At 55.7% G+C, this 60948-nt stretch overlaps 4 protein-coding genes across 7 annotated transcripts in view; 2 read left to right on the forward strand and 2 right to left on the reverse strand.

Annotated features, from left to right (window-relative positions):
- Window positions 1–8598, forward strand: part of CSF2RB (colony stimulating factor 2 receptor subunit beta) — a gene marked incomplete at both ends in the record, with an annotated part of 12301 nt that extends 3703 nt beyond the window's left edge. The window contains 11 exons of the mRNA XM_081084637.1: window positions 1–126; window positions 1868–2019; window positions 2101–2269; window positions 2783–2918; window positions 3080–3234; window positions 3820–3956; window positions 4871–5030; window positions 5511–5601; window positions 5823–5880; window positions 6654–6757; window positions 7473–8598. The exon at window positions 1–126 is cut by the window's left edge and continues 65 nt beyond it. Coding sequence (XP_080940763.1) covers window positions 1–126; window positions 1868–2019; window positions 2101–2269; window positions 2783–2918; window positions 3080–3234; window positions 3820–3956; window positions 4871–5030; window positions 5511–5601; window positions 5823–5880; window positions 6654–6757; window positions 7473–8598 — 2414 coding nt within the window. The remainder of the gene's footprint in view (window positions 127–1867; window positions 2020–2100; window positions 2270–2782; window positions 2919–3079; window positions 3235–3819; window positions 3957–4870; window positions 5031–5510; window positions 5602–5822; window positions 5881–6653; window positions 6758–7472) is intronic.
- An 18991-nt stretch (window positions 8599–27589) lies between these two features.
- On the reverse strand, window positions 27590–41134 carry CIMIP4 (ciliary microtubule inner protein 4). The gene is made up of 7 exons (XM_081083225.1): window positions 40568–41134; window positions 40407–40495; window positions 35923–35967; window positions 34001–34446; window positions 32109–32253; window positions 27932–28042; window positions 27590–27767 (listed from the first exon to the last, which is right to left on the reverse strand). The coding sequence occupies exons 3-7, from the start codon at window positions 35942–35944 to the stop codon at window positions 27676–27678; spliced, it is 816 nt and encodes a 271-aa protein (XP_080939351.1). The 5' UTR covers window positions 35945–35967; window positions 40407–40495; window positions 40568–41134; the 3' UTR covers window positions 27590–27675.
- Window positions 41135–43158: 2024 nt separating this feature from the next.
- On the reverse strand, window positions 43159–49808 carry TST (thiosulfate sulfurtransferase). 3 transcript variants are annotated; one of them, XM_081083226.1, is made up of 3 exons: window positions 49676–49808; window positions 48409–49024; window positions 43159–43624 (listed from the first exon to the last, which is right to left on the reverse strand). In XM_081083226.1, the coding sequence occupies exons 1-3, from the start codon at window positions 49766–49768 to the stop codon at window positions 43326–43328; spliced, it is 1008 nt and encodes a 335-aa protein (XP_080939352.1). In that variant the 5' UTR covers window positions 49769–49808; the 3' UTR covers window positions 43159–43325. The 3 variants fall into 3 exon arrangements, with proteins under 3 accessions (XP_080939352.1, XP_080939353.1, XP_080939354.1); XM_081083227.1 differs by having other exon boundaries at window positions 49305–49777; XM_081083228.1 differs by having other exon boundaries at window positions 49663–49684.
- Window positions 49761–59231, forward strand: MPST (mercaptopyruvate sulfurtransferase). 2 transcript variants are annotated; one of them, XM_081083230.1, is made up of 3 exons: window positions 49761–50044; window positions 54218–54857; window positions 58637–59231. In XM_081083230.1, the coding sequence occupies exons 2-3, from the start codon at window positions 54248–54250 to the stop codon at window positions 58933–58935; spliced, it is 909 nt and encodes a 302-aa protein (XP_080939356.1). In that variant the 5' UTR covers window positions 49761–50044; window positions 54218–54247; the 3' UTR covers window positions 58936–59231. The 2 variants fall into 2 exon arrangements, with proteins under 2 accessions (XP_080939356.1, XP_080939355.1); XM_081083229.1 differs by having other exon boundaries at window positions 50042–50142.
- Window positions 59232–60948: the final 1717 nt, after the last annotated feature.

Genomic DNA, 60948 nt, shown 5'->3' on the forward strand with positions numbered 1-60948 from the left:
CCCGCTGTGTGCCCAGAAAATGTGTCATTCCCTGCAAGCAGTTCGTCATAGCCGACAAGGACAGCTTCTCATTCCAACCCGACAGGCCTCTGGGCACCCAGCTCACTGTTACGCTGGCCCAGCATGGTGAGCTTGGGGTCCCTGGCCTGGGGTGGCCCCCAGTGGGGACAGTGGGCCCAGGGAGTGGCCACACTGCCGAGGGTGGGCCGGGGAGTGAGTCTTCAAGGGATGGAGACATTGGCCTGGGGTTGGATTTGGTCTCTTGAGGGAAGAGGATATGTCTCCTTATGGTGGAGGTGTTGGGGCAGGTGCAAGGTGAGGACCCCCTGGCTAAAGGCACCCCCACCCGCCCTGGCTGCTCCACCACCTGCCAGGCCATTGCCTTCCAGCGCTGAAGGTTTCCCTTCTGGAAGAACCGTTCTGATGATTCACATAAAAACTTGCCAGGTCAGCCCTAGTTGGTTTGGCCCAGTGGATAGAGTGTCAGCCCTTGGGCCAAAGGGTCCCAGGTTTGATTCCAGTCAAGGGCACGTACGTCGGTTGCAGGCTCGATCCCCGGCCCCAAGTTGGGGAGTGTGTGGGAGGTAACCAGCTGGTGTGTCTCTCTCACATCGATGTTTCTCTCTCTGTCTCTCTCCCTCCCTTCCTTCCACTCTCTCTAAAAATCCATGGGTGGGAAAGAGGTGCCCCATCTCTGCCAGTCTGGGCTGACGGTGTTCCGAAGGGCAGCTCTGACCTGCTCTAGCACGCCATGGTCCGTGCCCAGCACAGGACATTTGTACCCTGTCTGCTCTTCCTGGACTCTGTGTGCTTGAAGGTCGTCCCTGGGCGCTCAGACACAGAAGTTTCAGGAGGGCGGGAGCAGGCCATTCGCTAACGAACCTCTCGCCCAGCCCTGTGGCTCCCAGCAGACCTATGCTTGCTGGTGGTATTGATGGAAGGATTTCATGAAAAGCATCTGAAGGCTGCCTACATGTACTCATTCATTGATTCATTCACGTTGTTCCCCAAATCCACTGAACCCCTACATCGCAGGCCCTGGGGAGAGGGGAGGGGACCAGGACCCAACCCTGCCACCCCACGAGCTCCTTGACCACTCGGGGAGGCAGACGTGGGAACACATAAGCCCCCCAGGGTAAGAACAGTACAAATGGCCAGGTTGGCTGGGAAAGGAGCCAAGATTCTGCCTCGGGGAGAGGGTCTAAGAAGGTTCTAGAGGAGGAGAGGAGACTTTTATGCTGGGTCCTGAGAGGTGCAGGACATTGGCAGGTGGACAACACAGAGTAACATGAGCCACAGCGCCCTCTGCTGGGTCGGGGATGCCACACAGGCTACGTCCTGGGCAGTGGGGGCCTGGGGAAGGAGAGAGGCTGCACTTAGAGCAGCGGTTCTCAACCTGTGGGTCCCGACCCCTTTGGCGGGCGAACGACCCTTTCACAGGCGTCGCCTAAGACCATCCTGCATATCAGATATTTACATTACGATTCATCACAGTAGCAACATGACAGTGATGAAGTAGCAACGAAAATAATTTTATGGTTGGGTCACAACATGAGGAACTGTATGTAAACGGCCAGAAGGTTGAGAACCACTGATTTAGAGATTCGTTGCCAGCACCTTGTATGGAGCACATGCTGTATGTGCACGGCTGTCTGCATGGCCTTCGTTCACGGTCACACTGAATCCCGCGGTTTTGCAAATGAAGGGCCTGCAGGCCACAGAGGATGGGGGTCTTGTCCAAGGTCAGTGAGCTGGGGAGCGGGGGGCTGTGCTCCTCCTGGAACCCCAGCTATCCACACACAGACCTGCAGGCCTTCCCGCCCACAGTCCTCCAGCCCCTTATTGGCCTCAACTCCCCCTCCCTCAGTGCAGCCCCCCGCGCCCAGGGACCTCCACGTCAGTGCTGATGGGGACCGGTTCCTGCTGACCTGGAGTGTGGCCCCCGGGGGCTCCCAGAGCCCGTGGCTGTCCCACCTGGAGTTCGAGGTGGTCTACAAGCGGCTTCAGGACTCCTGGGAGGTAGGGACCTCAGCGGCTCGGCCCGGAGCCACAGGGACCCGGCCCAGCGGCGCCTGCTCCAGCAGCCCCTCTCTCCCGCAGGATGCCTCCAGCCTCCGCTCCACCGCCCCGCGGGCCCACCTGGAGTCCGGGCACCTCATTCCCAGCAGCACCTACGAGGCCCGCGTGCGCACCCGGCTGGGCTCTGGCTCGAGATTCTCGGGCCGGCCCAGCCCCTGGAGCCCAGAGGTTCGCTGGGACTCCCAGCCAGGTAAGGAGGTAAGGGAGTCGGGTGGGGGCGGCGCCCCTCTGTGGGAGGGCGGCTCATTACAGGTCCGCACAGGAGTCCGGGGCCACCAACCTCTGTGTCACGTGTTAGAGTATCTTCCCTGGCCCACCGGCCCATGGAGCTCCCCAGGGTCTGCACACTTTCTGCCCAGCAACCACTACAAAGATGGTCCCTTGCCCCCCATTTCCCCCCCCAACCCCCCCGCAGCGCTCTGAGCAGCTGTGCTTCCCTGAGAGCTGACCCGTGTGCGGACACCACCATTCTTGTTCAGTCCTCAAACCCTGAAACTAGACGCTGTCCCCATTCCCAGGGAACATGGGGGTCACAGGATTCTCTCTGACCTGTGGCCACACGGCTGGCAGCTTCAGACTGAGATTTAACCCCCGTCTGGGCCCCAAAGCCCAGCCTCTCTCTGTGGTGAGTCCCACGGTGGGCAGCCGCTGAGAGCCAGGAAGGAATGGAGGAGGGACCGAGCAGGGGGTGTCTCTCTCCCAGGGGACAAGGCCCAGCCCCAGAACCTCCAGTGCTTCTTCGATGGGGGCACCGCGCTCAGCTGCTCCTGGGAAGTGAGGTCCGAGGTGGCCCGCTCTGTCTCCTTCACCCTCTTCTACAAGCCCAGCCCCAGCGAGGGGTGAGTGTCCCCTTCCTCTGTCCCCTCCCCTCCTCTAGGCCTTGCCCTCTCCAGGCCTCCTCCCGCCTCTGGGTGCCCAGCAGTGGCCCCAGCTCACCCCGAGGTCTCACCCCTCCCGTGGCCCCTTTCCCCTCCTGCCCTCACCTCTGCATCACCCTCAGGGAGCAGGAGTGTTCCCCGGTGCTGAAGGGGGCCAGCGGCCCCTATGTCCACCACCGGTGCCGGGTGCCCGTGGCCGACCCCTGGAACCACAGCCAGTACATCCTCTCTGTTCGGCCAAAGCAGGAAGAGAAGTTTATAAAGAGCTCGGAAAACAGTGAGTTTGCCCCAGCCTTCGGGGGCCCGGAGGGCGGGGGGGGGGGGCGGGCTGGGGGGAGTGATGGGGGGAGAAGGGGGGGGGGTTGGGGTTGGGGCAGCTGTGTCTCCTTGTATAAACCATGTAAACTCAGGGTTCCTATGTCCCGTCTGGGGATCGGCCAGGTTGCAACCTTGGCCTCTGCCCCTTGCTAGCTGCCTGACCTTGACAAGAGACTCATTGTCTGGGCGCACTTTCTCTGTCTGTGACACGTGGACGGTAATTCGTGCAGAGCGAGCATGTCTGTTAGTGCCCGGAACAGTCCCGGCTCTAGACTAGAACCCATGATAGTGATTTTATTTTTACTGAAATGCGATGAGTGACCCATGCGTGGCATCACCTCGATACAAAACAAGTGAAACTCAGTCTCGGCCAAGAACAGGGCCGCTCAGGTCCAACCGGATGACGTCGTGAAATGGGGGTGCAGAGAGCCCGGGATGGGCAGGACCTCGGGTCCTGGGGCCGGTAAAGACAGCATGGAAGGCAGGGAATGTTCCAGGGGAGGGATGCTAAGAAGAATGTTCCCTAAAAGTTTCCTCCCTCCAGTCCAGATGGTTCCCCCCACGCTCAACGTGACCAAGGGCAGAGACGGCTACATTTTGCGCTGGGAAGTGAAGATGTTCTATGATCACATAGAGTACACCTTCGAGGTCCAGTACAAGAAAGACCCGGCCTCCTGGGAGGTGAGGGGCCCGGAGGGGCCTGCGGGGGGAGGCATGTGAGGCCACACCTGGAAGGCGCCACCTGCAGGTGACCCGTCCGAGGAAGCCACAGGGACTTGGTGATCACAACCCTGAGGCTCAGGGAGATGAAGTGACGAGGGCAAAATGAACACCTGTGACCCTGGAGGCAGCCTGGACGGCAGGGCAGGGAGGGCAGAGAGGTGCTGGATGAAAGGTTTTCAAAAGCCACAGAGGGGACCCTTCTGCAGAGGAACCTCCTCCGGACATAGCGGTGCAGCCGCCCAGAGCAGAGCCGCTCCCGGTGAAGCAGGCAGGGCCCCAGCCCAGGGCTCCGTCCAGGTCCCCACCCCCAGGCAGCCCTGGGTCCGTGTGCAGAACCTGGGGCTCCACAAAGGCCAGACCAGAAACCTCGGAGCCAGTGCCAGACCTGCGGGCTGGAAATGGAGAAACCGAGGCCAGGAGGGGAGAGGGTCTGAGATTAGGCCCCAGGCACCTGAACCCCCGTCTCAGAGCTCAGAGTCCAGTCACCCTGCACTGCATTCCCAAGAGGCCATAATTGGGGTCCAGGCTGCCCCCGGGGAGCTGGGAGGTCCAGGGGTCTTAAGATGAGGAGGGGACAGGGTGACCCCTTAGGGTTTCTGGGCCTCAATGTCACAGGGGTGCATTGCAAGAGGTGTGGTCCTGGATCCCACCCCTAGTGTGCTCTCTCTCTCTCTCTCTACTTCTCTCTCTCTCTCTCTCTGGGTCTAAAGGAGGGTCCTTCTTGGTGGGAGCGGTCCTGCCTCAGACCTGAGGATGCAACCACAGTGAGGGGTGGGGGCTGGGAGGAGTTTGCAGCTGTGCCCACATGATCCCCGGAAGTTGCCTCCGCCTCAGCACACCTGCTGACACACCTCTCCCCCCCCCCCCCTTAGGAGAGCAAGACAGAGCCCCTCCAGAACACGCGCGTCCTGTCGCTGCCGCCTCTGGAGTCCTCCACCAGGTACCAGGCGAGAGTGAGGGTCAAGCCCTACAAAGGCTACAGCGGGATCTGGAGCGAGTGGAGCGAGGAGAGCTCCTGGGACACGGAGTGGGGTATGTCTTCCCCCCCCACACACCCCCTCCCTTCCCGCTACAGCCCAGCTGGGTGAGGGGCAGGGGCCATGTAGACACAGAGGTGTGACTGCACCCACCCGAGCATCCTTTCCTCCCAGGGGACACTAGTCATTGAAAAATGACACCTGCTGTACAGCACAGACTGCGGATGAGGCCAGAGAAGAGCAGGTCTCACCGTCATGCCTCCCTCACATGGGACCTTGGTCCTCTGTTAATATGACCCATGGCTTCATTAGCCTTTGTGTCCGCCTCTAACCAGTGACCACTCGGCACAAAATTCTCGTTCCCACCCACAAACATCAGGGCCTCCGGACAGAGGTCTGAGCTGGGAAGGTTTGGGTCTGAGTTCTTATCGTCCCCATCTCCCTGCCACTTTCACTCGTCCGCACCTTTTACCTGAGCCTCCAGCTTTTCCCTCCCGGATGCTAATGCTCCTTTTTCTCTCCTGGCTGCCGGAAGTGCTGCCCACGTGGGGCCTGGCCCTCGCCCTAGTCTTCACCACCCTGGCCGTGCTCCTGGCCCTGCGTCTCTGTGGCACGTACGGGTACAGGTAAGGGGACTCCATGATGAGTGGGTGTGGGCGTACCTGGGACCCTAGGGGGGCCACAGGGATCCCACAGCGGACCCCTCCAGTCCCTACTCTGCCACCCACTCCCTGGGGGTTCCTGGGCAAATCTCACCCTCTCCTGGGACCTCAGTTTCCCCCCTGTATCTGAGCATGGGCAGCTGCCGAGGTCTCAGGTGGCTGTCACCTCCCTGCTGTCTTTCCAGGTTGACCCACAAGTGGGAGGAGAAAATCCCCAACCCCAGTAAGAGCCAACTATTCCAGGTAGGACCTGCTGCCAGCGGCTGTGGTGGGAAAGGCTCCTCTGCACTGTGCCCATGTCCCCGTGCCCATGTCCTCCTCCCCTTCCTGGGGGCATGGAGAGTGGGGCACAGGTGGCCAGGGGAGGGGCTGGGAGGCTCTGAGAGCAAGGCCCGCACCTGTGAGTTCATCCCTGAAGACCCCCGGCCTCGCAGTGGGCAGGGGCCCTGCCGTCAGGGGCCCCGTGGGGCAGGAGAGGGTTGAGGGTGGGGGATGCCAGGAGTGCACAGCTGGGCTCAGGAAGGGGGCGGTGGGAGGCAGGATGGCTCTCCCAGGACAGGACAGCAGGATCCGGGTGGCCCGGGGGAAAGGTCACTGTAGGCAGAAGGCAGGTGGGGATGAGACAGGGACACTCCACGAAGGACTGAGGAGGGTGGGCCATGAGGCTGGGCGCATCACAGGAGGCCGAGGGGACCACAGAGGGAACGAGGGTGGGGAGGGTCTCGAGGCCAGTGTGGGAAGACTAGGGGGTGAGTATGGAGGCAACCACACCCCAATAAGCAGGCTCACCAGAGCAGGGTCCCTGTCCTCAGTGCTGGGTGGAGGACCCCAGGAAGTCCCAGCCCCTCTCTGGCCTCCCCTCCTCGTGTCAGAGGCTGTGTCTGGTCCTGATCATGCTGAGCTACCCCCCTTTTCCGGGGACTCACTGAATCCCCTGCCGCCCCCACAGCCCTCCCTCCACCAACACCAGCCCGCGGTCCCACACAACACACAGGCACAAACGCCCTCTCTTCCAGGACGTGAGTGCGGGGCGCTGGCCCCCAGGCGGCGTGTCGGCCCTCACCAGCAGGAGCCCCGCACACAAGGGGCCATGGGGCAGCCGCTTCCCTGGGCTGGAGGGGTGAGTGCCTGGGCCTGGGATCCCTGGGAGGCGGGAGGGTGGCCCCACCGTGCACGGGGGAGGTCAGAGGAGGTGGCCTCTGGCCTGCGGCTCAGCGTGGAGAGGCCGAAGGAGGCGGTTGGCACAAGAGCAGCGGTTCTCAACCTTCTGGCCCTTTACATACAGTTCCTCATGCTGTGACCCAACCATAACATTATTTTCGTTGCTACTTCATAACTGTCATGTTGCTACTGTTATGAATCATCATGTAAATATCTGATATGCAGAGTGGTCTTAGGCGACCCCTGTGAAAGGGTCGTGCGACCACCAAAGGGGTCGCGACCCACAGGTTGAGAACCGTTGCCCTAGAGCAAGGAGCATCCCAGTGGGACAGCTGGGTAACTTCCTGGTTCCCAGCTTAGCCAGAACCAGAGCTCAGGTTTGACAGGTGGCCTCTCTGTGCCTGGGGACAGCCTGCACTGCCTCCAGCAGAGGGTGAGAGGGACACACCTGGAGAGGACCTGCAGCAAGAGTGCGGAGGCTGGAGGGCCAGGCCCACAGGGAGGTGGAGCACGGCCGGTTGCCTGCTCTGGGGTCCCCGTCCACCGCGCCTCGCCCCCCCCCTGTGTTCTCTGTGAGCCCTGCTGGTCCTAGCCCCCCCCCCCCCAGCCCCTCCTGCATGAGCTGAGGTGTCTGCCCAGGGCATCCCAACATCTCACACCTGCTCTCCCCACAGGCTGTTCCCTGAAGACCGCATGCACAGCGAGGTGTCACCTCTCACCGTGGAGGACCCTAAAAATGCCCACGACTCACCATCTGAGCCTGACACGACTCCGGCCGCCTCGGACCTGCCCGCGGAGCTGCCCCCAGGCCCCGCGCCCTGCCTGTCAGCCCCCGCTGGCAGCCCTGAGAGCCAGGGTTCCGGCTTCCACTTCAACGGCCCCTACCTGGGGCCGCCCCACAGCCGCTCCCTGCCGGACCTCCTGGGCCAGGACGAGGCCCCACAGATGGGTGGGAGCCAGAAGCCTCCGCCCCCAGGGTCCCTGGAGTACCTGTGCCTGCCCCAAGGGGAGCAGGTGCAGCTGGTCCCGCTGGCCCAGGTGATGGGACAGGGCCAGGCCAGGGGTGTGGAGAGGAGACCCTGCGGGGGGGCGGAGGGAAGCCCCTCCGTGGAGACTGGGGCAGGGTCTGTCCCTCACACTCCTGGGCTGCTGGTGGGTGGTCAGGGCCTGAAGGACAGCCCCACAGCTGTGTCTCCTGTGTCCGGAGGCCCTGTGGACAGCATCGCGGCCTCTGGTTATGTCACCACCGCAGACCTGGCACTCGCCTTACCCACAGAGGCACCATCTGCCTCCCGGGTCCCTCCTCCAGGCCTCCCCTCAGAGCAGAACCACAGCCTCAGTCCCAGACTGGCACGTGGGCCCCTGGAAGGCCCCGCCCCCGTGAAACCAGTGATGGACAGCTATGTGGAGCTCCCTTCCACCATGGGCCAGTCCCCTAAGTCCCCCCTGGGCAGCCCTGGCCCTCCTGCAGCCAGCGGCCACGTCCTGAGCCCGAGGGAGGCCCGGGTGGATGCGGCCCCAGTCTCCCCACACCCTGAGGGGCTCCTGGTCCTGCAGCAGGTGGGAGACTATTGCTTCCTCCCCGGCGTGGGGTCTGGCCCCTTGTCCCCCCAGAGTAAGTCCTCTTCTCCTGGACCCTGTCCTGAGATCGGGGACCTGGACCAGGGCTTCCCGGCCAAGAAGCCTTCCTGTCCGGCCATTCCCCAGGTGCCGGCCATTCAGCTCTTCAAGGCCCTGAAGCAGCAGGACTACCTGTCGCTGCCCCCCTGGGAGGTCAGCAGGCCTGGGGAGGTGTGCTGAGGCCCTGCGGGCCTGGGGGTCACGTGGGGGACAGGGTCTGCCTTCCTTCCTGCCCTGCCTTTCTCCCACCAGCCTCTGTGTTTTCCGCACTCATTTCTGCAAAGCCCACGAGAGGGGGCCAGGAAAACGCGAGAACTGCCCATCTTCTCCCTTGACCTTGAGCAAGGTCAAGCCTCTCTGTCTCTCTTCCTCCTCCCTCCCTGCCCCACTCCGCCACCGCCCCCTCCCCCCTTCTCACAGACACACACACACACACACACACACACACACACACACACACATACTTTTCCTTCAAGTTCACAGACTTTTAGGTTCTGAATTGTTAGAACGTTCCACACGTTCTCGTTCCATTTGCCTCGTTCCCTCTGTTACAAGGTTTCCCTGCCTGGGCTCGTTCCTTCTTTCTCTTTTCCCTGGTTTATTATTTGAGCGAGTTCGAGGTCCCAGCGCGGCCTGTCCTGAGATGCCAGGTCTCGGTCAGAGCCTGTGCTGATGCCGCCGTGTCTGGCTGTGTTGGGGGGACCTGTGCCTGTGGCCTGTTCCAGGGAGTCAGGAGCTCCAGGTTCCAGCCGGGGTGCAGGAGGCGCGAGGCGGGGCTAAGGGCGGGGGCGCTGGGGGTTGAGGACTTGGAGGAGCAGCGCAGGACTGGACCTGCCTCCGTCAGGCCCAGCGGCCCCAGATGTGGTGACAAAGCACCCGTCTCAACAGTCACCCCAAGAAATGGGCGTGGTGAGGGGTGTGCAAGGGAAGAGCTGTTCTGAGCTCCTGGAAGCCTGGTGGGGTCGCAACGGTGACTGGGAGGTGTCGGGGCGCAGGGCCTGCACCGGGGACAGGCCGCTGCCCTGAGGGTGTGAGGTGCAGGTTCCTGGATATCTTCCTGCACCAGAGGGGAGTCCGGAACCCACGTCTACTGCAGGAAGTGGGAGAGAAGGCTCAACAAAGGAAATGATTGAAGGGCACGGACGCTCTAAGGCAGTGATGGCGAACCTTTTGAGCTCGGCGTGTCAGCATTTTGGAAAACCCTAACTTACCTCTGGTGCCGTGTCACATATAGAAATTTTTTGATACTTGCAACCATAGTAAAACAAAGACTTCTATTTTTGATATTTATTTTATATATTTAAATGCCATTTAACAAAGAAAAATCAACCAAAAAAATGAGTTCACGTGTCACCTCTAACATGCGTGTCAGGTTCGCCATCACTGGTCTAGGGCTTACAGACCAAATCGCCCGGCTGCCTCTTCTCCAGGAAAACCTTCGACTCCAACTGCCACCAGCCAAGTCTGAGGGCTTTGGGCCTATGTCCGGGCCCAGGAGGGGATGATGGTTCTTTTAAATCTTTGCCTTCCTGCTCTGCAAAAAACTGTTTTAATTTAGCATTAAACTGTTTTAATTTGCATTATTTCCTAACTTTCAAGTTTGCACGTATTTTTATATTGTGAGTCTCAGTATTTGTTTGTTTGTTTGTTTTTTGGGTTTTTTTACTGGAATAAGGCCATTAAGGACTTTGTTCTGTCAGGTGCTCACCGTTTTCTGACGAAGTTTTTGAATCCATTTATATGGTCTTTCACGCATGGTGCCAGTTCCCCCCCCTCGTTTGTGGTTTGTCTTTAATTGTGTAGACGGGGCTGTGGGTGTCCACAGAGCAGTTTCTCGGGGAACGCCACCGTGGCTCCGGTGTGGGTGTGAAATTTACGAAGGCCTTCCCGCTTCAAAAGTGCTGTTGTCCTGATGGGTTGATTTGTTTCTCGTTCTTTTTGTGTTTCAAGCTTCTCATGTAAAACCGTAATGATTTGGGGACGTACGCGTGTGAGGTGGAGGCCAGCCATAGGCTGCCCCCGGGGAGTTCTTCATTATTCGATGAGTCACCTGTTCTCCATCCACAAGTCCGAAAGGCCGCTCTTACCGTACAGAACGGCCCCGCACAGACTTATTTCTAGGCTTTCCATTTATTACATTGTTCTCTCCACGGCGCCCTGCCGTTAGGTGGGTCCTGCTAGCTTTGTAATATGTTACAATACATTTCAGAACGAATATTCTTGGCGTTTTTGTTCACTAATCCTTATTCATTGCAGCAATGTCTGTGGCCAAAGAAAATTATAAACAACGGAAGTCTTCACCAAGAGTGAAATGAATAACAACAATTTTTGTGCATTCTAAAGTACAAGCCTGTGTTTAAAATGAATGAGGTGGACCTATGTGTGTTAGAAAGAAGTCCAAGCTATTCGTTCCAAAATGTTCAGACATTGTTAACTGAAAGAAACTGTAATAAAGTCTTTCTTCTTATAAAACCAAACCCTAAACGTGTGTAGCTGTGTGGGAGCAGGCGGGGAAGGGTGCTGCTGGAAACCTCAGCTGCAGTAAGAGGCATGAATTCTGTGAAGCAGGAGGCTCTCGGGTCTTTGGGGCGCTAGGTGAGTCTGGGGTAGTGTAGCCCTGAGCACAGAAATGCTGTGCCCAGCAGGGTGAGGAGCAGGGGGAGCTCCTGGGGCAGCCAGGAGGGGTGAGGGAGAAGACAGTTGGGGTGTGTGTGTGTGGGGGGGGGGGTGTCGGGGGATAATAAAGGACATACACTAAAAAAATTACCCATTGTTTTCTGAAATTCAAATATAACTGGGGTCCCGTGTGTGCTCTCTCGTGAGAGGGAAGGACTAAGTTATGAGACCGAGTTCCCCATAAGCACAGCTGAGGATTGTTGAGAGCGTGTTTCCTGCAGGCACTGCCCAGGCGATGTGGTGGGATCAGCTCGCTTAGCCCCCACAGGCCTCTGAGGCAGACGCTGTCTTTGTCCTGCGTGAGGGAACTCCTAAGGGAGGAAACCAAGGCACAGAGAGGTTACATGACTTGTCCCAGGTCAACCAGCCAGAAGGTAGCGAGTCAGGATTTGAACCCTGGCCCCCGGTTGAGAGCCTGCCCTTGAAAGCAAGGTCTCTCACCACACATACAGGCCAGATGATTCATGTTGCTGGACAAGGCAGGAAAACCCGCAAACCAAGCTGACACGGTGGAGGGGGGACATTGAGACAGAGGTGACCGTGAAGTGTGTGTATTTCTCTGGGAGACGAGTGTACCGGGTGCAGGTTCTCGCTCACTGAAGTCCCAAGAGACCACAGCTCCCTGAGAGCCCAGCCCAGAGCGTGCACGTAGCAGGTGGCGATGAAGGATTGTCCCGGCTGGAGACCTCCAGGAAGCTGTCCCTGAGATGGAGGTAGACGTGCAAAGGACGTGCTGGGGAGCAAGCAAAGCTGGGCAGGAGGAGCCATCAGACCTCCCAGGCCTGGCGGAGCATCCGCCAGCTGCGGAGAACTTGGGAGCAAACATTGCCTGTAGAAGGGCCCGCATTGGGCAGGAATGGCCGGCCCGGGGGCCCTCGCGGTGTCCGTCATCGGTTGGGGGCCCTGAGAAGAGGGAAGGAGCCAGAGCTGGAGGCTGTGCAGCTGAGCGGCTGGTCCTTCCCTGGGAGGGGAGCCGAGCGGGCCCGAATCTTTCACGTCCATTCACCTCCCGAAGGATATCTTGGCTGCGTCCAAGTTTGGGCAAAACGAATAAAGCTGCTGTCAGCATCTAGTGCAGGTTCTCAGTGCACATGTTACAGCGCTGTGAGTAGACACGGAGGAGCGTGCGTGCTGGCTCATATGGGAAGAGCATGTTTAGTTTGTCAGAAACTGCCAAGCTGTCTTCCAAAGTGGCTGCAGCATCTCCAAAGCTGAGGGGAGGCAGTCATCGCCCACCTGCTGCAGGACCAGGGGCCCCTCGGGGTGCGGGGAGACTGGGGTCACATGGGCCGGGGCTCCCTCGGGCTCAGGGTGTGGCTGCTGGCTGCAGGAGGGGCAGGGCTGCCCGAAGGGGACTTAGGGGACTGGCCCCTGGTCGAAGGGAGCGCCACATCGCTTTGAGGTCTCCTCACCTGTGACATGTGGCTAACAGATGACATTTGCCAGGCTGTGCCCCACACCCAGCACCTGCAGGCCGGGGAACCCTCCACCCCTCTCTGTTCTGCCCACACCCCCAGGAGCAGAGCCCAGGGCCCTCAGGAGCCTGAGTCAGCCATCCATGTCCTCAAACAAACCTCTGGGATCCAATCATAAACCTGAAACATTATCCACCAGGAATGGGATAATAATGGAAGAATGCCCCCGTGGCTGGTTTGGCTGAGTGGTTAGAGTGTCAGTCCATGGACCAAAGAGCCACAGTTTCAATTCCTGGTCAAGGGCACGTACCTGGGTCGCAGTTTCGATCCCTGGCCTTGGGTTGGAGTGGGTGTACAGGCAGCAAATTGGTGTGTCTCTCACATCAATGTTTCTCTCTCTCCCCCCCCCTCCCTCGCCCCTCCCTCCCATACACTCTCTCTCGAGATCAATGGAAAAAATATCCTCAAGTAAGGATTAGGGGGAAAAAATGGGGAATAATGCAACTTTATTATTATAAATATGAGTCTCCAAACTTTCCATGCTGGCATTTTTCTGGGTAATCATAGCGATCTCTCAGCCCTGTCGGTGCAGATCACTCCCAGGCCTTCTCTCCTCCCCAGTGATGCTTGGTAAACACGCCTATTCAACCATCGCCTCGGACCACATCCCTCATCTCTCAGGGCACCGTCGAACATCATTCAGGTAAAGGCTGCGGCCAATATGTCTCTAGAAAAACTCTGTACTCAGGGTGGAGGGCTCAGGCAGCCCCCAAAGCCTTCATCCTCACCTTCTGAAAATGATTGGCAGTCAACAGCAGTCACTTCTACACGCATTTGGCTTAAATGTTGGCCTCCAAGGGCTCGGAACGATGAGGAATGGCCTTCCGGAGGCGCTCTTGTAAAGTCTGTTGTTTTGAGGTTTGAATAATCAGAACAGAATGCGTGTGGGCACCTTGTTTATGTGCATTCCTCTTCGCCGTCCTCATCCTGTCTGCCTCAACACTAACTGTTATCATGGATCTGGAGTTTGGAACTGTGTGAGAGTTGGACATGGCCAAACTGGCATGTGGCTTCTAATGTGTCCTCACAAGGTGCGAACAGTTCTCAAGCGAGACCTTTTCTTGAAGGATCTACGGCCTAAAAGGAATTAAACGTCTACAAACGGAAACAGAATTCTTAGCGGGATCCTGCTCCCTGTGAGGAATGGGAGACTCTAAGTCCATAGAGATTAGGATTTTAACTCAATTTCTATTTTCTGCCTGCATTGTTATTGGAATTTTATAAGCTCAAACTGTCTATATTCTCCCTGAAATTATCAGCAAATACATCTTAATATTTATATTAACCATCAGCCTGTTTCCTGATTCTTCTGTTTAAAGCTCAATTATTGTTTTTCTTCAGAAAATGAATAGCTTTCACGATCATTAGTTGGTGCAGCATTTTACTCTTGAACTAATAAATAGGGTTTATACTTCAACTGACTGATTCAATTTTAGCATAAAAGGTACATAAACAAGCACATTGCAAGGAGACAAAAGAGTCTCCAGGTTTTAAAAAAAGGTCCCTCTAGGTTTATGAAAAGGCAAAACTATGGTATAGCGTTCAGAGAGGCCCACTGGGTGCTGCTGTAGAAGTGGGGGTCCTGGTTTGGGGGGCTGGGCTTGTCTGGGAGCAGCATGCGGCGGGGGGCTCTGCGGGGCTGGCTCGGTTCTACCTCTTGTCCTGGGGAGGCAATTACAAGGATCGTCACCTTCTAATAGCTTCAGCTAAACATGTTTCCTGTGATTTGGGGTACGCAGACTGTATTTAATAATGAAACAGTTGTTAAAAGGGGATAAAATTCCAATCTGTCAATCATCTGCAAAGGAAAACCACTACGAGGTTTTCTTCTTTTTAAAAAAAATCTTGATTGTGGAAAGTATTCCATATGCCCCCTTCCTCCCCGCATTGACCTCTTCCAGCCCACCCTTGCCCCCCCCCCTTCCGCCCCAGGTCTTCACCACCCTATTGTCAGTGACCATGGGTTATGCATATAGATATACAAGTTCTTTGGTTGATCAATCCCCACCCACCCACCTCCCCCGCCTTCCCTCTGAGGTTCGACAGTCTGTTCCGTGCTTCTATGTCTCTGGATCTATTTTGTTCATCAGATGCCACAGAGGAGTGAGATCCTGTGATACTTGTCTTTCCACTGCAGAGCCCTTTAAGGAGGCTGGTGTTCCTCTCCCCAGGAAGCAGGAATGATCCCGTTTCCAAAGGTCTCTGGCATGGGGTTTATTTGATAGAAAAGGACACATGTGAACCAGAGAGGAAGGAGTGACGGGGATGGCCCCGCAGCCAAGCGTGCTGTTTCTTGCCGTCCAACAGCACATTACACCTTCCCCTGCGTTCCTCTCGCGGCCACCGGGTGGGTGATCGCGCCTGGAAGATCCAGCGAGTTCATCAGTCACCCAGTGCTCGCGCAGCATCACAGACTCTAGCACCGATCCCTCTGAGCGGACGCGCGGCCTGCTCCTTCCTGATATTTCTGTCTCGGCAGCTGCCGTCTGCCCTGTGGTGTGGTCCCCAGGGATGATGGGAGCCAGGCGTCTCTATCTCAACAGACCTTGTCTCATCACACCAAGTTCTCTGCGTTCCCCCCCAGCTTTACTGAGATACTAGAGGCCCGATGCACGAAATTCGTGCAAGAGTGGGTCTTCCTTCCCCCCACTACCGGCACCGGCTTCCCTCTGGCACCCGGGACCCGGGCTTCCCTTACAGCCCTGACTTCATTTGGAAAGTCGTCTGGAAGGACATCCGGTCTAATTAGCACATTATGCTTTTATTATTATAGATGATTGACAAATAAAAATGGTATGTATTTAGGTTGTATAATGTGAGATTTTTAAATTTTTTTTTATTGATTTCAGAGAGAGGAAGGGAGAAGGAGAAAGGGATAAAAACATCAATGATGAGAGAATCATCCAGCGGCTGCCTCCTGCCGCCTCCTACTGGGGATTAAGCCTGAAACCCTGCACTTGCCCTGACACAGAATCAAACCAAGACCTCCTGGTTCATGGGTCGACACTCAACCACTATCCACACCAGCCAGGCTCACATGAGGTTTTAAGGTATGCAACGTAATGATTCAATGTAAGTGCACACTGAAATGTTCACCACTATCAGGTTGATGAACACATCCATCACCTCACATGGTTGCTTTTTTGTGGTGAGAGCAACTCTCCTAGAAAATGTCAAGTACACTATAGAGTTTTAGTCACCATGCTACAGATTAGATCCCCGGAACTTATTCATCTTATAACTGGAAGTTTGCACCTTTGACCAGCATCTCCCCATTTCTCCCGCCCCCCCAGCTCGTAGGCAACCACCATTCTACTCTGTTTCTATGAGTCTGAATTGTTTAGATTCCACATATAAGTGAGATGATACAATATTTGTCCTTCTGTGCCTGGCTTATTCCACTTCACATAATTCCTCCAGGTTCATCCATGATGTCACAATGGCAGGATTTTCTTCTTTATATGAACAAATGATATTTGAATAATATTGTGTTTTACGTGTGAGTGTGTATACATATCTATTACATAATTTTCTTTATCCATTCTTCCATTGATGAATCCTTAGGTTGTTTCCCTGTCTTTGCTATTGCAAATAATGCTGCAATGAATATGGGAGTGCAATGATCTCTCTGAGATCCTGATTTCATTTCCTTTAGATATATACCCAGAAGTGGGCTTGGTGGACCATATAGTAGTTCTATTTTTTATTTTCTGAGGAGCCTCCCTACTGTTTTCCACAGTGGCTGCACCCATTCACCTTCCTACCAACAGAGCATGAGGGTGCCCTTTTCTCCATCCACATCCTTTCCCTGCTCCACTGAGGCTTGGCTCGGGTTGGTGCTGCCACCTAGAGGTCGGCACCAGACATTACTTCACCTCCTCTCTGAAGAGGCAGCCCCTGGAGCTGCAGTTTTCAGCCACGGGTTTCAGGGCTGAGGGTGGAGCTTCGAGGGAACATCCAAGCAAGACGGGAGGAAAGAACAGGACCTGCTGAGACAGGGACAAGTGTGTGTGTGCATCTGTCCAAACACTGCTAGTATTAAGCATGGCGAAACCACGACAGGAGGGCAGAGTGTGGGGCCCTTCAGAGCGTGGGGCTTGTGCAACTGAAGGGCCTACACACCCAGGAAGCTGTCCCTGCTTGCACCCCTGTGTTTGGAGGTGTGCATGCTAGCCATGCTTTTGTATGCCGGGCATGTGTTGTGCGCTAACACGTATGTCTGTGTGGACGCGCTGTGTGGACCCATCTGTGCCTGCGTGGCTACACATTTGCTTAGGTGACCATGTGTGTCTCTACAGTGTGTGTGTGCGTGTGTGTGTGTGTGTGAGAGAGAGAGAGAGAGAGAGAGAGAGAGGAAGAGAGAGCAGGTTTCTGTGTTCCGGGACCGGCGAGCCTCAGGGCTCTGATTCGGGCCCCAGCGGGGATGGCAAAGCAGTTGGCTTCTCCCACACGACCTGTCACAGGTGCGGCCAGGCCAGGCCTCGGGGCCCATAGGGACCCTGTCCAAACCCCACACTGAGACCTGACCACGCTCTGGCAGGGCTTCCAGCAGCATCAGGCTGTGTCCCCAGATGCCCCAGGCACCCCTGATGTGCCAGCTGAGAGCCTGAGCTGCCAGGACAGTTGTCCACTGTCATAGCCCACACGTGCCCACAGGTCCCCGCTCCCCTTCTGAGAACGCCCACTAGAAAGGGAGTGTAGGTCTCAAGGACCTGAAGGAAAGCCATTCTTCCGAAATGCCTCCATCGGGAGGGACAGGCCTCTGTCCCCCAGTCTCTGTGGGAGGACAGACTCCCAACCTCCATGTCAGCCGGCCGGCAGACAGCGCCGGCCTCCTCACATCCACACTGACCCACCCGTCGGAAGTTTCCCTCCAGCCCCGCTCTCTCCTCCTGCTCCTCACCCTCATTCTCCCTTTCAAACACCCAGTCACATTTGTCTAGAGCAGGGGTGGGCAAACTTTTTGACTCGAGGGCCACAATGGGTTCTTAAACTGGACCGGAGGACCGGAACAAAAGCATGGATGGAGTGTTTGTGTGAACTAATATAAATTCAAAGTAAACATCATTACATAAAAGGGTACGGTCTTTTTTTTTTTTAGTTTTATTTATTTCAAATGGGCCGGATCCGGCCCGCGGGCCATAGTTTGCCCACGGCTGGTCTAGAGCGTCAGCCTGCGAGCCAAAGGGTCCCGGGTTCGATTCGGTCAAGGGCACATGCCTCGTTTTGGTTGCAGGCTTCTACTCGGCCCGAGTTGTCGTCGGGGCGCATGCAGGAGGCAACCCATTGATGTGTTTCTCTCACATCAATATCCCTCTCTCTTCCACTCTCTCTAAAAAGCAATGGAAAAATATCCTCGGGTGAGGATTAAAAAAACAACAACAACAAAACCCACCCAGGCCTCAGCTCCCACCTGCCCTGGAAGTGAGGGAAGGAAGTCTGTTCTCACCACTTTACCCATGTCTGCTCTGTGCACCTTTGACCCCACACCCCTGCGTCCTTTAAGGTCCAGGGCGTTGGCCCTGCTTCCCCTGCCGCCTGCACGGCCTCGCCTCCCACAGGGACACCCTCAGCAGCTGGAGCAGTGCTTGCCAAAGGCCGTGGTTGCCAGGCAGTGGGCACCCAGGAGCAGCGCCACCCCGGGCCCCCGGGGTGGGAAGGTTCTGAGGCCCAGGCTCCACACTGCTGCCCGCCGTTCTTGGGGCAATTAAGTTCCTTCCAGTGGCCTTAGTGGTAATTTACTTCACAAAGTACATCTCACTGGCTTCCTTCCTTCTCCTTAATCCACTCCCCAGCATCATCTCCTACTGAGGGCTCCCATGTGGGTCCTCGCCGAGGTCCCTGCGGGGTCTGCGCTAGGGAACCCGGCTCCGGGAAGCTCTCTAAGGCTGGACCCCATCTGTCCGCAGGCTCTGGCCTGGGACTGCCTTGAGGTGCAGTTTTCAATGTCTCTCTGCTCAGCAGCTCCGGGAAGGAGGCCGCTGGGTGGTAGGGAATGTGTGTCTCCTGAAGGCAACGCCTCGCCGAGACCGACTGGGGGCGCCCTGGGGTCTGGTTTCTGACCCTCTGGTGTCCCCCAACTCCCCTCTCAGCTTTTCTGTATCCCGACTGAAAGTATTTCTCCACCCCACCTCCCCTTCTTTGCTTCTTTCTTTTTTTAAAAAAAATATATTTTATTGATTTTTTACAGAGAGGAAGGGAGAGGGATGGAGAGTTAGAAACATTGATGGGAAAGAAACATTGATCAGCTGCCTCCTGCACACCCCCTATTGGGGATGTGCCCGCAACCAAGGTACATGCCCTTGACTGGAATCGAACCTGGGACCCTTGAGCCCACAGGCCGACGCTCTATCCACTGAGCCAAACCAGTCAGGGCTGCTTCTTTCTTTTTAAGTGATTTCTGGGAGCAAGAGTGGGCGGAAGGCAACACGGCTGCGCAGCATTTATCAAGCACTAGCCTGTGCCCGGCGCTGCTGCGGACTCGGGGACCCTCCCGGTTAAGCTCCCAGCCCCCGGTGAGCGAGGTTCTCTGACCTGCCAGCTTCTGTAACCCCCCCACCCCCACCCCCCACACACCCCTGGATGTCACAGCTGATTGGCAGCTGAGCTGCATCCAGAGGGGGAATCCTGAGACCTGAGTTTCATCCCTGCCCACTGCCAGCCAAGTTAGAGGTTGCTGAGTGGGCACCACTTTACTCACCGTCATGTGCCTCAGTTTCCCCATTTGTTAATAAGGGGACTTGGGGGGGGTCTCTAAAGACCTTCCAGCCTTTGCCCTCACGTTCCCCTGTAGGGAGGGAGCACGTGGTGTAATGGCCGCAGGCCCGCAGGCCCAGGTGCCCTGCACGCATGGCCGCCTGTCCACATCGTCCGGTTAATTTTCCTGCGGACGCTGCCTGGCTCTCACCCAGATCAGATGCTCTGCAGCGTATCTGCCTCCTTCACGGGCTTGGAAAGATCACCGGCCTTTCGTTACCAGGAGGAATTTAAGGACATAACAACCTCTGTGTGAGCTTCCTCCTCTGGACTGTACAAACACTCTAGAAGCCTGGCCCTCTCCACACTAATTCCTGAGAAAACCGTAGTTCACACGTCCTCAGAGCAAAGTCACCTACTGGCTAAGGGCCTGGACTTCAGAGTTAGGCTGTGACGTTCAAATCCCAGCTCGGCGCTTACTGGCTGTGTGACCTTGAACAAGTCATTAGGCCTCTCTGTGCTTCGGTGTCTGGATGTGTAAATTGGAGATAATATACGCACGCACCTGGCCAGGGTGTTGTGACTGAGTTAATGCCTACAGCTGCCGCCATGCTAGCTGTTATTCTTTTAAAAGAATGTTTTTGTTGATTTTAGAGAGAGAGGAAGGAAGAAGGATAGAGATAGAAGCATCAGTGAGAGAGAGACATTGACCGGCTGCCTCTTGCACACCACCCTCCCCCACTTCCCCTCTGGAGATGGAGCCCACAACCCAGGCATGTGCCCTGACCAGGAATAGAACCAGGGACCTCTTGGTTCAGGGGCCGGCGCTCAACCACTGAGCCACACCAGCCAGGCCCTAGCCATTCTTCGTAATGGGGTCACCCTGTGCTCAGTGACTCAGCTTTCTGTGGTAAACACCCGCAGGGAGCCTGGAGAGTGGGGAGTTACCCTGGGCCAAGGGGTAAACAGACCTGACCGCAAGCAAAACAAAACCTGGGAAAATGCCTTCGGAGTCAGGGGTTAAGGTAAATGGAAGGAAGAACCTATCCCCAGGGGGGCTTGAGGCTTAGAGGCGCCTGAGGGGACGTGCCGCTGGAGCCAGCTGCAGAGCCAGCAGCTGTGGAACTCATCACTCTGACCTCCGAAAGGCCGCAGTCACAAATGTCCCTCCCTCGGGTCTGGAACGTTCCACTCCACCAGTCTACACCAGGACCCTGACCTGCTCCAGGGCCCAGCCATGTTCACCCCAAATCCCAGCTCCTAAGCTCCCACCCGGGAGGCCCAGCCCCCCTCCACCACCACAGCACACACACCACCTCCCTCCCCGCCCCCCTTTCCTGACCCTCTCACTCCCTTGTATTATGCTTGTCTATGCGCACCCTCCATTATCACACCCTAGCCTGGGGGCCCTCTGAGCACAAGGACTACTTCCCTGTCACCCCCATGATGCCAAGTACCCAGCACATAGCAGGTGCTCAGTAAATAGCAGCCCACTGGAAAGAGATTACCACTGGCCATTATTGCCGGGGCAGGTCAACCTCTTGCTTGTAAACCAGGTAAGCTAGCAGCACATGGCAGTGAGCAGGCGGCTGGGATAGCCCTCAGCCTGATTTGTGCAGCACCAGCCATGAAACCCACCCACCTTGTTCTGTGTGCAGGCTCACGCCTTCTCAGGTTACTTACCTGCTTGGGTTACTTACCTGTTCTTCCTTCCATTTACCTTAACCCCTGGCTCCTAAGGGATGCCTGCAGGGTTGGCCAGATGGAGGCGGTGGCCAGGCCCTTGGGCAGACAGTTCTCCGTGGGCCTTGATAATGAGCATCCTGGTTTACATGTCAATCCATTCACCACCCTCCCCCGACACACACACACACACACACACACACACACACACAAAGTCTACTCTTTCCAGGGTGACTTCCCAGGCTTCTGAACCTGCAATGTTAATAAAATCATTGTTATTGTCACAGCTATTAGCGGCTTGCTTTGTCTCTGCCAGGCACAGCGGCGAACAGTGAACACTGTATGCAATAAGTAGGCGAGACACCATGAATATTAGCATATTTCAGGTTCTGACAAGTCTTGCACAAAATAAATCTGTTTATTGTTATTCGAACAGCATGACGCAAATTCATTTGACAATGGGAGAATTTTTCACATAGCAGCTGTGGACCAAAAAGGGGTTCTGCAATAAAACTGACAAGTCCAGTGAGAGGAAGTAACCTCACAGGGTGATCTGGTCACAGAGTCCTGACTGGGCAGGTCATGCTGGGTACTTACAGCCCAGGCATACAACTTCTTTAATAAAAGGCTTATTATTTTTGCCCGGCCAGTGTGGCTCAGTGGTTGCATGTCAACCTTTGATCCAGGAGGTCACGGTTTGAGTCCTGGTCCGCGCACATGACCTGGGTTGCAATCTTGATCCCCAGTAGGGGGTGTGCAGGAGACAGCCGATCAAGGATTCTCTCTCACCATTGATGTTTCTATCTCTCTCTCCCTCTCCCTACCTCTCTGAAATCAATAAAAATATATTTAAAAAAAAATAAAAGGATTATTTTTGCCTTAAGCAAGCCCTGTCCGTTGTTCTTGGGCATCTAGGTCAACTGCAGCCCGACATGCCAGAGGTAATGCTCGTCTCCAGACGCCTCTAAGGCGTAAGCTCCTCTGGGGAACACACTATCGTGCTGGCCATCCTGGACCTTGCTGTCTCCCACCCTTGTGTAACCTTTCTTACATCCATTCTCTCATTAATTCTAACTAAAAAAAAAAACACTAAAAAACTGTCATATTCCAGAGCATTTGAGCTCTTGCTTCCCAGCAATCGTGGTCTGTTTGGCTCAAATAAACCTTATAAAAATTCTTTTCAGGTTCGGATGTTCTTACCCTGACAGTTCCTGTTCACATGTCCCAGTGTTCCTTGAAACACATAGTTGGGGAACCTGGGCCTGAAGGACGGAAAAGAATAGCATTTACTACACACCTGCAAGAGAGGCATGTGCTGTGCCAGGCCCTGGATGCGCATTTTCTCAGGCCATCCTACGGGCCCTTACGGGAGGGAGTTGCTGGCCCTGCTGCCCATGAGAAACAGGCTTTTACAGGTGGGACGGCCTTGCTCAAGGGCTGAGCCTGGCTAAGCAGCCACCTAGGGCTGCAGGGTCTCCTGTGGCCTCTTGACCACAAACCTGCATTTCCTCTGCATTTGCTGCAGCTCCTGCTTGCTCCTGTTAACCACAGACACCGTGACTCCTGGAGGGAGAACGAGAAAGGAGAGGACTTTGCCTGCCACCCTGCACCATCCCTGACAGTTTGGATTTGCAAACCTGGCCAACAAGGACTGCCTACTTCCAGGTTAGACATAAATCTAACTGGGCCTCAGTTTCCCCATCTGTGAAATGGAGCTGGGGTGGGGGCAGGAGAGGCATGGTTAGAAAGATGTAACTAAATGGTCTCTAGGCTCCTTCCTTAGCATGGAGCTATGAGACCTAAGCACTCGGCCTGCAATTGAGAGGCCTAAGCCTGCACCGCCACCAGGGGGCGAGCTGGAGTAGGAAGACAGCCACGTGGTGCATGTCAACTGGGGGATTCTCCCTCAAGTGGTGCTTGGATGTTAGGAAATTAGGAAGCCATTTCTGAGTCACTATGAGCAAAGGAGGCCCTACATAGACTGAAGGGCGAGTGACAACTCCTTTCTGTGAATTCATGCTTCTTCAGATCTGGTCCCTGTAGCTCCTTGAGACTTAAGAATCACGATGAATCCCATCATCTAGGGCCCTCAGGAGCATGAACAAGGAACGCTGTTGGAAACAGTGTCAGAGAGAAAAGACCTTATTTAAGTTTTAAGAGTCTGTGTGTGTTTGTTTTATTTTGCCAAAATTACAGCTTCAAAGTATCCGAGGCTTAATTTAAAAGGGTTCCGCTTAATGTTCCGGGATGAAATCTCTCACTGAGGCACAGGGGTGGCACTGGTAGGATTGTTCCCGTGTGTCAGCACTGGCATTGCCCCTCTCCCGGCGTCCAGTCCTTGGCCCCCTTCCCAGCCCTGGCGCTCCACTGGAGGGCGCTTCGGCGGCTCTCTTGCAGTTACAGGAAGCGGAGTTATGTCTGAAAAGGGCTCAATGCACTATAATGTGAAGCTGAATGTCTGCAGCATCCTTCCAATCCACCTCCATACTCACGTAACTGCATCCAGGAGTGACTGAGGGCTGGGTGTGTGCCTTTCAAAGGTTGTGCACACCCGGGGGTGGGGAGGGGGGCGCTCATTCTGCAGACTGCCGTTTCGCCCACTCTGATATATTGCGAGATCTTCCCGTGCTGGTGGGTGTATATGTGGTCCATTCCCCCTCACGTGTCCACTGCCCTGCTCACAGGCATGCGCGTTGCTCTGCGATGACGAACAGAGCTGCAGTGGCTCCTTGGTGCGGGGCTCCTGGCGCGTGTGGCGTTTGCGTGTCTCTAGGCCACGTGGACATGGAATATTAAGTTCTGAGATATCATTGCAATTTTGCTAAATCCTTCCTTGCTGTTCCGCGCTCGTAACTCACCGAGGGTACGCGAGTTCCCATTTCCCGCCTTCTCACCTACACTTGCATTTTAATGCGTGACAACCCAACAGATGGATTGTTTTAATTTGCGCTCTCCGGTTATTGGGGCTCTTGAGCAACTTTTCAACTCTTGCCTGTGGCTTCTTCTGTCGTCATTAACCCTTCGAGTTCCGGCCAGACTGTCAGCTCCTGGGGGAGAGACCGGGTCTCACATCTGAGACCCTCACGGGGCACACACGGCCCCCTCCAAGCCCGGATTCTCTTTCTGCGTTTCCCACCTGACCTCTGCGCCCCACCTTGGAGCCCTAACACGCTCCCACCCCCACAGCTCCCCACTGCGCCCGCTCTGGAATGCCGCGCCTCGCCTAGCCCATCTGAATGTGCCTCCTCCTGTCCCAAGACTCCACTCAACAGCCACCTCCTCTATGAGGCCCTCCATGGCTACCAGCCCCTGTCCCATCCCAGGTCCTCTGTGCTTCCACTGGCCCCGTATGCATTTCTCACTCGTATGTAAAACTTCCGAGCCTCTGTTTACTGACGTACCACCCCACCAGACTCTGGGCGCACAAAGGGCAAGTGCCATGTCTTATTCACCTCAGGGCTCCCAGTTCATTGGTCAGGGCTGGGCAGAGAGGGTAGGTGCATGTTCGTCAGATGGATGCATGAGCCTCAGAGCCGGCTTCTTCCACATCGGTCTTCTGCAGACTCTCCGGTCCTCGAGGACAAGGACTGCAGTAGATTCGCATCGCTGTCCCCCATTGTGCCTCACAGGGCCAGTGTCTGTGGCGCTCCCTGTGTATTTTTTAAATATATCTTTATGGATTTCAGAGAGGAAGGGAGAGGGAGAGAAAGAGAGGAACACCCATAATGAGAGAAAATCTTTGATCGGCTGCCTCCTGTGCATGCCCCCTACTGGGGATTGAGCCCACAACCTGGGCATGTGCCCTTGACTGGAATCAAACCCAGGACCCGTCAGTCCACAGGCTGACGCTCTATCCACTGGGCCAAACCGGCTAGGGCTATTTGTTGCCCTGACTGTATGATTGCCTGGTGGTGTAGAAAATGGCTTTGCTCAGAGATTCCTGGATTTTTGATCCTAGTTTCCTATTGGTAGAATCTTGGGAAATTCACGTGGCCTCTCCAAGCCTCCATTTTCTCATCTTCATAGAGAGGGTGGTACTAGCTTTGAGGACTGGCGTAAGGATGAGAAAAGATTGTGTGTGTACACTTGGCATATTATGATTTCTACATCTAAACAGTACGGGGTTTGCTTTGGCTACAGTACTCTGGGTGGCTCTGTGGGAAGCCACCCATTGTCTTCACCAGCAGAGAAGTTCAAACAAGGAGCCCAGAAAGCTGGTGAACCTTGAACCCATAGCAAGGGCCAGAGTTATGCACCGATTGTTTAGTCCAGACAATGGGGGCTCAAGCAATTTCCTGACCAAATAGTCTCAGAGTAAATCCTCCTAATATTTACTGACCTTTAAGATAGTCTATCTCAGCCTTGGCCGGTTTGGCTCAGTGGATAGAGTGTCGGCCTGTGGACTCAAGGGTCCCAGGTTCGATTCTGGTCAAGGGCATGTACCTTGGTTGCGGGCACATACCCAGTGGGAGATGTGCAAGAGGCAGCTGATCGGTTTCTCTCTCATTGATGTTTCTGACTCTCTATCCCTCTCCCTTCCTCTCTGTGAAAAATCAATAAAATATATTTTTTTTAAAAAAAGATAGTCTATCTGTTACCGCAATTACCTGCCTAAAGGCTAGATGTGTATCCAAAATTGAATAAAAGGTTGGCAAGGCCTGAGCACCAGTGGAAGTCCTTTCCCTTGCACTGGGCTTCCCGCCTGGCCCCCAATATTTCCAAATTATTATTTCTTGTCTCATCTCTGTCATTTCGCGTGGCCCTTCTCCAGATCCCAAACCCTGAACCATGCAGGACGTGGGGCTCACATGGCTCATCTTTTTTCAGTTGCATATGTGATGAGTAGCTACTCAGTAAACTCTGGTTTTTCCTGCACAAGAAGAGTGTCTTGCAGAAATTAGGTACTCGGTGAGGAAGTTGAGCTGAACTCGGCACCTTGCACATAAATAGGTCTTCAATACATATTAAGTCAATCCAAATTCACCTCCCCCATCAGCATCCTGCTCCCATCGACCTTAGAGGAGTCGTTCTGTTTGCGGGAAGAAGGGCAGCCCCCTCTCCTGGCGGTGATCTGGTTTGATCACCCCCGTGGCAGACTGTTATTGTGGTGGTCCCCAAGGACCCAGTCCTGCCTGAGGAATACTCTAGGGCTGACTCCTCCCACTACAAGCCTGGGCTTAACCACATGACCTTTAGACCACAGGCGCATTAACAAGCCAGTGCAAGGCGTGATGAGCTCTTGCACACTCACTCTTGTCCCCGGCGAAGGCTGCTTCAGGGAACCCAGTCACCGTGCCAGGAAGAAGCCCAAGCCAGCCACAAGGAGAGGGATGCCAGCCAGCCCCAGCTGTGGAGCTCATCCCGGCTGAGATGCCTGGTAGGAGAGCAGCAGCCATCTTCACAGCAGGCGGCACATGCAGCAGAAAGAAAGCACACCTCCTGAGCCCCGCCCACAGTGCACAATCATGAGCAATAAATGATTGCTGTTCTTTTAAGCCACTAGGCTTTGGGGTGGTTTGAAACACACAGCAATAACCCATGAGCAGAGCATGCTCTGTGAGAGCAAGTCAGTGATCTGGGGGGAAGGGGTGCTGCTGGCCTGGAGGCCCAGCAGGTAATACGCTGCAGGTAGACATGGCTGTCTAGCCTGAAGCCCCTTCTCTGGGGTCCTCTTCCCTGGGGCCCCAGTTCACTGATCAGGGCTGGGCAGAGAGGGTAGGTTCAAGTTCGTCAGATGGATGAATGAGCCTCAGAGCCGGCTTCTTCCACATCAGCCTTGTGCAGACGGATTCCCCACTCCCAGGTCCCTGCCCTGTTGCTACCAGAGACCCTTTAGCAGTGAAGGGTAATAAGGTTTGCTCTCTAAACAGACGCCCAGGCTCACATTATCAGAAGTCCAGAGGAGGGTGGCCACTGGCCAGGGGGATGGAGCAGCTCAGTGAGGTCCCTGGAGGACCAAGAGTGCATGGGACCTGGATTGTGTCTGCCAGGAGCAGTCTGGCCAAGTGTTTCTCACTCAGTAGTACCACACGAGAGCGCGATGCTCCCTAGCTCTCCTAGGGGAGAAAAGAATCTCCCAGAAGGCCACACACACACACACACACACACACACACAACCTTCCTTCCTGGGTTCGATTCCAATCAAGATGCACGGAGGTCAGGTGCATCTCATTGGCCAAACTGAGCCACATGCCCATTTCTAAACCCATCATTTTGTAGGTGTAGGGGGAGGGGTCAGAATTACCATGCGACCAATCAAAACTACCCCTGGATTGAAGGGGGATGTGGCCAATTCCTCTGAAGTCCTTGGGCACATGGGGAAGGAATGGGTGTCTGGAAATAACAGGGAGGGTGTAGAAGGTAAGATCCATCCACCAGTGTCCGCGATAGGACCCCTCCACACAGGGCATGAGGGAGAACCGGGCACACTGGCCTGGAGACAGAGTCCCACTCCGCTCTCACATCCTTTCCTGGAATTGTGGTGTGTGTGTGTGTGTGTGTGTGTGTGTGTGTGTGTGTGTGTGTAGGCAGCAGTCTGGGGGAGAACTGGGGCCCTCAGGGCTTCTGTCCTCCCTCGGTTGGTCTCTCCAGCATCGCACATCGGCCCCACCCCCAACACGAAGAGAGTCACCAAACGGGAAGAAAGGTTTAGACTTGTGCCTTTGTCTTTATTGTTAGCTTTATCGTTAGCACTTTCTCTTGAGTAGAGGGCGCCGCTTTGGGTCGTCTAGTACTTGGAGGCCTTGCTCTTTTCTCCGTATTTCTCCTCCAGTGCTTTCTGCAAGTTCATGTTCATGGCGTTTTTCCGGTGCCACCGACCTGCAGAGAACAGGGCAGGAACCAGCACGGGTCACCCGGGGCCGAGGGCGCAGGTGCCGTGGTGGCCCACACTCTTCCAGGCCCCCCACTGCACCCAGAGCTCCCTCTGCGGCTCAGGGGTTCTCTCTGCACCTGGGCAGCCCATCCCCCCAGCTCCCACATACCCAGATCGTCCGTCTTCCTGCCATGCCAGTGCTCGATGTCCCTCACGGATTTCTCAATCACATCGGGCGTGTAGGAGGCCTTCATGAGGCTCTTCATCTCCTCGGAGGCCCCTGTGCAACCCCAGGAAGAAATCCCCAGAAGCCACAAGTCAACGCAGGTCCAGGTCAGGTGCTCTGGGGTTCATACCAGCGGTGTGAGTTTCCCCCTAGAGCCGTGATCGGCAAACTGCGGCTCGCGAGCCACATGCAGCTCTTTGGCCCCTTGGGTGTGGCTCTTCCTAAGCCTTAATAACAATGTTAATAACAATGTACCTACCTATATAGTTTAAGTTTAAAAAATTCGGCTCTCAAAAGAAATTTCAATCGTTTGTACTGTTGATGTTTGGCTCTGTTGACTAATGAGTTTGCCGACCACTGGCCTAGAGGGTGGATTGTGGAGGGTAGGGTAGTGGGGAGGGTAAGGCAGAGGATGGCATGCCTGGGTTCAAGCCCCAGCTCCATCATTTACGGACAGTGTGGCCTCAGACACGTTTTTAACCTCTCAGACCTTTGGTCTCTTCCTCTATTTAAAGGAGGGAAATGATCTTGCATGGGGAAGATTACATTATTGGAAATTGATTGAAGCCTATGGCATGTGGCAATTTACCACTGAATTTTCACAAAATGTATCTCTATGTGGAAAGTTAAAACGCACATGAGGAAATAAGGTACCACGAAAAAGAGTCAGCAGGAACATCAAACAGGGGATCAAATCCCAAAAGATAGCAAGGATATTTGAATAACCAGCCACAGAATACAAAATCAGTCTATTTAATGTTTGGAGTCATGAGAGGGAATAAAAGTCTAAGCAAAGAATAAGAAAGTAGCCGGAAAGAACAGGTTAGCAAAAGAAGCAAATGGAAATTCAGAAATGACACATACAATCATTTAAAATTCAATGAATAATAAGAGGCCTGGGATTTGTTTTGAAATAAACCAGCACAGATGGCAGAAAGGCAGGACGAGCCTGGCGGCGAATGATGTAAACTCGGTCCCAGGCTGCCAGTTCAGATCCCAGCGGTGACCATGCCTAGCAACGTGGCCTTCAGCAAGTTGTCTAGCCTTTCCACACCTCATTTTTTTCTATCTTAAAAGAAGGGGGCAGAGGGAATATAGCACTCACTCTATAGAGTTCTTGTACAACTGAAAATACATTTAGCATAAAGCAGTGCCTGGCCCATGCTACATGCTATGCATAAACATAGCCGTTGTTATTACAAAAAAGAAGCCCCAAAGAATCTATAAGCGAATTACTGGAATTACTAGGTGAGCTGAGTAAGGCCTCTGGATATAAGATTAGTGCGCAGAAATTAAAAGTACCTCTGTGCATCTAAGCAGGAAAGTTAGAGAAGGTGACTTTAAAAAGATACCATTTGTAATAAACAGCAAAAAAAAAAAAAAAATGCTCGTCTAAATAAAACTAACAAAAGCTGAATCATCTTTATAGATTAAAAAATTAGAAAATGTTATTGACAGATATTGAAGAAAGGTTTGAATTGATGCATCTGAATACCGTATTCATGAGCTGGAAAACTCATTCTCATAGCACTGACATCGGCCCCTAAACTGAGCTGTAGATTCAAGGTACTTGCAACAAAAGCTCAACAGAGCTTTTCGTGGAAACTGGCAATCTGATTCTAGAATTTGTATGAAAGAGCAAATGACCTCGGATAGCCAAGACACTGCTGGTGGTGGTGGTATAGGGATGGGGGGAGGGAGATTACCCAACCCGATATCAGGCTACTAATAATACCTTGGAAATAAAAAGTGTAACATTAGACCAAGGGGCAGAAGAGAGAGCCTGGAAGATGATCTGGGCTCTTAGGAAACCCGATGGGTGCCAGCCATCGCACTGCAGGTCACTGGGGGGGACAGGGGACTGTTCAATCAGAGGGCCTGAGGCAACAGGTAATCCACATAAAGGAGGCATTAAAATGACTTCCTGCTCCACACTAAACACAGAAATCAACTCCAGGTGGTTAAAGGCTTAAATGTGAACCGAAAAACTAAATATCGTTAGGAGATTATAGAAAATCCTACCGTGACTCAGCAGGCCATGGGGTTTCGTCAACCTACCCTTCACCCCAAATCCATTCATCAGCCTAGGCTGCCCGCTCCACCTCACACAAATGCCGAGTCCTGCCACACCAGACCTTCCCCGGGAGCTCCCTGGGCCACCATTGCACAGGGGTGCCCTCCAGGGTAGAGCCACACACCAGCCTGCTGCCTGACCAGCCGCCACCCTCTGTCCCAGAGGTACTTTTGCAGCCACCTCCTTACTGCTCTGTTTCCCTCCAGCTCCCCACCTCTCAGCACAGCAATCAGAACAACCCTTTCACCTCAGTCAGACGGGGCCCTTCTCCAGCTCACAGACCCTCCCTGGCTTCCCTCTCGCTGAGACAGGAGATCTTCCATGGCCTTCCCCGCGCCCCCGCCCCCATTTCCTTCCCTTACTCCTTCCAGCCACAGGGGCCTTGCCCACCTGGAACAGCAAGGGCAGAGGCCAACCTGGAGGGTGGAGATGGAGAGGGTGCCCGGGGCGGCACACCCTGACAGCTTGTGCTAAGGGTGACACCCGAATTCGCGGCACTTGCCAATTTCTGGAGTCTAAGGCCTACCATGGCCAGTGGTAAGACGGCACTGTGCTACCCCTCAGTCAGTCCAGGAAGATTTCACAATCGAATCTTAGGAGCGGCTACTACGACGACGCACACTGGTGTTTTGCTCAGATGGGATGATGGGTACACAGACTTTCTTTACACTATTCTCGGACAGTTCTGTAGACGTTCCTGTATGAGGTTGCATGTAAGAAGTACTGGGTGGCCCTGGCCAGTGTGGCTCAGTGGATAGAGCGTCGGCCTGCGGACGAAGGGTCCCAGGTTCGATTCCGGTCAAGGGCATGTACCTGGGTTGCGGGCACACCCCCAATAGGGGCTGTGCAGGAGGCAGCTGATCGATGTTTCTAACTCTCTATCCTTCTCCCTTCCTCTCTGTAAAAATCAATAAAATACATTTTTTTTAAAAAGAATAAGTAGTACTGGGAGGGTGATGCTTGTTAAAGGGGCCCCTGGAAGGCTGACTGCTGAGGCCCCAGAGCACAGGACAATCTGAGCTGTCTTCTCTCTCCCCTCCCCCAGCACCAGCCCTTCTCTAAGCTCCAAGGAAAACCCGGAAAGTTGCCGTGGCTGTCCGGTTCCTCCGGTAACGGGGATCTGAGCCAGGTGAGGAGCTGTGCTGGCTCCCGGGACAGGGAGAGGGCCTGGAGCGAGGCAGGAGCCGGGGAGAGGGCCAGAAAAACTTGACTTTTTGGACTGAGGCAGAACTGGACCGTGGGGGCAGCCAGAAGCCTGAGTGCTGGCCATGGACCCCATCGGAGCAGTTCAGTAAATGCTTGGGCACAGGGCCATAGGCAGGGAGGGGGCCCACGGCTCAGGGAAGACTCTGGGGCTCAGAGGCAGCAGAAACACCTGGATTTGAGCTTCCAATGCACTTCCTACCGCTGAGAGGTCCTGGGCGAACTGTTTCTGGCCTCTCTGTGAAAGGGAGCCAGCAGCACCCCCTGTACCGAACGGCCCAGGGCTGACCCATTTCCCCGGGCAGCGCCACCACCAGGTCCCGGAAGGAAAAGCACCAGCCTGCCAGCTACTGAGCGCTCACTGCCTGTCACCGGCCAAGCGCCTTCGGAGTCCTGCCCACCCAGGGAGGCCATGGTACCGTGTTGTCCCCGACGGACCAAGAAGGTGATGGCGGAGGCTCAGAGAGGTTAAAGATCCTACGTGAGGCCACACCCAGCACATCGCTGAGCTGAGCTTTGAACCAGAAACCTGGTATCACTGCGACCAAAGATGCCCAGGCCGGGGGTGCCTGGGTCTTGGCAGTTTAGGACGCTAGAGGTGTTTGGGGGAGGGAGGAGCTGACAGCCAACTGGGATGGATGACTTGCACGGAGAGGGCAGGCTTGCCAGGGCCCTGGACGGCCGGCAAAGAGCAGACCGCGGCGGCCGGGAATGAGTACCCCCGGGATGTATCCAAGGGTCGGGTCCATGGAGGCCCAGGAAGGGGTAGACATCCCAGAGGGCTTCCCTGCCCCTTGGGGACCGTGGGTGTTCACGGCCCCCACCCTTGCCCTTGGACCTGACCTTGAAACAAGTTTGACCGCATGTTATAGCCCAGATCGTAGTAGTCGGAGAAGATGGAGGCGATTTCCGCGGGACTCTGGCGCCTGCTGGGCCATGAGCTTGCCCTCTTCTGGCCCTCGACGGCCTCACCAATGGCATTTCGAGCCTGAGCAGGGAGGGACGGAGAGGAGACACGGGATGGAGAAGCAGGTCCAGCTTCTCTATTTCCCCTTTACCTCCCTGACCCTGCCCTCACCACGCCTGCTCCCCCCTCAGCCTGCAGCCCTCAACCAACCCCCAGGGCTGGGGAGCTGATGCCGAAGGCCCCTCCTCCCTCTCATCCACCCCACCTCCCACCCGGGGGGGAGGGGGGGGACATCAGAGATGACGGTGACCATAAACCTCTTCCTGCACTGAGCACCGACTGTGTGCCTTGTCGGGAGAGGTCTCTCTAAGGTCACATTTCTCCTGCCGTTTTAGAAATGAGGAAACGGGGGCTCAGGATGGGGACTCGCCGCCCACACTGCTGGGGACAGCGCCTGGCTGGCCTCCTGGGGTCGAGGCATCACCGTAGGCAGCTCTAGGAGGCTCCTCTGATTGCAGGAAACCAACCCTGCCTTGTACCAAAGTGGAAACCGAGGCCCAGATGGTCGAGCCCAGGCCTAGGAGCCAGGAAGCCTGGATGTGAGTGCCAATTCAGCCACAGGGGCAGGCTCCCTGCTCCGTAAGATGACAAATGGAAGGGGGCCCGGCCCACAGCCTGGTGAGCCTGGATCTTCCATTAGCTCAGTACGGCCCTGGGCAGATCATAGCACTTTTTGAGCCTTGGTTTTACCATCTGTTAAGAAGGAAGCAATCGCCAGGCCGGTGTGGCTTAATGCTTGAGTGTCAACCCATGCACCAGGAGGTCATGGTTCGAATCCCGGTCAGGGCACTTGCCCAGGTTGTGAGCTTGATCCCCAGTAGGGGGCGTGCAGGAGGCAGCCGATCAAGGATTCTCTCTCATCCTTGATGCTTCTCTCTCCCTCTCCCTTCCTCTCTTAGAAATCAATAAAAATTTATTAAATTTAAAACAAGCAGCAATAGCTCCTGCTCAGCCTACCGCACGATGTAGTTGCTACGAGTGTTGAGAAGGTGGCTTTGAAAATGTCTCAGAATGCCAAAGCAGGAAAAGCCCTTAGTGTCTGGACAGAAAATGGCACATGAATTTTATCTCAACTTTCAATGGGTCAGTAATAACTCCCCCAAATGGTGTGTGTGTGTGGGGGGGGGGGGGTGCGGAGAGAAGAGGTGCCAGCATTGATTAATGATGTCTGCCATGCACCAGACCAGGGGCGCTGTGGGATGCACGCCAGGTATTTGCCAGCGGGACCCAGTCCAACTGCTTCACTTTACAGGTGTAGCGACTAAAGCCCAGAGAGGGGAAGGAACTTATTCAAAGCCACCCAGAACTCCTGGCAGAGCCGGGACTCAAACCCAAGTCTCCTGATTCCCCATCAGAGCTGTCTAGTCAATGCTGTCCCCTTTGGATCCGTGTGAGTTAAAAGTCTCTAATTCAAACCTAAGACTTATTACTGCAGCGTCTTTGAGGACTTGGGCTCCAGAATCTGCTGGCCCATTTCGGGTGCTCATCCTACACAGCTGGGTACGTTTGATGATCTTTCCTAGCCCTGCCTGAGCCTGGGGCCCCTTCCCCTTAAGATGGGGATAATGGGAGCTCTCTGAGTTGTTATATGTGAGGCGTTTACACAGTGCACAGGGCCTGGCACATAGTAAGTGCTCAGTAAACACTGCTTCCTGGCGACATCATTACAGGAACTCTGTTCTCAAAGTAGGCTCCTTTGGGGTCTCGTTATAAGTCTCCCTGAACCACCCTCCCGCCGCCCTGGGCCTCCTGGGCCCCGTGCTGGCACCTGCTCCTCGGAGACCAGCTGGTCCACCACGTCACTCCCAAACTTGTGGCGAATGTTGTCAGGGATGACGCTGCTCGTCTGGCCCTCGGCCCCGGAGTTGGGGCCTTCCTTCAGCCCCTCGCATGGCTGAGCCCCCTCTTGGAAAGTGACCCTGCTCTCCCTTGGGGAGACTCTGTTGTCCCCCTTCTTCATGGACCCAGGCCGTGAGTCCATCCCAGGGGAGTCCTTGCTGACGGCTGATTGTGGAGACCGTTTCCCCTCCGGGTAGGCCTGCCCCTGGAGGCTGCCTCGGGGGCTCCCTTCTTGGTTCAGGGAGGCCTGCGGGGAGACTGGGGTCTGGCCCTTGAACTTGGAGGTCTCCACGGGGCTGTGGGAAGTTCTCCTGGGGTCCGTGTCCTGCTGGCCTTCCTTGCTATTCAGATGGGCCCTGGTCAAAGTGGTTGTACCTGAAAAGAGGGAAGAGGGGGGGGAGAGAGAGAAGGAGACAGCAGACAAACGCAGAGTGGGAGGCAGGACAGGAGACAGCAGCGGGACCAGGGAGGGGGCACAGACAGCCCCAGAGCCCCAGAGCCCCAGAGCCCCAGAGCCCCAGAGCCCCAGAGCCCCGGAGCAGAAAAAGGGGCGGGAACGGAGAGGTCAGGGAGCCAGGAGCATGGGTGAGAAACGTGGAAAGAGACAGAGAGAGAAGGTCGTTCAGCTGCCAGCCTCCCACGGGACAGGGTCGTCCCACGTGGATTTTGACCATGGGGGCCGCAGCCCTGGCAGCTGGCACAGGGCATTACTTGGCTTGGCCAAGTCCCACGGCTGGCGGCTGGCATGGACCAGAGCTGGGTCTGGGCCCCGGTCTTTGTTCCCCATTCTGAGCTGCTCCCCAACCCGCACTTCCCTCCTCTGTTCTCTGGGCTAATCGGGTGCTCTCAGCCCAACCTAGTGTCACCCCCGCTCACACTGCACCTCTCCCCTCCCTCCTCTCCTCCCCATTCCTGCTCTGGCTCCCAGTCCCAGGGGTCTCCTGCTCCCAGCCTGTGATGTCTCCCCTTCATCCTCTTCTCCCATCTCCACGACAACCTGGGATGTCCCGCCTCCCAGCATTTGCCCAGCCTGGTTCTGCCACCTAGAAGCCCCCCTCCTCCTCCCTCAAAACTCTGCCATTCCTTTCGCGGCAGCCTCAGCCACCCCAAGCTGCCAACCTTCGGGGCCAGCTCCCTCCTCTCAACGTCACAACTCTGTCCCCAGCATGCTCCGCCAATCTCCACCCCCCACCCCGCCCCCCATTTCTCATCCCTGGGTTTCCCTTTCTCCATTCCTGTGAGCTCCAAACCCTCTTGTTTCTCCTCCTAGGTGTGGGGGGGGGGCAGTCATGAAGGTGGGGTCCATGGTGAGTCAGTCCTGGACGCCCCCCAGCACCCACCAGAGAGCCCTGTGCGTCAGAAGTAGATGGAGTCCCTCGTGAGTGAGGGGACGAGTAGGTGGCTGTGGGGGCCTCAGACCTTGAGTAATACTGCACTCAAGTCCAAGATGAGGCCAGGCGCCTCCCCTCCCCTCCTCTCCCATCCCCAAAGAGCAGGCAGCTCAGCCAGGGGCACCTCCGGGGAAACCAAGGCTTCCAGGATGGGGATGGGGACCCTTCTGGAAAGGAGTGGAGGCAGAGAGCACTCAGCACCCACCCGTCAACCGTGGCCCCTCCTCCTGCTCACGGGGAGATTGAGGCCTGGTGCAGGGGTATCCCTTCCCTTCTTTTTTCCTCTGTCTTCAAGGAATGCCCAAGAAGGCCGGGCCCCACAGAGGGTCTGGAGGCCAGAGCAAGACCGAGGGAGAGGAAGGGGTGGTCCCTGCTGCCCCTGGGGAGTTCCTCTCAAAGCCCTGGGTTTGCACTGAGTGTCCCCGGTCCGGTCCGTGCGTCCCTGCTCGGCCCGTCCTACCTGCTCGATGGCTCAGCTCCATGGTGTCTTATTCCAAACTTAATCCTGCAGACAAAGAAACAACCTGTCAGCGTCTCAGATCTCACAGAGGCTTCGTGAGAGCGGAACAGGGAGACCGTGACCATGTGCCCAGCCCCCAACCAGAGGCTCCTCCAGGCCGCTGCTTCCAGTGCTCCCTGGCACTCGGGGGGTCCCCTGCCCCATCCACCCACCGCCCCTGGCACTGGGCCTGCCCCCTGGGCCCCTATGGGCTCTGCTCTTTCTAGAAGCCCTGATGCCCCCCTACCAGCCAGTGCCCAAGGCCTTCCTCGGGCAGCCTGAGACCTAGGCTCCTCCTCCTCCTCCTCCCCCTCTGCACCACCCACCACTCCCCTGGCTGTGGGTGCTGCCCCAGGTTCCCCATGCTGGCGACTATTTGCCTCCCTGCAAGTAGGATTTTGTCCATTTGCCCTGGCTGGTTTGGCTCAGTGGATAGAGTGTCAGCCTGCAGACTGAAGGGTCCTGGGTTCGATTCCAGTCAAGGGCACATGCCTGGGTTGTGGGCTCAGTCCCCAGCAGGGGTCATGCAGGAGGCAGCCTATTAATGATTCTGTCTCATCATTGATGTTTCTCCCTCTATCCCTCTCCCTTCCTCTCTGAAATCAATAAAAATATCTTTCAAAAAAGATGTCCATTTTTCCAGCTGGTCATTCAAGCTCACACGAAGGGAACCAACTTGGCCGACGTGGAGGGGAGCTGAGAGCAGGACCCCACCCACTCCAGTATCTTTCCTCCCAAGACAGGCCTCCGGGCTGAATTGGGGGTCAGCTCTGGCATCTTCAAAAGCTTCTGCACCTTTTAGGTTTGTGTTCCGTTTTCCAAGGTGACCATTTTCTAATTCACATTCTCTTATTTTTTTTTTTTTAAATATATTTTATTGATTTTTTACAGAGAGGAAAGGAGAGAGAGAGAGTTAGAAACATCGATGAGAGAGAAACATCAATCAGCTGCCTCCTGCACACCCCCCACTGGGGACGAGCCCGCAACCAAGGTACATGCCCTTGACCTGAATCGAACCTGGGACCCTTCAGTCCGCAGGCCGACGCTCTAGCCACTGAGCCAAACCGGTCCCGGCAATCTTCTCTTATTTTATCACAGTTTTTTTTTTTTTAGAGGTTTTCATGAATTTTTAAATAAAGCCATTTATTATATAACCGATGTTTAGTCCAGCTGGAAGGGACCTTCGAGATACGCTAATTTAGCTGCTTCGTTTTATCAATAAAGACACTGCGGCCCAGAGGAGGAGAGAGACTTGTCTTAGGTCACCCAGCAAGTTGTTCTGCTGGCAAGCTCAGAGCAGTTTAAGAACTGGATTAATTTTATCATCTTGAAAAACCACTAAGCAAAACGCCTTATTAATTTTTTACTTAATTGCTTGGTGATTGTGCAGGTTCTGAGGTAACTGCCAATGATCCCAACACCCCCCCTTCTCTCCCCCCGCCCCGTATTCACACACTGTGCAAAATGCCCCCCTTAAATGTGGACTGGACCTAGCAACTCGCTTCAGATCAAAAGAATATGACAGAAGTGAGGGAATGTCGCTTCCAAATTAGACCAGCGGCTTTTGTCTTGTTCGCACTCTTTCTCCGGCTCTTCTTGGCTTGCCCGCTCTGATGGAAGCAGCTGCCGTGTTTGGAGCTGCCCTATGGAGATGCTCAGGTGTAAGGAACAGAGGGAGGAAGGAATGGAGACCTGTAGTCCGGCAGGATTCAATAAGTAACTCATCGAATCTTGCCACCTGAATGGTCCTTCCCCAGTTGAGCCTTGATATGAGGACACAGCCCAGCTGACACATTAATTACAGCCTGTGGGAGACGCTGAGCCAGGGGACCCAGCCACGCCACACCCAGAATCCTGCCCCTGAGACACTGTGAGGTTAATAATCTGTCTGTTTGGGGTTTTTTTTTAAACACATGGTTTTATGCTGCTGAGCTTTGTGGTGATTTATTATGCAACAATAGCTAACTAATATTTTGGTATCAGGGATGGGGTGCTGCTGTTACAAATACCTAAATATGTGGGAGTGGCTTTGGAACCAAGCAGCAGGTGGAGCCTGGAAGGATTCTGAGGAGCATGAGAGACAGGGCCCAAATCGTGTTAGACGGGCGAGTCGTAGAAACCTGGATGTGAGGATGCTGCCGCTGAGGGCACGAAAGGGAGTGAGGGGCATGTTACTAGAACCTTGTTGTGTAGTGGCAGAAACTCGGGGGCACCCCTCAGCAGTTCTGTGGGAGGCAGGGCCTGTGGCTGATGAGCAGGTGATCTAACAAAGGAGATTGCCAAACAAAGCGCGGGCGGGGCCTCCCGGTGTCTTCTCGCTGCGCAGAGTGGAAGGTGAGAGGAAAGAGAAGGATTGAAGAAAGAACTGTTAAGGGGAAATGAGGCCGGACTTAATAGTTTGAAAATTCTCATCCTCTCCAAATGCCCAAAGGTGCTAAAATTAAGAAAGCCCTGGAGGGGGGGAGGGGAGTATGGGAGACATCTGTAATACTGTCAACAATAAAATAGAATTTTTTTAAAAAAGAGAAAGGAAAGGCTTCAGAGTGCTGTCAGGAAAATTTAACCAAGAGGGTGACTGTACAACCTTTAGTTAAAACCTTCGAAAGATGAAAGAATCAGAGTGTTATTCAGTCACACAATGGGCCCTTCACAGAGATAAAAATAGGCCTCACAGATGCTTTTCATGAAATAATAGGTCCTCTAGGAAGCTTAAGGGTGCTCTCTCTCAACAGGAGTGCCAATGTCATAGTTTTTGGGAAAACGATATAGGCAAAAATACTGTCAGCGTGGGGTGAAAGGGACAGAGACAGGACAAAATAAGAGAAACCAGTGGACTTCCTAATTCTACTGACAGAAATGGTCTGAAAAAGCCACTCAGTGGCAAACACACACTACCTCTTTTTTTTTTTTTTTTTTTTAAGGGTAACTTAGCGAGTGGAAGCAAAGGTCCATAGGGCAGAGCTGAGAGCCATGGAGAATTATTTCCATGCCTTGAAACCTAGTAAAGAGAGTCCAACATTTGCCTGACTGGATTTCAGAACTGCTATGGACCAGTGACTCTGTGTTTCCATTTTCCTCCTATTTGAAGAGGAATATCTGCAGCTCTTATCCTCTGCCTGTCACACCATTGTATGCCAGGTGTGTTCATATAACTTAGACCCACAGACCTACTGATGGAGGACTGAACTCAAGAAACAGCACCTGCCCGACTGGTGTGGCTCAGTGGTTGAGCAACGGACCCATGAACCAAGATGTCATAGTTCAATTTCCAGTCAGGGCACATGCCAGGGTTGTGGGCTTGATCCCAGGTTGGAGGGCGTGCAGGAGGCAGCTGATTGATGATTCTCTCTCATCATTGATGTTTCTATTTCTCTCTCCCTCTCCCTTCCTCTCTCTGAATAAAAGTAAAACACATGCCCCATCAAACGCATCTGTGACCTGCAGGTAGAGAGTTCGAGACCCTGAAGACTACTGTATTAGCCTGTCTTGTTTTGGAAAAAGAAAAGAAACAGCACCTGAAGAGCCTCACCCACACCTGGGCCTGATTTATGGAAACAGATTCTAGACATTAAGGCGATGCTGCAATGAGATGAGATGTTTGGAGATCTTGGGAGGGGATGAACGTATATGGCATGAGGAAGGGACGTATATCATGGAGGGTGAGACGGGGCAGTTGACATGGCTCCAGTGTGCCCTATTCATTGGTATTAATTCCACTGACCGCTCCATCTGTGGGCTGGGCTTACTGACGTACTCCTACCGAATAGAATATGACAAAAGTGATGGGATGCCAGTTCCGAGATGAGATGATAAAGGACTGTGACTGTCCACACTCTCTCTGGCTCTTCTTGGCTCCGTCATTCTGACGAAAGCAGCTTCCGTGTGATGAGCTGCCCTCTGGAGAGGCCCGCAGGGCAGGGAATGGAGGGTGGCCAACAGCGCATGAGGAACTGAGGCTCTCAGTTCAACCTCCTACCATGAGAGGGGCTTTGGAAAGGGGTCCTTCTTTAGTTGAGCCTTGCGATGAGCCTGAAGCCCCAGCCAACAGCTTAATCACAGCCTCTGAGAGACCCTGAGACCGAGGACCCATGGAAGCTGCACCTGTACCCCTGGCCCACAGACACCGGGAGAATATTGTGGTCTTCAGCCACTACGTGTTGGGCGATTTGTTATGCAGTCTAGTAGGTTGAACTCGGTGAGGTGTTCAGAGGAAGTATTAACTCACCTTCTGTCACAGATGGAGAAACTGGGGCCCAGGAAAGAAATAGGACCTCACCCAGTGGTGTTGAAAACAAGCCCACATCTTCTATGTCCTTCAAGGGACTTTTCTGCCCTTGTCCTCACTCCCCATCCCCAGCCACCCAGCGGAGTGCCCACAGCAGCGTCCCATCTGCCCCGGTGGCACCCCCAGTCCACAGCTGTGTGGACTCACTGCAGGTTCTGACCTGAAGAGAAGGTCCCAAGAGATGTTGGTGAAGAAGGGAGGGAGAGAAGGTCCAGTTGCAGGCTGGGCAGTCTTCACTCACAAGCAACTCTGAATGGGAGAAGGGAGATGAAATCTGGGTCATGACAGACCCCCAGCCCCCCTGGCAGGTGCCTGTCTGACCTTTCCACTCTCTGTTATACCGTCAGAAAACACGTGAACCGCTCTGGTGTGTGCTGAAGCCCAGGAGTGAAGATCTGCACTGCGCAGCTGCTGAAGACCAATGGGTGGTTGCTAGGGAGCGGCCCTGCCCTGCTGTTCATTGGAGTCTCCATGGCGACCACTATACACAGGGCTCTGTTACCTCAGAGGGCAGATAGGCCAACCCTAGGGGACAGAGGCCATGGAAAGCCAGTACTGAGGGACAAAATATCCCCTGAGCACCCACCATGTGCCAGGCTGGGTACCATGGCGTGGGAAGGAAGTTTGGGGATCACACAGGATTAAGCAGAGAGTGATTAGTTCTCTCCAGGGAAAGAAGGCTGGGCTCACAGAAGGGTCGTGTGAGCTGGATTTTGAAAGATGTAGAGGAGTTCAACAGTTTAGAAGGGACTCAAATATGAAAGGCCTGGATGTGTTTAGGAGCATACATGTAGGTCCAGGGGAGAGGAGAGGGGAGGGAAAGATGCGCTGAACTGTCTGAGCTGGATGTGAAGGGATCAGGAAACAAGGAGTAAAATTAGGGCAGGGCTGGGACAGTGGGAGTTACTCTCCTCCTCTTGAAACATAAGGGCTTCAGAAGATTACATGAGGCTGGGACTTGCACAGTTGGTGCCAGAGGCTCCATCCTGTCTCGCTGCTACTCAGCAGGGGTGGGGGCATAAGGGACACCGCCCGCATGCCCGGCCTTTCAGGGTCTCCCCAGGAGGCAGAGAGCACTGTGGTTACACTTGGGGTCCCAGAGTCTGGGCTTGCCACTTTTTAGAAAGAGTGGCTTTGTCCATGTTTTTTTTTAAATATATAAATATTGATTTCAGAGCGGAAGGGAGAGGAAGAGAGAGATAGAAACATCAATGATGAGAGCGAATCATTGGTTGGCTGCCTCCTGCACGCCCCACACTGGGGATCATAGGTTGACACTCAACCACTGAGCCACGCCAGCCTGGCTGTCCATGTTCTTTAGATGGACTTTCCTCACACGTGAAACATATAACCCACCTCCAAGGGTAAGAGTGAGCACTGGGCGTTCTGTGAAATGCCTAGAACACTGCCTGGCAGAGAGGGATGTCACCTATAACCAACCCTAAGCTAACCCCGTAAGCGACCCATCAGCAAGTCCTTCAGAGTGCACCGGACTCAGACCCTTTATCCACCTCCTCAGCTGCCCCGACCCTGGTCCAAACCACCACCTCCTCTTGCCTGGGTTAGCACACGTGCCTCCTCACGGGATTCCTGTTTTTGCTCTTGTCCCCTGAATTAACTGCCTATAGGTGTGTAAATGTACAGGCAAACCTCAGAGCTATTGTGGGGCTGGTTACAGACCACCATGATAAAGCGAGTATCAGGATAAAGCAAGTCACACACAATTTTTGGGCTTCCCAGTGCATATAAAAGTTATGTTTACGCTACAGTCTATTACGTGTGCAATAGCGTTATGCCTAAAAAACACAATACATTATTGCTAAAAATTGCTAACCATCACCTGAGCCTTTAGCAAGTCATAATCCTTTTGCTGGTGGAGGGTCTTGCCTGGATGTGGGTGGCTGACTGGGCAGAGGGGTGGCTACCGCAGGCTGGGGTGGTGGTGGCAAGTTCTCAATAGAAAACAATGGAGTCTGCCACATGGATTCACTCTTCCTTTCATGGACAATTTTTCTGCCACACGTGATGCTGTGGGGGTAGCATTTTGCCCGCAGTAGAACTTCTTTCCAAGCTGGACAGCGGGCAGCAGGGAAGCCCCAGGCGGTGGGGCCTGGAGTCACCTTATATCCCCAAAGGAGGGTTTACAGAGCCTGTTGCTAGGAAACTAGAGATGCAGCCACCTGGGTCATCTGCTCGGTGGCTTTCTTCCACCGCAGCTCCTGGTTCACCTGCCCAAGCTCCCGGCCCAGGGACGGAGGGTCTTATTCTGAGCCGGAAGGTCACCCAAGGTGGAGGCCCCCTTCCCGTGGCCTGCTGCTGGGCATCACCTCTTCTGAGGCCCCAGGGCCCGTGTTGTGTGACTCCTCTTTCAACAGTCATTCGGAAGGCCAGCTGCCCCCCTCCCCTGCCCCCTACCCAACACACACCCAGAGGGCTGGGCCTAGAGCAGGGGCTGGTGCCTGGCCAGCTGTGGCCTCACTTCTCTCTGGCTTCCTGGTGCCCCTTCCAGGTAGGGCCCAGTATGCCCCACCTGATGTGGGACAACAGGCGGCTTCCTTTGCCAAAACTAAGTAATAAAGTGGCTTCCCCAGCTGGCAGGTGCTACAGAGTCTTTCCTCGGTGGTTCTAAGGCAGTGATGGCGAACCTATGACACGCGAACTCATTTTTTTGGTTGTTTTTTCTTTGTTAAATGGCATTTAAATATATAAAATAAATATCAAAAATATAAATCTTTGTTTTACTGTGGTTGCAAATATCAAGAAATTTCTATATGTGACACGGCACCAGAGTTAAGTTAGGGTTTTTCAAAATGCTGACACGCCGGCTCAAAAAGTTCGCCATCACTGTTCTAAGGCATCAGCCGGAGATGGAAATATGGGCCAAGGATGGAAGCCAGGCAGAGGCAGGCAGATACGGCACTCAGAAAAAGCCACGTTTATTCCAGTGTTGTGGGGGCGCGGGGGGCGGGGGGAGCTTTACCCGGGACTCTAAGATCTCCCAGGCGGGAGCTATGAACCAGCTGCAGGTCATGCCAGTCACCAACCGGCTGAGCTCTGGGCGAGCAGAGAAGCTCCCTGCTCAGGCCTTCCCGTCCTTCGCCTGGGACACGCGGGTCTCGGGTGGGGCCCGGTGGAACCACTCGAACCAGGAGCCGTCGTAGATGGCCACGTCGGGCTTGCCGCAGAGGTAGGCGGCCAGGGCGATGTGGCAGGCGGTGACACCCTTGCGGCAGGTGGCGATGAGGGGCTTGGCGAGGTCCACCTGCTTGGCTTCGAACATGGCTCGGAGCATCTCTGGGCTCTTCTCGAAGCCATCCTCCGTCAGGAAGTCCATGAACGGCATGTTGGCCGAACCTCGGATGTGGCCTGAATCCAGTCCTGGGCAGGGGCAGAGGACAAAGGGAAGGGCAGGGTTAGGAAGGCGTGGGGGTGGGGGCAAGTGGGGCCTGGAGGCCAAAATCATTGAGGCTATTAGGATAGGGTGTTTCGCAAATAAACAAAGTCTTTACCCTTCTCTGAGCTCACCTAGATTCTTCTCTGAGCATTGAATGTAGGCCCTACCTACACCCAATGCTCCTGACTTAAGGCAAAGTGCCCTCTCTCCGGAAACCTGCCTTGAGGTAGGAATTTCCAAAATCAGACCGGCCTGAGAGGATAGGGAATGTCTCAGCCCTGCCACTTGCTAACCTTTACTTTGGGTAAGTCGTGTCACTTTTCTGAACCTCAGTTATCTCATCTGTAAAATGGACTCAGCCCCGTCTCATAGGGTTATTGAGAAGAGCAAATGAAATAATGTGAGTGCTGTGTGCTGTGTCAACTGCGGAGAACAGAGGTGAAAGGGACTCAGCTCCGCTCTCTGGGAGTATGGACTAGCAAGGACGATAGATGTTAAACAGACACCCTCAGAATTCATTCATCTTCACATGACTCCATTTTACAGGTGATTGTACTGAGGTTGGCTATTAAAACGGCTTCCTCAGGGCACACAGAGAGGTAAAGGCAGACCCAGGATCGCAGTCACTGGGTTTTCCTGTTAAGCACACGGCTGTGGAAGGAGCATATGGCCTGGTTTTCAACAAGTTCACATCCCAGCTCTGACACCCGCAAGGTGACCTTAAGCAAGTGACCTCACTTCTCTGAGCCTCAGTTTCCCCATGGGTAAATGGGAATGAGTGGAGTCAGGTGTGTCAGGGCTGTTGTAAGGACAGCAGCACTGACTGCTGAGGCTGCCACCCACGCTCAGATGCTGTCGGTCCCATCACTTCACCACCCACCCTAATGTCCCCGGGCACACAGTAGGTGTGCTCATGCCAACAGCGTCCCATTCCTCTCACCCAAAGACAAAGAGGATTCCGAAATTTGCTGGCACAACTCAAGAGTTCCTTTGATTAAATAGAGGCCCAACTTATAAAATTAGAGCAATTCTTCCTGTGCGGATTTCACCTTTTTTTAAAAAAATATTTCATCGATTTGTCTGGCAACTTTAATCTGAGATTGGGTGGTGCTGACCCTACCAATGAGAAATATTTCATCTGTTGGCTTGGAGGGTGCTCTTTGCCAAGAAACCAACTTTAAAATGTTCAGCATCCACGCAGTGGGCTGGATTTGGTGCATTTAAAAGCACAAGCCTCTGCTGAGCTCTGAATGCTGATTTTCCCTCTGAAAACAGCTTCATTGTTTTCCTCCGATTACATAAGAGGCACCTCTTGGGAGTGAAGAAGTCAGAGGACGGGGCCCTTTTCATCTCTGCCAGCAGGGGCTCGGGGTGTGTCTGAGGAACTTAAATGAGCAGGAACGGCCTGTCCTGCCCTGCCCACGCGTGCATACGTGCCTGCAGAGGGGGGAGGAGTGAACACAGCCCAGAGCCCCTTGGAGAACAGTGAACTGTGATGGCCCAGAAGCTCCTGCTGCCCTTCGTCCAGGTCCAACTCCAGCTGCAGGCTCGGCTTTCCCAACCTCCATGCTCACAACCTCTGGCCTGGAGCCCCCAAACAAGGGGCTACCTCAAGAACCTTATCCTCTTGGCCCTAATGGGGAGTCCAGGCTCAGAGAGGTGAGGGAACTTACCCCAGGACACACAGCACGGGTGTGTGAAGTCAGGTCCGTGTTCTTTGACCACCTGAGCCTTCCTGGGAGAGGCGGCTGAGGTGGGGGAATGGATGAGATGGCCCCTCCTTTTCCTCAACTGCTCAGAGGTCTGGGACCTCGTGTTCCAGCTTTGGCCAAGAAGATGCCAGTCAAGCTGGCGAGGCTACTGGTAGGTGTGGGTTTTCAAGGCAAGGAAAACCTGTTTGGCTCTTTCTTGCTTTCTTCCTAAAGGCACTAAGGAATTCAGTGCAAGGAGCGCCAGTGGGGAGCCCCCAACCCAGGCCACTGGGAGGCATCTTAGCACCCTCCGGCCTGCCCGCCCGCACCCCCCCCCCCCCCCGCCCCAGACTTTCAAGGGAGAAAGAGGGGGGGGGCAGAGGGGCCACAGGATCCCGTAGCCACAGCGCAGAGCTGGGCTTTGCCTCCCGTCTGTGTTTGCTGACACGCAGTGGTCCGGGAAACAGCCCCACTGCGATGCACTGACTACTGAGGCTGCCACCCACGCTCAGATGCTGTCGGTCCCATCACTTCACCACCCACCCTGCAGACTGGGGTCATCCCGCCTCCTTAGAGAGGTCTCTGCTCCCACCTGCAAAGTGGGACCAATTCCACCCCCACCCGCCTCCCTGTGCAGGGCTGCTGTGCGTATATAAAGGCTCTGCAAATACAGGGCTCACTAGGTCAATATCCTCCCTCTTCAGCCTTGCCCCACCCCGGGGGGAGGGGAGGGAAAGAGAATGGGTTTATAAAGACAGAGCTGGCTCAGTTCCCACCTGATTCCCCCTCCCCCTACAAGGTGAGCAGTGTCCCTTTCATTAGGGTTCAAAGGCGAAGGGACTGGCTCAGGGCCACATGCAAGGGCCACACCCCCACAGGAACTCGGGTGTCTGCCTCTCACTTTTCTCCCCTTACAAACAGAACCAAAGGTACTGGGGGCACAAAACCTAGGCCAGAGGGCGCGTTGCTTGCCTAGGTTTTGCAAGAAGTGGCTGTCGGGTTTCTGAGGCCTGGGGACACGCCTTCCAGGGGTGCCCAGGGCCCACCACCCACATCCCCCTGGGTGTTACATCCGGACTGCCGAGCCCACGTGCTGCCTCCCTGACCCACCCCAAGTTGGCGACCATGAATTCAGCAGAGCCTCATGTGCCTTTGTGTCCCCAAAGTGCCTTGTCCGGGAGGAAGGCCAACATCCTCCATGCCTCTCTAAATGCCTTGGCCTGCAGTTCCTCACCCTTCTCAAAACACCCTCCCAGCCACTGCTGCTTTCCAACGAATACACCCCCAGGTGGGCAGGGCTGGCATTACTCTCTTGTTTTATAATAAAGGAACCCAGAGAAGCTGCTCGATTAGATTTAGGCTCCTCCACGTTCCTGACCTCAACTAAGACCCACGCTCCCCAGGGTCCAGTTGGGAGCTCTAGGAGGTGGGAGTAGGGCCACAGGGCAGGGGGCAGGGCTTGAAAAGTCCAGACTTCCAAGAGGCATCACATGCAGCAGGTGGTTTCCGCTCTCTGTGCCTCAGTCTCCTCCTCTCTAAAATGGGAGTGAGGACACTGGGTCTGGCATCTCTAAACTCTCCCTTCACTTATTCTCACAGTGCTTCCGGGCAAGCTGGGAAGCAGCTGGGGAACAACTCCACAAGCTACCCCCCTCCCCCATCCCACCCCTGGGGCAGCTTAAGTCCAAAGGAGAGAGGGCATCTTGAACCAAGGCCATGAGGGGGCTGCAGAAGCTCCGTGCCAGGAGTCTCTAGAAGGTGCCAAATGAACTTGAATCTTCAACTCCGGACCTTCAGAGAGCAAGCTGGGCAAGGAAAACACAGGCCTGGAAAAAACCCACGACAGGGACACGGAACGCTGCGTTCTCCTGGCTCATCCACTAACCAGCCTTGTGGCCTTGACCCCTCCCCTCCCTCCGGGTACCTCGGTCTCCCTTCTGCCTGATGTGACCTTTCAGGCCCTCCAGCTCAGAGAGTGTTGGAAACAGCTTTCCAGTTCTCTTCCTCCAGGCACAGACAGGAAGAGACACTTTTCAACAAGTTAGGCAACATGTTGCGCAGGAGTTAGATTCTGCAGAGGCACCCTGACCAAGGGCAGAGCCACTGCCCCAGGAGCTGCCAGCCACCCTGAAGGCTCAGGCCACCTGGGCCATGAGAGGCCCAAGACCACCGAGGTCCAGGACGCCAGCGGGGGTGATGGCAAGACCTCTGAGGTCTGTTAGGGGGATCTAGAACTCTGCATTTCCTCTCCTGAGACTCCCCTCACCCCCTGCAGTATAGAACCTCCCACAGCAGAGGGAGCACGCATGTGCCATCTCCCTGCTGATGCCTAGGGAGGGGGCGCCCTCCCGACCCTGCAAGGTGGGGGTGGGCAAAAACAGCCATGCATGCTGGTTTCGATGGCTGGTTTGAAGCGAGGCAGCACTGGATTCAGATCTTGACTCTGCCACGTAACTGAGCGAGTAACTTCATATCCTGGCATCTCCGTTTCCTCCCCTCTCAGATGGGGACATGACGCCTTGTGAGATGAGATAATGCAATGTCGAGTGCTCAGCGTGAAATGCAGATGCTGCTGTAGCTCTGCGGACAGGCTGCAGCTGTCTGGAAAGGTCAGGGGGCCTGGGAGAGCTGGAGGGGGTGGTGCGGGGGGAAGGACAGTGCTGACGTCTACAAGGGTTTCCGAGGGACAGAGAGGCCCTGAGACCCAGGTGTCCTTGTGAGGCCTCTGTACAGTGATTCATGTGTTGGCTCACGGACGTGCCTTCGGGCATGTGGGGAGCTAGTGCCTGGTGTGGACGTGGGTGGATATGTCACCTGTCACCTCTGCTGATGCCACCCTATACAGATGCTAGGTGCCTGTCAGCACAGGACTATGGGACCACCTCTGGAGGTCCTCAGGCATCAGAGCGGAAAAAGCCTTTAGGTTTGGCTCCCTCCTCTCATTTTACAGATGGAAAAACAGGCCTACACAGGAGGTACTGAGGGCGAAACCTGCAGAGGGTCCCAGACATCCTTATTCCCCACCCTTCCATCCGGCATTGCTCTCCAGGGACCATCCCACCCCCTGGGACACCTACCTACGGCATCTGGCTCTGGCTCGGTGCCCAGGTACCGCCCTTGGGCCCGTGAATCCACCAGCTGGAACCTCTTAGATTCAAGGTTCTCCAGCACCTGCTCGTAGGTCTTGAGCAGGGAGCGGTCAAGTGTGGCTTTGAAGACTGCGGGCTCTGGGCGGGAGGGCTCGGATGTCACCGGGTGGCCCTCCTTCAGCCAGTTCCGGAAGCCACCATTGAGCACCGACACCGTGCGGTGGCCAAACACACGGAACATCCACCAAACCCGAGGCGCATAGTAGCTGCCCAGGTGGTCACCGTCGTAGACCACCACGTGTGTGTCATTGCTGATGCCCAGGTGGCCCACGTAGTCGGCGAAGCGCGCCTCGCTGGGCAGCATCATCTCGTAGGGTGACGACTTGTCCTTGCACTCCTCTATGTCAAAGAAGGAGGCGCCGGGCACATGGCACTCCAGGTACTCCTTGCGGGCGTCCCGGGTGCCAGGCGAGTACCAGGACCCGTCCAGCACCCTCAGGCTAGGCCCCAGCTTTCCGGCCCGGATGGACTCCGCCAGCCACCTGGTGGAGACCAGCGCCCGGTAGAGCACCTGCTGAACCATGGTTTCCGCTCTGCGCTTCACCTGGCGCGGGTGGGAACCGGGAAAGAGACGGGCGTGAGGACCCTGTGTTCAGCGCGGTGGGGCCTGGGAGGAGCTTTTTCCCTTCTGAACCCTCCAGGGTGGGGTGTTTACAGCCACCCGGGGGCTGGGGCGTGCAGTGGGACCGGTCGGCAGATTCCCCAAGGAGAGCCTCCCCGCCCCGGGGTCCCCCTCACGGAAGGGGGTGGGGCAAGAGCATCTGAGGGCTGGGGGTTGCGGGGGTGGCGTGGGGGGAGCTGGCCCTAGAAGCTACAATACTTGCCCTCAGGACGCTGCCGAGAAGAAGGGTGAGAAGATGCCCAGGATGGGGGAAGATGGCATCGTGGGCTGAGAGCCCCCTTTCCAGTGAGGGCAGGGGCGTGCGCTCGTGGGGGAGGGTTCGCCCGAGCCCCGCACTCTCCCCGCCCCCCTAACCTGCCGCGCCTCGGGTCTCGAAACCCTTCCAGCGGTTTTTGGGCAGCCGGGGCTAGCCCGCCCCCAGGATGCCCGAGTCCAGCCCCGGTCCGGTGCCCTCTGCCCCGTTGGGTTAGGGGTTCCGAGGGCATCGCGCCCGCCCCCGCCACGGGGACCTAACCGGCGGCTCGATCCCGAGCGGCCCGAGCGCAGGTCGCCGCCCTCACCCGCCGCACTTACGCGCCCTCGCCGCCGCCCTGGCTCCCGCCCCTGCCCGGGGAGAAGTTCGCGGCTCAAACCCCGGGCCGGCACCTCCCAGCCGGCCTGCGCCATCGCGCCGCCGCGCACGGGGGGGACGCGCGCCACTCGCTCCGGCCCCGCGAGGCCTGCCGCCCAGCGGCGCCCGCCCTGCCCGCCACCCCGCGCGCAGCGGCTCTCAGATCCCCCCGAAACCCGCTGGGCACGCCGGGTGGCATCGGGGTGACGCGGGGTGAGACTCGGCGGCGCGGGCGTCCCCCGGGCCCAGGCGATGGAAGGCGCGGGCATAGGCGGCTCCGAGTGGCCAGGGCGGTGGGCAGTGCCCAGTCTCCTCCCTCTGGCTGGCCGCAGGTTGGTGTCGGGAGGAGGGGACAGCTGCGGGCGCGGGGAGGGGGCACCCTGCGGCGGGGGCTATGGCCGAGCCGGGAACCCAAGAGCTCGAAACCCGGGTAACTTCTGCGATGTCGCGTCTGATTTCTAGGGGGAGGCCGATCTTTGGGGTGCACCGGGCGGGGGTCCCTGCGGGGCCTGAGCGGAGGAGGGGCTGCAGTCTGGGAGGGAAGGCGCGCTGGTGGGTTTGCCCTAATAATGGTTGGCTGTCCGCAGCAGCTTGGGGCGGCCTGCAGGGTGGGGACGGAGTGAGTGGCCCTGGGTGGGGGCGGGGGACACCTGGTGCCACCAGAAGCGACCGGAGGGAGGGAGGAGGGACTAATAAAGCCTGACAGATAAGCTAGGGAGAGGCCAACCGACCGGCGGCGGCAGGAGGAGAAACTAGCCAGGAACTTGAGGGCGTGAAATGAAAGTAACTTCCATCAGGGCCCGTGTAGTGAGGAACTTTGGGGAGGGGTTACTTACTTAGTTCCCACAACAGCCCTGCTGCGAAGGCCAGAACTTATTTAAAGAGCCCGGAGAGAAGCTGGGCTGGCTGCCCCGGGGCACAGCGTTGAGGCCAGGCTGTGTCAGATCCGGAGCCCACGTGGCACCGGCTGCCTTTGCTTACCTGGCCAATCTCCAGGCCTTATACTTTCAAATGTACCAGTAATTGCCTTCGTTTTTCCATTTAATTGTAAGCTTATATACTTTAATTTTTAACAACCTGTTGGCATAATTTCTGAAAACCTAACACTGGTGGGTCCTCGCTGCCCTACTCAGCTTTTGCATATGCGGTTACATATACCTGGTATGCTTTTCTCATCCCCTTTAAAAAGTTGGTTTTATTCTGAAATAACTATACTCTCTCAGGAAGTTGCAAAAAGCCATACTTTCATGAGCATTTGCCCAGTGGATCCTCTGAACTTTGTGCTTTGAGTTGGGGTCCCAGGAAGGACAAGGCTGGAGAAGTCCTTGAATGCCAGTCTGATGGGAGCCCTGCTCTTCCAGGGCCCACCCAATGGCGGCCTGGGGCTCACACTCCCCCTAGTGCGGTTGTTTATGCTCCTGCCATGGGCCTGGGGCTGACCTGTACGTCCTGGAGCCCTGCACTCCCAGAGCACCCCCAACTCGCCCTGCACTCCCAGAGCACCCCCAACTACAAGCTCTCAGGAACCTGATCCCGCCCTTCAGTGACACAGGCAGCCTGCTCTCCCAGACCTTCTACCTCCCAGTTTGTTTTTTAAGAACTGCCAATCCAGCAAGCAGGGTGGGGCAGGCCTGAAGTCCCACCCAATCCTGAATTTCTGATTCTAGATTTGTGGCTGTCTGTTCGAAGGCCTCCTATGAGCACAGCCAGCATGGCTCCGTGGTTGAGCATCACCCTATAAACCAGGATGTCAGGATTCGATTCCCCATCAGGGCACATTTTCAGGTTTCGGGCTCAATCCCCAGTCGGGGGCATGCAGAAGGCAGTTAATCAGTGATTCTCTGTCATCATTGATATTTCCATCTCTCTCTCCTCTCCCTTCCTCTCTGAAATTAATAAAAATATATATTCTTAAAAAGGCCACCTATGAGAGTAACTTTGAAAAAAGAAATGGTATTTTTATTAAGCCGTTTTGAATAATTATTAATGCCAGCCACATACAGTGCATCGTCACGACCTTCTACATTCATTATTTAATCTTTGCTAAAAGAGGTGAGGTTTAGAAAGCCCTTCATAGGACATGGCAACAGGCCAGGGAGCCTAACAAGCCCACCTTCACATAACCTGTTAAGCTGCAGAGTGAACTTTGCACAGGCTTTCAGGTGAGAGTGGGGGATCTGACTCCCAACCCATGGTTCTTTTCTTTCTAAATGTCTCCTTGAGGCAAAGATCCCCAAGAATGGTGGGGGGCAGGGCTGTTGTGGTTCAAGAAGAAGGGGCCCAAAGCAAACCTCAACATCATCTAGCTGTGTAAACCCCCGATTCTGGGATGACCCCTTAACCAAAGCCCCCCCCGAAAAGGTCAAATGAGTTTGGATTTCCCCCTCCTCCAGGAAGCCCTCCCACCCCTTCTACTCCAACTGCAGGCGGAGCCAGTGGCCCCTCTGTGCTCCCACTGAACTTCATTCAGCCTTTTCTTAATTATACTGTATCTCAAGCAGGCCTGTGGCCTGCCTTCACCTCCAGGCTCTGGCAAAGTCAAGAGTTTCTTTGTAGCCAGCTCAGGGCCTGTGGGCAAAGTGGTGCCTAAAAGTCAGCCTGCAGCGAGACTGTGGGCGGGGGCTGGGCATAAGGTAGCACACTGTACGCTCATTAGTCTTGGGCATCATTGGCCTACGACTGGGGAAGAAGTCCAGCCGCAGGAGTTGAAATCTGGCTTCACCTCCTGAGGCTGCCCCTGACCTGCTACAGTGCTTAGGCTGTAGCCTGGCCCAAAGCGCCCTCCTGTGAACTCTTTTTCTCTACCCGTCCTCTTCCCTGTGGTGGCAGGGCTGCCTGGTGTGGGTGTAAAGGTTGCGCCCTGCACAGGGAGTGCGGCTGAGGGGCTTGACCTGGAGGCCTTGCAAGAGGGGCGCCTTTCTCTGACCTGCACAAAGGCCTCTGGTGAGCTAGGGGCTGCGTGCACAGGGGCTGCACGCAGTGGGGGCATCTCGCCTTTGGAAGACTGGGCTGCTATGACAGTGGGCCGCTGCTGGCTCACAGGGGAGTGGAGGGGAGAGGGAGGGAGGTGCTAAGTCGCTGTTGCTGCTACAAAAAGACCCACAGAGAAAGCTCAGGCTCACGGGGCAAAATCTGACTGTGCTGGACTCGGGGAGCCTGCTCCGTGCGTGTCAGTGAGGCCTGGATTCCGGGGTCAGACTGCCTAGTGGGCAGCCTGGTCACTGCTTCTCAAGTTAGTGCACTTCTCGGACCTGAGTGGCCCCTCTGTGAAACAGTGAGAATAATACCAAACCTCTTGAGGGCGCTCACTCAGCCAATCATCTAGAGCAGGGTGGGGAACATCAGCCTGCGGGCCTTTATAAGGCCCGAGCAATCATTCGGTCTGGCCCTGCCAAGGCGTTAGGGGCGAGTTACTTAAATGTTTGACCACTATAGTAGGCTGATCTTTAAGGTGATAACTTTGTATTGCTCTCGAATGATGTTATAAATATCCAAATGGGCCTTGGCAGAAAAAAAGGTTCCCCACCCCTGATCTAGAGCCTACCAGTGACCTGCCTTGTTCTAAGGCAGTGGTTCTCAACCTCCTGGCCCTTTAAATACAGTTCTTCATGTTGTGACCCAACCATAAAATTGTTTTCGTTGCTACTTCATAACTGTCATGTTGCTACTGTTATGAATCATAATGCAAATATCTGATATGCAGGATGGTCTTAGGAGACCCCTGTGAAAGGGTCGTTCAACCGCCAAAGGGTTCGCAACCCACAGGTTGTTTCTCAACCTTGGCTGCACACTAGAATCACCTGGGGATCTTTTTAAAATCCTGATTTCTGGGCCTCATCCTCCGGAAATTCTGTTTCTTTGTTACTCATGTTGTGGCCCCACCCCATAACAAAGAAACAGAATTTCTGCAGGATGAGGCCCAGAAATCAGGATTTTAAAAAGATTCCCAGGTGATTCTAATGTGCAGCCAAGGCTGAGAACCACTGCTCCAAGGTGTTGTGAGGATGAAATGGTCCACACAGCCGGACCCCGTGGGTTCCAGCTACTCTTCCTATCAGGCTGCTTGTGTAAATGCTGAATGAATGAGTTTCACCGGGGACCTTCCTTGCTGGGTGCATCTTCGGGAGGGCCTAAGGCTTTTGCCCCTGCCTGGGCCCTCTCCCAGTGTGCCCCCCGCCAACCCCCCACCCCACCCCACGCAGCAAGCAGCAGTGAGGGGCCCTCCTGGCCCTTTCTAGGGGTCGTGGTCGTCACTGTGCTGGTTATACAGTATATCCTGGCGGGGGAGGGGAAGGAAAGCCGCGGTGACCGGAGTCTGCACCTGGGTTCACCGCAGACGGTTTTCTGAGGTCCCTGGACTCTGCCCTCCGCCGGCTCCACCTCCCCTCCTGGCCCAGCCCCAGCTCCAGCCCCTGCCCCAGGCCCAGCCGCAGAGGCACGGGGCGTTTCCTGCCCTGGGGCCAGCCCTTCCTAGATTCCCTCCTGACTTCCTCTGTGTTTCCCAGGCCCGCAGCCCTAGTGTCTCCGCCGCCGCCATGGCCTCACAGCAGCTCTTCCGCGCGCTGGTGTCGGCGCAGTGGGTGGCGGAGGCGCTGCGGGCCGTGCGCGCCGGGCAGCCCCCGCAGGTGCAGCCGCTGCAGCTGCTCGACGCCTCCTGGTACCTGCCCAAGCTGGGCCGCGACGGGCGCCGCGAGTTCGAGGAGCGGCACATCCCGGGGGCGGCCTTTTTTGACATCGACCAGTGCAGCGACCGCACCTCGCCCTACGACCACATGCTGCCCAGCGCCGCACACTTCGCGGAGTACGTGGGCCACCTGGGCGTGGGCGCCGACACCCACGTGGTGGTTTACGACGCCAGCGACCAGGGCCTGTACTCGGCGCCGCGCGTCTGGTGGATGTTCCGCGCGTTTGGCCACCGCGCCGTGTCCCTGCTGGACGGCGGGCTCCGCAACTGGCTGCGCCAGGGCCTCCCGCTGAGCTCGGGCAAGAGCCGCCCCGCGTCCGCCGAGTTCCGGGCCACACTGGACCCCACCTTTGTCAAGACCTACGAGGACATCAAGGAGAACCTGGAGTCCCGGCGCTTCCAGGTGGTGGACGCCCGAGCCGCCGGCCGCTTCCAGGGCACTGAGCCGGAGCCCCGAGACGGTAACAGGGCTGGCCGCAGGGGCTGGGCGGCCCCCGGGGGGAGTGATCAGGGGCCCCCTGGGCACTGCCCTTGCCTTTAAAGGGCCCGCATGGGGTGGGGGCCCAAGATTTGGTTTCTAGTCACTCACTCTGGGAGCCCCACTGACTTTATTCCTTAACTGGGGACAGCGATGCTTGGGGCAGGGACTCCCCCAGGTTTGTTGGGAACCCAGGGTGTATATATGTGAGAACCCAAACAGCTTCCCCAATTCTATGGATGTAGGGGTCACTGCAGAATAGGGGGGGGGGGGCGGTGGGCAGGCTCAGTTTGGGAAAAGCCCCAAAGAAATGGGGCGTAGTCAGGTCTAGGCCATCTCTGAGGGTGATGGAGTTGGGGAAGAGGAGGTTGAGCTCCCTGCCCCCAATACACCACCCCCCCCCCCGAGACAGAGCTGGCAGAGGGCAGGAGAGGGGGCACTAAATAGAGATTGCTGCCCAGTTTGGGGCAGAAACTGAATAGTTGGTGGCTGATGGCCTGGGTTGGGGCAGGGTCTTCTGGGTGGGGCTCCATTCTCCAGGCAAGGAGCCTGCAGGGGGGCCCATATGAAGCAGGGATGGGGTCTCCACAAAGCAGGTGAGTCAGCGGCCCCTTGGTGTGAGCTTGTTCATGACCCCTCAAGGTGTCGGCTGTCACTGTAGAGCAGAGGAAATGGAGCCGGAGCTGGCGACCTGGCTGCAGGTATCAGGAAGTGAACTCCTGGAGCTTGTAATTTAATGTCCGTGAGCGGCCAGTAACTCCCCAGCCATCTCTCTTGTGCCTGCGCCAGGGAGGGGGTGAGAAACTTGCCACTTGTTCTGGGGCGCTCTCCTAAATGGCACCCCCAGGCCCTCGGATCTGGGGGGGGGGGGCTTCCCCGAGCCGGCAGGCAGAGCAGCTTGGGCTCACCCTGTCCCAGTAGAGTTTGGGATGGCCCGAGAGCAAGGACATCCTTGTCCCCGGTGCAGCCTGGAGCTCACCCAGTACCTGGCACAGAGTCAAGGCCTGAGAGTATTAAATTCAGAAGGTCCCTGCCACGTACAGCCCTGCAGAGCAGCGTTGACAATAGGTCAAACCATATAAACTGCTGATATCCAACCACTGACAAACCCATATAGGTTCAGCCTAAGAAGAATGCTATCTTGACACTGCTGGGTCCTTCAGCTCAGCCCCCGGGGAGTGGAGGTGGGGATCGGGGAGTGAAGCAACGTAGGACAGCGAGCCAGGGTCAGACCTGGCCGTGTGACAGAGCCCGGCCCCGGATTGCACTGGCTAGTCACCTCATCTCTGACCTGTAGTCTCTGCCTGTGTAAAGTGGCAGCAGAATGCGGAACTTCAAGGATGGGGTCAGGGTCAAATGTCACATGGCAGCTCCGTGTTGGCAGACAGGGATGCACACAGACATGGGAAGTGATACAGTTAACGTGCTTATCCGGTTGTGGCTCTTTACCGGGGTGCTTCGCACTCACCTCAGTCATGCTTGCTCGTCCGTGAAACGGGAGATGAGGTACACCCGGCAGGCCTGTTGTCAAGGGTGACCCCGGCTGATAGGTGCTGAAGGTGTCAGGAAGCAGCCCAGCCAGGAGCCTGTACCTTTAATGTCAGTGAGCAGCGCAGCGCTAAATCCGTGCAGAATTTCCCTGTCCCCATCATTCCCGTTCCATGGCCCGAGACCCTGGCCAAGTGCGCCCAGAATTGGCCACATGATCCCGCGGGGAGGGGAAGCCTGCTTTGCTTGGTGGGGTTCCAGGCGCAGGGACAGCACTGCTCTGACAGGAGCCAACGGGGGTCGGCAGCTTGCTGTGCTTCTCTGGGTCCGAGTTCGTCTCCACGTCATGTCTCTGACTGAGTCCAGTTTCTGAATCTGTTAGTGGAGATGCCTGGCCTGCTCCAACCTCACTAGGGGCCGCAGTGCTGGCTATCCATGTGGTCCTGAGAAGAGATAGTGGCTTGGGTCAGCAGCTCCCTGGAGCAGTGTCACTCCACTGCAGGGGGTAAACTGAGGCAGAAGCCACCCTAGAGTCCAAGTGGCTGAGATTCGAGCCAGTGCCCGTTACGGTTTATTTTGTTGCAAATCTCGGTGCTTGGTGTGAAAATGGGAATATTAGTAATACCTGCCTCACAGCGAGTGGGGAGAACAAAATGACCAGTGGTGACAGTGAACCGTGTGTTGGGTGCCCTGGGGAAGTTTTTGGAGATGCGGGTGCAGGAATGACTCCCTAAAGTAATGGTCCTCTCGCCTTGCCCCTGTTCTTCCTGCTACAATCATGATCTTTTGGAAACGGGAGTCTGATCTCCCTCTGGCCGTCATGTCAGAGCTCGAAGACTTCAGCCAGGCCCCCTCAGATGTTCCCACCCACCTCAGTTTCCCCTTGGGCCTCAGCCTCCCCACTGTCTGGGCTTTTGCCATGATGACCTTTAACCCCTCTAAGCACCATGCTATTCCCTGTCCCCTGGGAGCGCTTCTCCGTGGAAATCCTTCCGTCCCCACAGCCCAGACTCCTCTACCTGGCTGAATCCTACCCACCCTTCAGGGACTTCTCAGAGAAGCTTCTCTGACCACCCCTCCCAGGCAGTGCTGCCTGATGGTTAGTGCACAGGCTCTGGGCCTCGGCCCCTGCTAACTTGGGCAAGTTAGTCTGTGTGCTTCAGTCTCCTCTACAAAAAGAGAGGGCAGTCATTTCTTTCCCACAGAGTTCTGGGGGGGATTAAAGGAGCTGAGGGGCTCAGAACAGTGCTAGGCACACAGTGAGCGTTCAGTGATGCCAGCTGTTACCATCTTTTTTTTTTTTTTAATTAATCCTCTCATGAAAAACCTGCACACCCACCACAGATAAAGTCACCGAAGAATCTTGACTCCTTCCTTTTGCCAGCGCCAGCATTGGCCTTGGCAGTCCCCCTGACTTGCTTCGTTCTGTCCTTGCCTTCCTTTCTCTGTCTTCTTGAGGTCTTCCTCCTCTCAGAGAGGCCGTGTCTTGCCAGTCTGTGTTTGGGTTCGTTTTTCTCTGCGTCATCCAAGGCGTCATAAATCATCCGAAGCCAGTGCTCTTGCCACCACCCAAGTGGGTTCTGAATCCAAACACGAAGATGACATCAGGTGTGGTCTATTACATTGTGGCGAGTTTTCCCCGGATTTCTGTCTTGGGTCCCGTTGCCTCCCCAGGGTGAAGGGCATCAATGACCACTTGCTTCCGCTGAAGTCGCCTGTTGGTCATGAACTTCCTGGTCCAGATAGTTACCGGGTCATTCATGATAACGGTTTATCTTCAAGCGGCCAGGGAGGAAAGAGCTGTTACCACCTTACCTGGTGTGCCCCACGCAGGAGGGCCTTTTGGCAACATTCATCATCCTTGCAGTTATTCAGCTACTGCTTGTCTGCTCTGCTGGATCAGAACTCCTTGGCTGCAGGTGCTCCCTGTCCTGGAGGCAGAGGTCTGGTTTAGCTCCATCGCCTCAGGGCACATAGTTGCCCCAGGGCGCACAGTCAGTCATCAGGAAACCTGGCGAGTGTGGCTCTGGAGGGCTCTGAGTCTTGGGTTCAGATTCCCGCCAGCAGTTTGCTGGAGGCACGACCTTGGGCAGCACTGCACATCAGCATCTCCACCTGTGAAATGGGAATGCCCGTCAGTCGCACCTGGGTCTCCAGTTGTGTGGGCCACGCGAGGCGATGCCCATTGGGGAGTTAGCGCCATGGCTGCGTGGGAGCTCTCGGTGCCGCAGAGGCCATTCACACCGCCCTTGTATCTGTTCCCTCCTGCTGCAGGCATCGAACCTGGCCACATCCCCGGCACCGTGAATATCCCCTTCACGGACTTCATGACCAAGGAGGGCCTGGAGAAGACGCCCGAGGAGATCCACCGCATGTTCCAGGACAAGAAGGTGGACCTGTCCCAGCCTCTGGTGGCCACGTGTGGCTCCGGCGTCACAGCCTGCCATGTGGCATTGGGGGCCTACCTCTGTGGCAAGCCCGACGTGGCCATCTACGACGGCGCCTGGGTGGAGTGGTACATGCGGGCCCAGCCCGAGGAGGTCATCTCCGAGGGCCGGGGGAAGACCCGCTGAGATGGGCGGACATGACACAGGAAGCTCCGGTGACGCCGGCCACCAGCTGTGCCCAGCCTGCTTGTTCTCAAGCTGTTTCCACCAGAAGAGCATTTCTTCCTCCGACTCAGGCGGCACAGGGGGTGACATCCCAGAGGCCAGGAGTTCTTTTGACTTGTGGGCTCCCAGGAGAGGAGGTGGAGGAGGTGGTGGTGGGCACGGGGGAAGGGGAGCCACCCACATGGTGCTGAGCTGGGCCCCACCTCCCTTCTGTTTCACTTTTGAGGAAATAAAACAGCCAAGTGCTAAGTGCTTCTAACTCCGGGGCTGCCTTGGTTTCCCAAGGAGCAAGGTTGCCAGCACGCCCAGCAGAGGGAGCTCCATGGAGCCCGAGGGTCTTATGAACCTGTCCCTGCCCCTGAGAGGTGCTGGGGCCAAGAGCCTTTTCACCCCTGTAGGCAAATGCCCCCAACAAACCGCCCTCCACCCCCTAATGCTGGGGCCCTCCCTTCCGGCTCCTGCGCTATTTAAGGTGAATCCCGCCGTGAGATGTCTGAGGTCCTACTCAGAGCCCCAAGGCTGAGCAGTGCCTCTCATTTCCAGATAGAGAGGGGTCCAGAGGTGGCCAGGAGGCTGCACCGGCTCAGGAGGCCCGCCCCGGCCCCTCGGGATGCACTGGAGAATGGCTGAGTTTGGCTAAATTGGAGGAGAATCTAATTTTAGACTCTGGGCGTCCACACTTGGAGGTTAGTCTCTGGAGCTGCCAGGGGGTGGGCAGACCTGGGGTCCATCCTTTCTGCCCACGGAGAACCTCGTCCCCAAAGCTTCCCCAGGGGAGCCACTCTGTCCTCCTCCCTCTGTCTGTCTTCTGTGCCCAGGTGGACAGAGGGGTTTGAGAAAGCCCCAGAACCTGGGTCACCCTCCCCACCTACAAGCCCCCGAGGCATGTCAGTAGCAAAGGGCCAGTGTCAGCCAGGATCGGGGGAACCCTGGAAGGAGGGAAAAAAACACCAATGGGCAGTGACTTTCCCAAGGAAGTCCCAACCTCGCTGAGCCTCAGCTTCCTCGTCTGTGAGATGGGAATACGCGCTTCAGAAGAAGGGATTTCAGACAAGGAGTCCCATCCTTCCAGCTCAGGGCTGCTCAGCCTCCGCTCTTATGACATTTGGGCCGGATCACCCTTGGTCCTGGGGCCGTCCTAGGGCCGTCCTGGGTCCTACGGGATGTTTGGGAGCATTTCTGGCCTCTACCCACTAGATGTCAGTGGACCCACTCAGCTGTGACAACCAAAGCCATCTCCAGACATGCCCAGGTGAACCACTGCTGTAGGAGCAGAGGGCACGGCAGACCACAGCAGTCAGGGGCAGTGTAGACAGGGATCTCTGTGGAGGGAGCCCTTCCCCTGCAGACACAAGTAGCCAAGAAACCTTCCTTTTGTGCTGGTCTCAGACAAGCCTCATTTTCTCTCCCACGAATGTCCCTGCCTCTTCAAGGAGCAAGGTTTGTCTGCAAACACATGTGAGGTTCCGATCTGGCTTCTGTCTCCGCTACCCCATGCAGAACTGCCCGACCTAGACACATTTCTGAGCCTTGATTTCTTCATCTTTAAAATGGGAGTAATAGAACCTTCTTAGAGCAACATGGGGATTGAATGGGAGAGCCATAAAAACTGGTTCCGGGCACAGAGTAAACATGAACAGTTCTTAGTTTTTAAAAGACATTTACTTATTCAGCATGTTGAGTGCCTCCTAGACTCTGGCACTGGGGGAGAGGAAGAGCAAGGAATGCAAGAACTGTGTTCCTGCCTGGAACAGCTTCCCAGCCAGGGCGGAAAACAGGCCCATCTTGTCATATTTCCAGAGAGAAAGGGGAATGACCTCTTTCACAGGTCAGAAGACAAGCTCAGAGAGGTTGAGTGATTTGCCTAAGGGCACACAGCTTGCTCAAGAGAGGAATTTCACTGGTTAAAATTCTCAGGGTAGGAGCCTCCAATGGGCCTTGCCTGCAGTGGTTTTCCAGATCTCAAGATCAGGG

Source organism: Myotis nattereri (genome assembly GCF_964212035.1).
Source record: "Myotis nattereri genome assembly, chromosome: 2".
NCBI lineage: Eukaryota > Metazoa > Chordata > Mammalia > Chiroptera > Vespertilionidae > Myotis > Myotis nattereri.

Excerpts from the sequence above, each read along its gene's own strand:
- TST (XM_081083226.1), bottom strand. The coding sequence starts at position 49,768 with ATGGCGCAGGCCGGCTGGGAGGTGCCGGCCCGGGGTTTGAGCCGCGAA. Across the intron at positions 49,025-49,675 it reads CAGGGCGGCGGCGAGGGCGC|GTGAAGCGCAGAGCGGAAAC; the intron begins GTAAGTGCGGCG and ends CACCCGCGCCAG. Across the intron at positions 43,625-48,408 it reads GCCAGAGCCAGATGCCGTAG|GACTGGATTCAGGCCACATC; the intron begins GTAGGTGTCCCA and ends GCCCCTGCCCAG.
- CIMIP4 (XM_081083225.1), bottom strand. The coding sequence starts at position 35,944 with ATGGAGCTGAGCCATCGAGCAG. Across the intron at positions 32,254-34,000 it reads AGCTGGTCTCCGAGGAGCAG|GCTCGAAATGCCATTGGTGA; the intron begins GTGCCAGCACGG and ends CTCCCTGCTCAG. Across the intron at positions 27,768-27,931 it reads CAGGAAGACGGACGATCTGG|GTCGGTGGCACCGGAAAAAC; the intron begins GTATGTGGGAGC and ends TGTTCTCTGCAG.
- MPST (XM_081083229.1), top strand. The coding sequence starts at position 50,107 with ATGGCCGAGCCGGGAACCCAAGAGCTCGAAACCCGG. Across the intron at positions 50,143-54,217 it reads CCCAAGAGCTCGAAACCCGG|GCCCGCAGCCCTAGTGTCTC; the intron begins GTAACTTCTGCG and ends TGTGTTTCCCAG. Across the intron at positions 54,858-58,636 it reads TGAGCCGGAGCCCCGAGACG|GCATCGAACCTGGCCACATC; the intron begins GTAACAGGGCTG and ends CTCCTGCTGCAG.